Source organism: Galeopterus variegatus, unplaced genomic scaffold (genome assembly GCF_000696425.1).
Source record: "Galeopterus variegatus unplaced genomic scaffold, G_variegatus-3.0.2 Scaffold4080, whole genome shotgun sequence".
Taxonomy (NCBI): Eukaryota; Metazoa; Chordata; class Mammalia; order Dermoptera; family Cynocephalidae; genus Galeopterus; species Galeopterus variegatus.
Window position 1 is genome coordinate 937 of NW_007730191.1, and position 71,639 is coordinate 72,575.

General features: G+C 39.7%; 1 protein-coding gene, 1 long non-coding RNA gene and 2 pseudogenes across 3 annotated transcripts; all 4 read right to left on the reverse strand.

The window, feature by feature from the left end:
* Positions 1 to 2,159: 2,159 nt before the first annotated feature.
* Positions 2,160 to 8,217, reverse strand: LOC103602275. Of its 2 annotated transcripts, XR_551517.1 has the most exons (4): positions 7,972 to 8,217; positions 6,319 to 6,398; positions 5,878 to 5,975; positions 2,160 to 2,323 (listed from the first exon to the last, which is right to left on the reverse strand). It is a non-coding gene; the product is annotated as an uncharacterized LOC103602275 (long non-coding RNA). The 2 variants fall into 2 exon arrangements; XR_551516.1 differs by lacking the exon at positions 5,878 to 5,975.
* Positions 3,939 to 5,870, reverse strand: ARMCX5 (armadillo repeat containing, X-linked 5). Its single transcript, XM_008586688.1, has one exon. It carries the CDS (start codon positions 5,708 to 5,710, stop codon positions 4,004 to 4,006), a length of 1,707 nt encoding a protein of 568 aa, XP_008584910.1. The 5' UTR covers positions 5,711 to 5,870; the 3' UTR covers positions 3,939 to 4,003.
* A 19,769-nt stretch (positions 8,218 to 27,986) lies between the features above and the next one.
* LOC103602277 lies at positions 27,987 to 43,910 on the reverse strand (annotated as a pseudogene).
* Positions 43,911 to 60,062: 16,152 nt separating this feature from the next.
* Positions 60,063 to 60,914, reverse strand: LOC103602276 (annotated as a pseudogene).
* Between the last annotated feature and the right edge of the window lie 10,725 nt (positions 60,915 to 71,639).

A 71,639-nucleotide genomic window follows, 5' to 3' on the forward strand; every position in this document is an offset into this window, starting at 1 on the left:
AAAAAATAAACAAATTAATTTACCCACAAACACACACACACACACACACACACACAAAAACGGGGGGGGGGAAAGAAGATATTACTATACTTTTTTTTGAAGTTGTTACAACAAGCAAACGGAAAGGACATTCTTGGGGGGGAGGGGAGAGAGGGAGGAAGGCGAGAGGTGTCGGTGAAGGGCCAGAATAATCATATACATTGTATATTGACAAAATAAAAATTAAAAAAAAAAAAAGAAAAAAAAATATATAAAAATAAAAAATAAAAAAGACAGATAACAAAAAAAAAAAAATCCCACAGCTAACACCGTATTCAACTGTTTAAGACTAAATGCTTTCCCCAGAAGGATCAGGGACAGGACAAGCACATGTGTTTTCACCACTGTTGTTCAACATTGTACTGGAAGGTCTAGCCAGAGCAATTAGACAGAAAAAAGAAATAAAAGGTACCCAAATAGAAAAAGAAGAAGGAAAAGTATTTCTATTTGTGGATTACATGATACTGTATATAGAAATTCCTAAATAATCTACAAAAAAGCTACTAGAGTTAATAAATTCAACAAAGTTGCAGGTTACAAAATAGGCACACGAATATCAGTTACGTTTCTATATACTAGCAACAAACAATCTGAAAAGGAAAATAAGAAAACAATTCCATTTGCAATAGTATATAAAAGAATGAAATACCTATGAATAAATTTAATCAAAGAAGTGAACAACTTATACACCTAAAACTACAAAGTATTGCTAAAAGAATGAAAGGCCTAAATAAATAGAAAAGTATCCTGCGTTCATGGATTGGAAAATTAATATTGTTGAGATGGCAATACCCCAAAGCAATCTACAAACTGAATGCAATCCCTATCAAAATCTTAATGACTTTTCTTGTATAAGTGGAAAAACTGATCCTAAAATTCATATGGAGTGGAAAGGGACTCAGAATAACAAAAACAATCTTGAAGCAGAAGAAACAAGTTGGAGCACTTCATTTCAATACTTAGTACAAAGCTACAGTAATGAAAACACTGCAGTACTGGCACAGGGACAAACAGAGATGAAAGGAACAGAATCGAACGTCCAGAAATAAACTCACACATCCACCGCCAGTTGACTTTGACAAAGGTGTTAAGTCCATTCACTGGGGAAAGAATAGACTCTTCAACAAATAGTGCTGGAACAACCAGATTTCCATATGCAAAAGAATAAAGTTGGACCTCTTCCTCATACCACATACAAAAATTTACTCAAAATGAATCAACTCAAAAACATAAGATCAAACTATAAAACTCTCAGAAGAAAACATAGGGATAAATCTCTGTGACCTTGGATTTGGCAATGAATTCTTAGATGTGACACAAAAGCAACAGCAACAGAAGCAAAAAAAAAAAAAAAAAAAAAAAAAAAAAAAAAAAAAAAAAAAAAAAGATGAATTGGACTTCACTGATGTTAAAAACTTTTGTGCATCAAAGGACATCATTAAAAGTGAAAAAACAACCTACAGAATAGGAGAAAATATTTGCAAATCATATAGCTAATCAGGGGCCTGTATCCAAAATATAGAAAGAACACCTACAATGCAACAACAAAAAAACAAACAACCCAAATAAAAAATGGGCAAAGAACTTGAATATATATTACTCTAAAGAAAAGCAAACAGTAAATATGCACATGAAAAGATGCTTAACACCATCAGTCATCAGGGAAATGAAAATTAAAACCACAATGAGATACCACTTCACACCTACTAGGATGGACATTTAAAAAATAATACAAAATAATAAGTGATAGCTAGTATGTGGATAAACTGGAACCCTGGTATGTTGATGATGGGAATATAAAAAGATGCAGCCACTGTGGAGAACAGTTTGGCAATTTCTCAAAAAACTAAACAGAATTATCGTATTACCCAGCAATTCCACTACTAGATATATTCTCAAAAGAATTGAAACCAGGGACTTGAACAGATACTTGTACTTCAGTGTTCACTGCAGCATTAAAATTCATAGTAGCCAAAAGATGGAAACAACCTAAGTGCTCATCAGCAGATAACACCCCAGGAACAATTTGGGAGATGACTTTGCCTCCCACAATTCCTATCCAAGGAGAGACCATCAACTTCTTTGACACAAATACGTACACACCCCACACTCACCCTTCTCTTTAGCTGACGTTGGAAAATTCCATAGCCATCAACTGATTAAGTCTGTACTCCACAGTGAATTTGAAACAGAGAGTATTTCCAAAGGATCTGATCCGATTGTATTGTGAAGCTTTCCAACACTGAGAGCAGTACTCACACCTGGTATTACAGGCTAGGGTGTTCTGTGGATTAAAAAACAAGTTATAAAGAACTTCAACAATCATCTAAATTGAAGCTGCATGTTGCAAAATCCTACCCCACTTTTTGTTCCTCTTACTGCACAAGTGTGGCCGATTGTCCTTCATTTAAACTCCTAGATGTATGAAAAATATGTTCATAATTGACTTTAATAGAAATTAAACTAGGGACAGCTGCTAAAACTAGGGGTACATTACACATGTTGAGATTTTTCAGTTTAGTCCTTCCCCTAAATGCATAAAAGTTAGGAGAGAGATGGTCAATAGAAAGATCAGCATTTGCACACTGATCCTAATCTCTGTATTTCCCAGTTATGGGCAGTAAATTAAATAGAATACTAACAGCAAAGGAGACAAGGAGAGGCAGATAGGTGGCCCCAGATCCCAATCTATACACTGTCATTCTACAGCACAACCCACACCAAGAACCTAGCTTTTGTTAAGCATAAACAGAAGTTGACGTAGTATAAACAACATGGCTTCAGCTTTGTAAACTGTGCAAATAGAGAGAATAGTGAAATTAGAGGAATTAATTTCTCCCTAACTACACTTTCTTAAGGACTTTGGTATCCTGTGGCTTTGTCACACATAGAGCTGATGTCTGACCAAAAAGGATCAGCACAAACAAGGAGCAGCCACCCAAAAGAGGTACAAATCATCAAGTCCAAAGCATTGGCCAGAAGACAAAAGCAAGGATGAGAGCCAGCGGTCACCAAGACTATGAAGCAGTTTCTGTAGGTGGCCCCCATAAAGGCTCTCCCATGAGGCTTAGGACTGCAGGGGGAGAGAACTTCAGATTAAGCAATAAGTCGTACTGGTACTCCTGGATGGGGAGGAAGCTGCTGAGTGCACAGTGAGGCTGGGTCCCTTCAGAACCACACTTCCTGCACAAGTTGTCTACGGCTTTGCTGAATGGGGATGAGAACAAGGAATCCTGTTGCGGCTTATAAAGCTTCAAAGCATCCCAATGAGATGTTATATAAAAGGGTGAGCACGAAATCTGGGACTCAGACTGGAATGAAAGCATCTGCGCTTCCTTCCTTCTGAGTCTGTCCTCACCCTCTTCCCCAGAGCGGCCCAAATAGGGCAGCTTCATTCCTCACTTGAAGCCCTATCAGCCAGGACCTATAAACAGCTAGTAGCACAGTCCTGTCTTCTTGCGTAGGGTGATTCTACTCCTTGAACATGCTGAAAGCAAAAGATCTGTCACTATGAACTTGTTTTGTTTGTGTCCCCCTACAGACGCACAGACACAGACAGTGCTCTTCACCATCTTTATGCTGTTTGTGCTTTACCCCTCTAACTAATTTCAACCGAAGAACTAGGACAATGTTTTCACCAGTTTTAGCATCCAACTTTATTAACAACATGTAAATGAAATCTCAAAAGAATACACTTATATCAATATAAAGCACAGAAGTATATTTTACTCAAGAATAGGTTCATTACAAGTTTCACTGCAGAAATACTAAAATATTTCAATTTATATTATATAGCACAATAAAAAATCAACAAATGTTCAAGCTCTGAAGGTAACTTGGTATCCATAAAATTGCCTCCTTCCATCAAATACAGAGAATATTAAGTATTGAATTTATAATATGCATTGGTTTCATATTGCATCACCAAAAAATTGTTCAAGGCTCTGTGAGAACATATGGCTATTCAGAGTTTGAGTATTAATCGTATAACTTTATCTCTCACTTCAGGATCATTGTGCTCTGCTAAGTCTTGCAGTTTCTGACCAAACTGTTTTGCTTCCTGAAATATGGAAACGAGCTCAGATTTAGTGAACTTTTCCTTGGAAAATAGCTTTGCCTTTTTCTTGAATTGGAAATTTATATTCTCAAATATCTCTATGATATTAAGAATATTGGCCTTTGACTCATTCTTGTTAAATGGTGCAACCAATGATGACAGTACTTCCGCACTAATCAGTTCTCTCGTATTGTCTTGATTTTTAGACAAGCACAGAAACACTTTTAAAACATAAAACTTGGTCTTGACACTTCCCTTGTTTAACAAGGTGAGGAAATCTGGAATGTAACTGGCAATCACGTGGTGGTCCTCAAATTTCACACTCAAGTGCACTAATAATTTTAGTCCAGCCAGTTGCACAGAGGAGTTCAAGGGATAAGATATTATGTCCTTACAAACTTGATGTATGTATGCCTCTCCTGTTTTGGATTCTTCAGAAGATTCAGAGCTGTCATACACCATATTTAAAGCTCTAGGGTGTTCTATAACTTTGGGATTATTGACCAAGTTTTCAATAATAACAGTAATCCCTACATCATGAATTATATCTTGGGTAAATGGATAAGCAGGACTGATGCCCATTATCATCGTAGCTATTTCATGAATGAAAGGATCCTTAGTTAACTTAAGCAGGGCAACAAGTTTATCAAACTCTTTAGGCGCTAAACTAAAACCACGTGATTTGCAGCGGCAGGCCCTTGGATTAGGCCCATACTTTTCCCTTTGCTTAACCTGTTTTTTGATCTCAGCTAAGGTCTGGAAGTAAGGCCCATTATACGGTGGGATCCTGGTCAGAGGCCGAATCCCCAGAGGAGTTTCAATCAAGGTCTCAACCAGGGTCCAGTTTCCTTCTGGAAGCAAGGATTGCTCCCCTCCCTCAATTGGGACTAGGACAACATACCTGGCCCTTGACCATGTTGTTGCTTTTTGTTTTATTGTAAGTTTCGGTTTGTGTATGGGCTTGGGCTTTTCCTGGATCTTAGGTGGGGGCTTATAAATTTGAGGAGGGGTCTCTTCCTCAGGCCAGAACCAGGACCCCACACTAGGCTCTTCTCCAGTCCAGAACCAGGAGCAGACATTTTCTTCATCCTCATTACTGGACTTGATCCCAATATCAGCTTTGTCCCCAGCCCTAGACTTGATGCTGGCCTCTTTCCTTGTCTTGGGTCTGGACCCGATACTGACCTTATCACTAGCCTTGGCACGATGCCTGATATTGGCCTCACTGCCAGCACCAACCTTGACTTCAGACTTACTTATGACACTGACCCTAGAAATAGGCATGGCCTTTGACTTGGTTTGGGGCACTATACCAGGTTCTGCCAGGGGTTTTGTCTTAGTATTAGCCATAACCCTCGTCTTAATCATATCTTCCATCTTGCTCACTTCACTTGTCACAGCCATAGCCTCAGTGTAGGTCACTGTCTGTGTCTTGGCCATTGCTCTATCCCCAGCTCTGGACTGGGTCACTGATTCTGTTTTTAGTTCTGCCCCAGCCACTGCCTTGGCCTGGGTCTCAGCCTTCACTCTAGCATTGGCAGGGCCACTGATTCCAGATTTTAGGCCAGCCCCGGCTTCTTCTCTAGCCCTTGCCCTAGCTGCAGGGCCAATCATGGTCCAAGTTAAAGGAAAAGCCTACTTATGTATCCCCACCCCTGTCTCAGTCTTAACTGATGGTCTTTCCCAGGTTGGTGTTTTCATACAAAGTCCAGTGGTCACTCAGCCCCCTTTGTAACTATAGGCTCTGCCAATGATACAGATAATATACAGAGGAAGCTCACTCAAAGTAGGAAAGGATGGCTATGCCTGGGTGCAGCCCGGTGGAGGGTGGTGGTCTTCAGCCACTCCAAGGCCACCAGATCTGTCACTGAAGTTGGACCTAGGGGTGGAGGAAGGAAATGGGGCTTTAAGTCTCTTCCAGTTTTTTCTCCTCATGTTGATTAGCACAGAGAGACAGGAGAGTATGGAGATTTGGTGCTAGGTAGGAGAGGAAGATAATTAGCAAACTTTCTCTCCCTTCATTTTGCCCACTCTCTGCACCTAGAAGAGCTACCAATCTCCTTTCCAGGGACCAAACAGGAACATGGAGGGTAGGAAAGCTGGATGGGAGTGAGAGAGGCTGAGGAATCCCTCGACTGGCTCTTGACCCCTGCTAGAGCAAAGCAGATCTCTACTACCCCATCCTACAGGTCTACCCAAGAAGTCCCCACTCTCATACCAACCTGCACTGATCTGGAGTAATTTTCTCCTCCTTTCTTTGCTTCCAATCGTGACAAGCCCTACAGCAGACCTACAGGCAGACCTATGGACAAATAAACAAACAGGAGGATATGGAAACTGATCTCCTGGTAGACAGACCTTGGCTCCTGGCCCGCACTCTTGCCTTTTCAGATACAGTTTGTCTAGTGTTTCTCTCCTCCTGGTCCCCTCCCCCCACTGCCTTGCTTCAGGGATGTTCCTTCTCCTCCCTATTACCTATCATTTTCTTCTCCAGTGATTGCCCTGGTACTTCCCTAGTTCAGAAGTGGACTAGGGTGAAGTCTGAGAGCAGAACAAGCAAGTGGGGAATGGGAAAGGCAGGTATTAGCATTCTGTACCCCAAAGATTACCAAGACTCCCAACTGAATCTGCAGGGGATGGAAGTAGACAGGGGTTATTGGTAACCTGACAAAACAGAAGAAAGGGGACTCTTTAGTATCTGTCACTCCCTGTCCCTGTACCCTCACACCAAACTTAACAGATACAGGGTAATTTTCTCTTCTTCATTATTTCCTAGCTTCAAGTTGGGTTACCACTTTACAAACCTTCACAAAAACTGACAGTTCCACAGACCTAGGGACAGATCTACCCCACAGAGATTCACAAACGTAGAGACAAATAAATGGAGAACACAGGAGACAGAGGAGACTGGGTCCTTGGTAGAGACTGGAACCTAGGGCACAGATTGTTTCTGGATACGGGTACCTGTTTGCCAAACATTTTCTGCCTCTGTTTCTTCCTCTACCCCCAAATCTCCAAGCCCCTCTGCTCCATTCCCAAAGTCTAATAATTCCCATGCAGAGGCAACTCAAACACCCTTGCAAGGTAATAGTGGTGTTAGTAGAGATGAAATTCCCAGACAAACCACGGAGGCTGGGAAAACAAAGAAAAGTATTATTTCCAAACTTTATCTAGGTTCTTATGTTTCTTTCCTCTCCCCCAAAGCCTATCATTTTCTACAACATAATGGGGGTAGGGGAGGACATGTTTGGAATGCTGGCAGAGATCTGGAGGTTCCATAGACCCCTACCTACTCCAGTCTTAGCCATCTACCACCTTCAAGCACTGCCCAATCTACAGAAACCAGGTCAATTTTCTTTTCCTTCTCCCCCCCTCCCCTGAGGTCTGCTGCTCCCTACAGATCTTTACTGAAACGTAGAGTACCGCAAATTTAGGAACAGATCTACACATATAAACACATGATACACACCCAAAGACTAAATAAAAAGACAGTAGGAGAGACATAGTTATTAACGGTCAGACCAATAACCAGGACATGAGACCCTTTTCAAATCCAGGGCCTTGATTATCAAACATTTACAACCTCCTCTTACACTTTCTCCCTCTCAAGGGCTCCCCAGACAACTGTCCTCACCAGTAGCGGCAGCCCCTCTTCCTCTTATATAGTCCGCCATTTCGCGCTAGACGCCGCTACTACACCCCTTTCCTGTCTCAAACATGATCGGAGGTGGGGCTAGTGTCTGGAAATCAAGCTAGCAAGAGGCAGATCATTTTTTACTGTTGTGTGCCACTCAAATTATCCCGTCCCTCTCCTCCTCTCACCGCCCGCCTCCCTTGACCAGATCACGTAAACCGCGTTCATCTCCAATACTCACATCCACAGCCCCAAGCGATGCCCGCCTTCTCACTGACCTGCTCTGCTTGGATCAGAGGCAGTTTTCTTACCTCCTTGCCTCAAAAGGTGCCGCGCCATACAGGAGGGACGGATAGTCAGATGAACACAAGGACACAAGACAATGGCGGCGACTTTGTTTGGGGTTGGCCCGGCACCTGGGATTTAGGATGAGATATCTGCTTTATCAGATTAAGGGCCGTATTAGGCAAACTATTGTCTTTTTTTTTTTTTTTTTTGGTATTCCCTTCTCTCTTCCGTTCCCAGAGTTCCTCAGGAACCCGCACGAAGTGACCAACATCTACCTTTTCATCCGCAGGGTAAGTTCTGCCACGTCCCCATTACCGAAATAATCAGCTGGAGGAGCCACAGGGTAGTTTAAGAGGATCCGGCTTGTGGAAGCGGAGTGATACCAAGCTTGCCTAGCGTCGATTCTCCTGTGCCAGTGAGCTCCGCCCCTCCCACTCTGGCCGGTTCTGGAACTGGAGTGCTCAGAGGGCGGGATCTGCATATAGGAAAACAGTGCTGCACGGGGAGCAGCGGACTAATACCAAAAAGTGTCTTGGAATTAGTTCCTCAATTTTAGGAGCCCCCCGCACCCCCACCCCACCTCCAGGGCTACTATTTTTTCTGAGCTGAAATGCAGGAAGGTCTCCGGCGGTGGCGTCGGAAAATCAGCTCTGACCCGACAAAGCGGACGGATACTGAAGCGATCAGTGTTTACAAGTTCACCTCTCCAAACCCAAGTCAGAAATGGGCGGGCTCGGGCGGGGCCCGAGGTAGGAAAGTCGGGAAAGAGGCTCAAGACTGAGATAGGATAAATTCTAATCTATTCCACAAGCTTTGTTTTCCCCCTATGACAGAAAGCGCCCCAAGCCGCACCTCCAGTTTTTTACAGGAAATGGGCGAGGTCGTGGCGGGGCCTCTGGAAAGCTGCGCGGGCCTGACTTGCTGATCGCTGTCAAAAACTTTAGTCTTTTCCTGCTCCTCGCTCCTGAGTCTTTGGCCCTTATTGACCGGCATATTTATTGCATCGAAATACTCAAAGTGGGATAAGGATACAGAGATCGCAGAGATGAACAAAGAGAAGCACATTAATACCAAACCATCCGTTCTCAAGATAGTCTCCCCGCCTAAATATAAAGGAGCCTGAGCTTGGGCATCAGGAAAACAACCCTGTACTCCTGAACAAGTGTTAATACCCAAATACCTTTGTATCCGTGAACCGAGTCCCTCCCTCCTTTATGGGCCCCTTCTAGGCCTGACCCACAGTGTTTCCTGCCCAAAATGTCAGTAGGGCAGAGAGGGTGTGACGACTGCTGGCTCGGAGGGGAAAAGATACTTCAGACCAGACTGCCCTGGGGGCTGTAGTGTGGTTCTCCATGTTTTTCTTTTATTGCTTGCTTCCTGGAGCCCTGTAGGGGAGGAAAGCACTTCTACTCTTTCAAAAACTGGGTTGGGGGCAAAACACCATTGTCCGTCTTCTACGAGAAGGTAGACCTAGACCTCTAACTCTAGGAAACAAACCACATTTCTGTGTCACAAGTAATTCTGCCACACTACTTTTTTCTCGTTCCAAATGTTAACTCCCTTTGTCATCGTACTGTCCCCACAGTTGCCCAAGAAAGAGGGCTTTCCCCTGTCAGGACCAGCAAGGGATCATGCTGTCCTCCCTCTCTGCTGCTCCACAGGAAAGTGTAAGGCACCAGCTAGGGCAAGTCTTAGCTTCCCTTTCAGGAAAGGGAACCACTACCCATGTACTTCCTCAAGGCAGATCTCAGCTGCTTTTCCTCAAATCTTCCTTTTGTCTCAGTCCTGCATCCTGCTAATGAATAAATATGCTCTTTTCCCTGGAATGTATAAAATGTTTGCATCTCCCAAGCAGTGGGGAGTTTGAGTTAGACTGTAAGTTCCGTGAAGGAAAGGCCCCTTTTTCGATCCTGTTAACTGCTGTATCCTCAGGACATAGTAGACAAAGTAATCAGTCAATGGTTGAGGGAGGTGAGGGGCCACTGAGTCATGAAAAGTCCATGGTACCCTCTGTTGATTGCAGATCAACGCTAATGTGTAGATGTGTCTTTGTCCTTGATGACGACTGTATCCCCAGGGTTTAACTCAGAGTCTGTTACACAGGAGATGCTCTCTGTACGTTTTTCAGTGGGAGAAGGGAGCAAGGATTTTTAAAAACATGTTTTGGAAAAAAGCCTGGGGTATCATATCTCATATTGTAAAGAACATTTTGGGGGGATACATATAATTTGGATTCAATATTAGTGGTTTATTCGTTTTTCTTTTTCTGTCTTCTGTTCATGTTTACCACTATGCATTACTAAGTGCTTTAATATATAACAAACCCCTATGAATTCAAAAAGAAAAGACCAATGACCAACAATCCAATGGAAAAACAGGCAAATATATGAACAGACTGTACACCAAAAAGACACAACAATGATTCTTAAATATATGAGAAAATATTTAATCTCGCTGATAAATGCAAATTATAATTATAGTGATATATTATTTCTCATCTGTCAGATTGGCAGAGAACAAAAAGTTTGATAACAAATTGTATTGAAAAAGGGGTTGTAAAACTGGCACTCTCGTACAATAATGTTAGTGGGAGTGTAAATTGGTACACCTTCTGTAAGGGTTATTTGGCAATATTTATCAAGATACAAATGTACATAAGCCATTGACCAGGTAATATCTGCACATTGCAAAATACTGTGGGTACAAGCATATTTACTGCAGATTTGTTTTTAATAGAGAAAGATAGAAAATAATCTAAATATTCATCAGCAGGGGGCTGATTAAATAAATTGTGGTGTATCTCCATGCAATGGTGTATTTTCCAACTGTTAAAAAGAGCAGCTCTATATATACTGATATCAAATGATCTCCAAAACACATTTTTAAGTGAAGAAAGCAAGGTGCAGAACAATGTTATAGTGCGCTATCATTTGCTTAAAAATGTTATTACGTATAAGTGTGTGTGTGTGTGTGTGTGTGTGTATATATATATATATATATATATATATATATATATATATATATATGTATATGTTGGGTATCCCTGGTAGTATCAATGAGTAACTGGTAACAGAGCTTCCCTTTCTTGGAAGATGAGGATGGAAGGAAACTTGGAGACTTACTTTTATTCTGTGATTTTCTTTTTTTTTTTTTTTTTTGGTTTTGAATTTTGAGCCTGTTTGTATTCAAATGTAAATTTTAATTTAATTAAAATAAGCCTTAGAGTCAGAGGGTACTTATGACATTTATACTATGTGTTCTTAGAAATGCTCCACCTCATCAGTCCTACACACCTGGACTCTAAACTGGGTTGCTGTGTTAGTAGAAGACAGTGAGAGAGGTTCTTTTGTTGGTTTAGGGATGTTTCCAATTCTGAAATGGCATTAATAAGGGTAGATGGCTTACCCTCCAGATTTGAGGGATGGGCTTCTGAGACTTCCTTCACTACTCATTCTCCTGTGTGATTCACAATCTAATTTACTAGGTAAATTTATAATAAAAACTAGTATTACTACTACCATAAAGATAATTTCGCTTTCCATTCAGGAGACTGAATTGAATCCGTATAGAAATATGATATAAAACAGCTCTCTTGATACTCATAAAACACCCGAAGAGTGAAAATAGTAGCCATTGAAAATAAGGATTATGGGAAATATACTTTCTGTTTCTTAGGAATCTTTATTGTTTTGGAGAGGTCCCACATTTTGGCCCTTCCATTGGAAAAAACAGAGAGGAGTGTGACAGTTCTTCTGTGACCTTACTCTTAATTAAATTCATATGTTACTTTAGGAATGTTCCTTTTTCTCAAAATGATTCAGCTTCTTTTCTGTTGAAATTGTTCCTATTTAAATTGCTGGGAATGACTGCATTCTCCCCATCCTAGAAAAATTATTAAGTGTAAGAAAATGAGAAAAAAGGTACCACATATCCTAACACTGATAAATACTCATAACATTTTGGTGTATATCCTTTCAGACTTTTATCAGACTTTTATATGTACGCATACACACAAATATATACACATATATAACTTCACAAAATAAGATTTTATTACACTAATTTCATTGTAACCACTTTTCTTTCCCCCAACATGAAACATGCTGTTATTTTTTGCATTTTAAAAACACACCCTCTTGACCCCCTCATTCCCACAAATCTTCTATCTTTACCATTTCTTGCTTCAACAATTTATCAATTTATTTATTTATAGTATTTTGCAATTCACTTAAAAATTTTTGGAAGATTTTAATGACGTAGGGAAAATTCTCATGAAAGGATGCCAAGTGAAAAAATATATACTCTAAAACAGTTTTATCTAGAATATAAGTTATATAAGGAAAGTATGTGATGTTGGAGGTAGGGTCCAGCGGCCTAGTAGTCAGCATCAACCCACCCCATCCTCTTTCCAGGTTCTTGACTCTGCCACAGGAAAGAATTCAAGAACAGAGTCATAGTAGAAAGAGAACAGGTTTAATACAACAAATAAGAGATACAGATTTCACAGAGAGAGTGCAGCATAGCTCCAGAGATTTCCCAGCACCAATTACTGAAGAGGCAGTCTTTTCCCCATTGTATGTTCTTGTTGCCTTTGTCAAAGATGTAAGTATGTGTATTGATTTCTGGGTTCTCTATTCTGTTCCATTGTCTGTCTGTATGTCAGTACCATGCTGTTTTGGTTACTATTGCTTTGTAATATATTTTGAAGTCAGGGAGTGGTATGCCTTTGGCTTTAATTATTTTTCTCAGGATTGCTTTGGCTATTCAGGGTATTTTGGTGTTCCATATGAACTTTAGGATTGTTTTTTCTATTTCTGTGAAGAATGCCATTGGTATTTTGATGTGGATTGCATTGAACCTGTAGATCATTTTTGAGTAGTATGGAGATTTTCAGAATGTAATTCTTCCATCGTAGAGATCTTTCATCTCCTTGGTTAAATTGATTCTTAGGTATTTCATTTTGTTGGTGACTATTTTAAATGGGATTTCTTTCTTGATTTTTTTTTTCCTGTTAGTTTGTTATTGGAGTATAAAAATGCTACTGGGTTTTGCATGTAGATTTTATATCCTGCAACTTTACTGAAATCGTTTATCATCTCTAAGAGTTTTTTTGGTAGAGTCTTTAGGTTTTTCTGTATATAAGATCATGTCATCTGCAAACAGGGACAGTTTGACTTTGTCTTTTCCAGTCTGGATGCCCCTTATTTCTTCACTGTGCCTGATTGCTCTGGCTAGTACTTCCAATACTATGTTAAATAGGAGTTGTGATAGGAGGCATCCATGTCCTGCTCCAGTCCAGGATGATGTTGGCAGTGGGTTTGTCATATATGGATTTTATTATGGTGGGATATTTTCCTTCTATACCTAATTTGCTGAGTCTTTATCATGAAGGGATGTTGAATTTTGTCAGATACCTTTTCTGCTTATAAAGAGATAATCATCTGTTTCTTATCCTTGATTTTGTGGATATGGTGTATCACATTTATTGACTTGCATATGTCAAACCATCCTTACATCTCTTGGATGAATCCCACTTGATCATAGTGTATAATTTTTTTTGAGGTGTTGCTGTATTCTGATTGCTAATATTATGTTGAGGATTTTTGTGTCTATGTTCATCAAAGATAATTTGCCTGTAGTTTTTTTGTTGTTGTTGTTGTTTCTGGTTTTGCTGACAGGGTGATGCTGGCCTCACAGAATGAGTTTGGGAAAATGGCTTATGTTTCAATTTTCTGGAATTGTTTGAAGAGAATTGGTATTAATTCCTCTTTAAAGGTTTGGTAGAATTCAGCAGTAAATCCATCAGTCTTGGACTTTTCTTTGTTGGGAGGCTGCTAATTACTGCCTCAATCTTGTTGTTTGTTATTGGTCTGTTCAGGTTTTCTATGTCTTCTTGGTTCAGTCTTGGTAATTTGTATGTGTCGAGAAATTTATCCATTTCCTCCAGGTTTTCAAATTTGTTGTCATATAGTTGTTTGTAATAATCTCTAATGATTCTTTGTATTTCTGTGGTATCAATTGTAATGTCTCCTCTTTCATTTCTGATTTTTGTTATTTGGTTGTTCTCTGTTCTTTTTTTAGTTAGCCTTGCTAATGGTTTGTCTATTTTGTTTATCTTCTCAAAAAACCAACTTTTTGTTTCATTGATCTTTTGGGTTGTTTTTTGAGTTTCTAGTTCATTTAGTTCTGCTCTGATCTTAATTATTTCTTTCTGTATATTAATTTTGGGATTCGATTGTTCTTGTTTTTCTAGTTCTTTGAGGTGTAGCATTAGATTGTTTATGTGAAAACTTTATTTTTTTGATGTAAGTGTTTATTGCAATAAACTTCTCTCTTAGTACTGTTTTGCTGTATCCCACAGGTATTGGTGTGATGTGTGTTTATTTTCATTAGTGTCAAGAAATTTTTTGATTTCCTGTTAAATTTTTTCCTTGAACCCATAGGTTGTTCAAGAGCATATTATTTAATTTCCATGTGTTTGTATAGTTTCTGGAGTTTCATTTGTTATTGATTTCTAATTTTAATCAACTGTTGTCTGAAAAGATACTTAAAATGATTTCAATTTTTTTAAATTTGTGGAGACTTGATTTGTGACCTAACATGTGGCCTGGAGAATGTTTCATGTGCCAATGAGAAGAATGTATATTCTATAGTTGTTGGATAGAATGTTCTGTAGATATTTGCCAAATCCAATTGGTCTAAAGTGTCATGTAAATTCTGTCGATATGTTGCCGAGATGATCTGTCCAATGCTGAGAGAGGTGTGTTCAGGTCCCAAACTATTATCATATTGGGATCTATCCCTTTCTATTGCGGTCTAATAGTGTTTGCTTTATATATCTGGGTATTCCCATGTTGGGTTCATATGATTGTTATATCTTCTTGCTGAATAGATCCCTTTATCATATATCATGGCCTTCTTCATTTCTTTTTATAGTTTGTGGTTTAAAGTCAATTTTACCCAATATGAGAATAGCTACTCCTGCTCATTTTTGGTTTCCATTTGCATGGTTTATCTTTTTCCATCCCTTCACTATTAGTCTGCATGCATCATTACTGATGAGATGAGTCTCTTGAAGGCAGCATATAGTTGGGTCTAGCTTTGTAACCCAGTCAGTCAGTCTGTATTTTGAGTGGGGAATTTAATCCATTTACATCTAGGATTCTTACTGAAAGCTACTGTCTTCTGTCTTTAATTGCTTTCCTATGTTTGATTTAAATACCTTTTGTTCTTTTCTTTTCCTTTTATTGTTTGTCTTCAGACTCATTGTTTTTTTGAGGTAGTATGATGTAGTTTCTTTCTCTTTCATATTTGCATATCTGCCCTACCAGTAGTGTTTGTTCTTTCTAGTGTATTCATGGTGGTGATTATTGTTTTTTGGGTTCCAGGTGCAGGACTCCCTTAAGGATTTCTTGTAGAGCTGGTCATGTGATGATGAACTCCTACAGCATTTGTTTTTCTAGGAAATACACTATTTCCCCTTCATTTTGGAAGGATAGATAGCCTTGCTGGGTAAAGTATTCCTGGTTGACAGTTTTTTCTTTTAGTACTTTGAATATGTCATCCCAATCTCTTCTGGCCAGTAGAGTGTCTGTTGAGAAGTCTGCTGTTAGTCTGATGGGGATTCCCTTATAGATGACTCGATGCTTTTCTCTGGCTGTTTTTAGGATTGTTTCCTTGGCTTTGACTTTTGACAATTCGACTACAGTGTGTCTCAGAGAGGACCTTTTGAGGTTGAATCTGTTTGGGGACCTTTGAGCCTCTTGGATCTGGAAGTCCATATCTCTACCAATACCTGGAAAGTTTTCTGCTATTATTTCATTGAATATGTTTTCAATGCCTTTTCCTTTCTCATCCTCCTCTGGAACACCCATGATTCGTGTTTGTGTGCTTAAGGTGGCCTGCTAGCTCTCTTAGACTATCTTCATTTTTTAAAATTCTTTTTTCTTTTTCTTTATGTCTGCTTGGGTTATTTCAAAAAGATTGTCCTCAAGATCAGAAATTCTTTCTACTGCTAGCTGTAGCTTACCACTTACACTTTCAACTGTAATTTTTATTTCATTGAATGAGTCTTTCAGTTCCAAGAGTTCTACTACATTCTTTTTTATGGAATTTATCTCTGTGTAAATTTCATCCTTCAAATCCTGAATTGTTTTTCTTGTTTCATTGTGTTGTCTAACTGAGTCTTTCTGTATCTTACTGAGTTTGTTTAAGATTGTTATTCGAAATTCCTTTTCAGACATTTCAAGGGTTTCCTGCTTCATAGGGTCTGGGACTTAAGAATTATTTTATTCCTTTGGTGGTGTCATATTTCCCTGATTATTCATATTTCTAGTCTCTCTACATTGATTTCTAATTATCTGGTTAAGCAGTTGCTGCTTCTATTACTCTGAAGTGGGCTTTGAGGAGAGGGATTTCCTCCTGTAGATGTGTTTTATATTGATTGTTGAGTAGTTTGTATTAGTATTGGTTCTGGGTAGACTCATGTGGTAGTGTAGTCTCCATGTGGGTAATTCTGCTGTATTCAATGTTGGAGCTGTGCGTGAGTGCCTTTGTGGTGTAGTCACTGGGGCACTTAGTGATTTCTTGTTGAGATTAGCTGGGACATTAAGGATGTGGGCTAGCTCTCAAGATCTTGGGTGAAGTGCCTGGGTTCCTTGTCACTCTTTGGCTGAGGTGAGTGACCCTAGGTGGACCTGTTGGTTCCCTGGCTAGTGTCCTGTGACCTTCTCAGCTTGTGTGAATGACCCTGAACAAGGTTGATCTTTCCTTGTCCTACAGGCCAAGGCTTCTCCTGGGTTCTTGCTTCCCTTTGTTGGGGGCTGGGTTGGTGGTGGCTAGGAATTTTCTTCTGTACACTATTTGGCTATCCTGGGTTTTTGTATTCTCCAGGTTCTCTATGTGTGACTCTCCCTTGGTGAAGGCAGTTGTGCTCACTGTACACAGCGTGAAATTCCCCCTGTGAATTGTGTCACTGGGGTGTGGGTCTGCACTGACTTACCTCTTTCTGGTGTCTCCATTTGTGACCCTTCTTGTGTCAATGTGTGGTGGCAGTGGTGGGTCCTGCCCTCAGCCAGTCTGACTCATGCAGTGGCGGTAGTGGTGTGTGTGGCTGCAGGCAGCAGTAGTGGTGTAAGCAGTGATGCAGACAATAGGAGCCGTGGCCCCATACCCAGCTAGGCTGGCTACTGCTTCAGTGTTGGCAGGGTGTCTTGCCGGCTGCCAGTCTGGCTGAAGCAGTGGCATGGTTGGGGGTTCCTCACCCAGTTGTTATGGCTGGTGCAATGGCTGTGGTGGCAGCAGCCACACTGCACGTGACTATGACAGGGGTCATGTATGTAGCAGGCTCAGCTGGTGAGGTGGCTTGGGCAGGAGTCCTGTGTACAGGTGGTTTGGCTGCCGAGGCAGCATGGATGGCCCCTGGTGATGGCTGCTGCACTGCAGGCAAGTGTGGCAGGGGTCCCATGCACAGCTGGACTGGCTAGTGAGGTGCCTTGGATGGGTTTCTGGGTGCATCTGGTCTGGCTGGTATGGTGGTAGCATGGAAGGTCCCTGGCAATGGCCACTGCAGTGCATGCAGTGGCAGTAGGTGGTCCTACCCCCAGACAGAGTGGTTACTGCTTCAGCATTAGCAGGGGGTCTCACACCCAGCTGGTCCCACTGGTGTGATGGCTATGGCGGCAGTAGCTGCACTGCCTGCAACTGCGGCAGGCGGACCCACAAATAGCTGAGCTGGCTACTGAGGCTGCTTGGGCGGGGGTGCCATGTATGGCTGTTCCAGCTGGTGTGGCAGTGTAGACGGCCACTAGCAAAGGCCCCTGCACTGCAAGCAGCTGCAGTAGAGGTCCCTTGCACAGCTGGGCTGATTGGTGCAGCAGTGTGGGCAAAGATCCTGTGCATGGCTGGCCTGATCAGAGCTGTAGTGCCAGTTTGGATGGCTACTAGCAACAGCAGCAGCTGGAGCCACGCCACAGGCGGCAGCAGTGTGGGATATAGCAAAACTCACAGTGGGAAGACAGGCGATGGTTCTGGGTCCTGATAGTCACCAGTGAGTGTAGTGCTGGTAGGGGTGGGCCTATTCTGGTCTTCTTCTGTGGGAAAAATGCATCCTAGGTTTCTCTAGTCCATCATCTTCTCATAATTCCCCAATAAAGGACTTTTAAGTTTTGAGACAGTCTCAAATTAACTGTAATTCACTGTGCACACAGATAGACAAATTTTATCCAGCGACCTGGCTGATTATAACTTTCTGGACCATAGTTTCTATCTCTCAAGCTTGCTGAGAGAAACTCAGAAGAATTTCTGTAGGATGCCTCCATACTTTAAGGGGTATGGAGCTCTCATTACTAGATCACTGACAAAATAATTCAAGAAACCATTTAATTTTTGGTCGTCAGGTCTTTAATGACGGAAAGGCCCAATCTTAGTTACTCAGGCCCAAAAGGAATGTTCCCAAGCAAACAAACTCCTTTGAGGAGATAGCCGGTAGTCCTTGAGTCATTTCTCACATCCAAAATGGTACCTTGAACAAACGATGTAGAAAGAGGGCTCAGTGAGAGTTACCTGGCCTTGGAGCCCATTGACTCCATATTAACACTGCCTTCCTCACCAACCAAAAGGTTAAGAACTGGTGGTTAGTGTCACCGCTGGAAGGTCAGGGAGCCTTCTCCAAAACAAATAAATTCTGTCAGCTGCTGGGAAAGTCCCCCAAATCCCAGCCTCAGGGCCAGCCGACCACAGGCAGCTGGTACCCACAGGTAGAACCAGCCTTGCCCCACAGTGTGAACGGGTAAGCCCCGGTGCACTACCACAGCCAATTGCTCCATCCGTTAGAAGTCAGGGGGCTAGGCCACCCAGGGCACTCAATTCCTGTCTTGACTTGTCCCAAACCTGTTACTGAACCCAAGTCTGGCTGCCCACTGCTGAAACCGAAACAAATGACCTCAAAGTCAAATTGTTAGTGAAATAGGAAGGCAGCTTTTTTCAAGCCGGAGGGATAGCAAGCTAAGCCATCTCAAAGCCTCTGACTTACTGAATGTTTTTTAAGGAGGAAGAAGTGGGGAGTGAAGAGCAGAAGGGGGACATATAAGGCATCAGGTACAAATTCTCATCAAGGCTCCATCTGGTTTTTGTTCTTGTCTTTGATGTTATCTTAGGGTCCTGAAGGATTTTGATTCCTTGCTGGCACCCATGATCAGCCTCTAGACATCTGTTCTCAAAACTTTGCAAGCCTCAAAGAAGAAATGTTAGGTTTGCAAGGCACTGGTTGACTTTCAACAGCCTTGTTTTTCTACTTGGCAAGCAAGATAAGAAAGCCAGGGGATGGAAAGTAAGAGAGGAGAAAAAAAAACAAACACAAAACTGTGTCCTACAGCCTAGGTCATTTAAGGTCCCAACATGGCTCCAGTCCTGCTCACTCCAACAACATATCAGGAGAAGGTGTGAGGAAGGACATCTTAACTTTACCTCAAACCCTTTGGAGTGACTTTTCCCCTACATGTTCTGCTTCCTGTATGGATCTGGCCTTCACATCTTGGGCACGAGGGGTGACAATCAGCTTTGTATCTTATGAATATTCATGACCAATAAAAATTTTTAAAAAGAAAAAAGAAAAAGAACTCCTGTCAGAGTCTTATGTCTCTATTGATCAATCTGATCATATTGTCCATCTTGGGACAGATGGATATCGCTGATATGCTTAGGTCACTTTGCTTTCATTTTCTGGGGATGTGACTAAGTAGACTTCCTGTGATTCTCTTGTAGATTCAAGGCATGGGGGAGCTTTCTGGTCCTCGAATCTATTGTCCAACCAGGAATCTGCTGAGACATGTCTCATCTCCTGTCTTCCTTGTTCTTATGACTACACAGGTAGCCCTGTGGGCATTGGAATAAAAGTTTTTCAATACACTCTACTGTGGTACAGAGTTACTCTGATTACTCACTAGGCTTTCCATTATAAGCATCTGTTTATACCTAAGGATGGTCTATAAAAACTGATACCTTGTGTCTTCTCACCAATTTTGTCAGCCCCAATGCCACTTTCTCTTATGGACACCTTTGATTGCACAGGAAGATATAGCAACTTAAGAAGGCCAGTTTAATGTGAGGTTGTGCCAGTGCTGCTTCAGAATCCCAGTGTAAGTTATTAACTGACTATTCTGCTTTATTATATAATAGACACTTGTAACAGTCTTGCCTGACATTCACCTACAACTTACTGTTTTTTCAGGCGGTGGCACAGGTGTTTTGACTAAATTTTGCATATACAGGGATTGTGACTCACTGTGTTTCAATTTCAATGGACTTGTGCATTTCTTTTGTTAAATAGATAGATAAAGTAATACGTAGGAATGCTTATAAAACAACTTTTAAATGGTGCAAATATCCATCCCTCTTCTTACCTCCATCAGGTAACATATTCTAGTACTGAAAAAGAGCACCAAAACTCATATAATATATAACGGTATGTACATTTCACTTTTGTGTGTACATTTCCCTATGATCTCTATGACCATTATGCTATTTATGTTAACATCACTTCATTTATAGAAGAGAGGACTCAAAGTCAAACATGTTTTGAAGACCTGCTATGTGCCAAAACTTTCCCTGGTTTATTTTATTTTCTCCTTACTGTAATCTTGTTATATATTATTCTTAATCTTTCTGGTGAGCAATAACTCTGTTTCTTTCTTATTTTGTATTACATGTATAGTATTGTCATTTACTGAGAACCTACTATGTTAAATGTGCCGCAAGTTCTGACTGATATAAGAGGCCTGAAACCAGGTCAAAAAGGCTGAAATTGTCAGAGACTTGAGGCCACACATAAGTGGTCTGGTCAACAGCAGGTAGTATCAGGAAGTCACCCACACTCCCACCACACACACACACACACACACACACACACACACACACACACAAAACGAAGACTTGAGGAGTGGGTTGTGATAAGTTAGGTGCGGCTATTTATACTTATATAGTGAACTATCACATATGCCTGGGATTTCTACAGAGGAAGCTTGTCATGAATGAAGTTTTCAAAAGTAAATGTCCACATGGAAGGGAATAATAAAGACTTTGGCTCCTTTATTTTGATGTTTGACTACTGACAACTTTCAAGCCTCAATCCTGCCTCTTCTCCTTCTGCCCAACATCTGGCAAGCTCATAACAAAGTCTGAGTTCTCCCTCCTTTGGCACTAGTAGGAGATTCAATCCACACAATCCTGTAGTACCAATCTTCTTGTGCACAGGAGCCCTCACACTGGCCCTAACCCTTAAAAACCATACAAATCGCAAGTCAGTCCCCTTTTCTTGCTCTCTCAAGCCATTTTTGGACCAGCTTGGGAGGCCCACCCTGCTCTTCCCAGAAGCCTCATTATGTAACAAACCTTCTCATACCTTTTTGCTGTGTGTGTCATCATCAGTTTTGACATCTGAATCGCATTTTAGGTAGAGATCCATACTGGAAAGACTATGATGTACTCATATATTAAGTACTAAGTTAAGGATGAGAAGAAAAAAATCTAAGTGGTGCTTCAAGTTTGCTCAACATGCACTCAGATGTGCAAAAATATTTAGGGTCTTTATAACTGGTCTGGTTGTCCTCATTGGCTTCACCTGCACCTGGCTGTGCCTAGTCCAGCACTCTGTTCTGTTCAGAATACTCAAAATTTCACAGGTTGGGCTTGCCCTCCAGTCAGCCATTCTCCATCATGAAGTTTCCAGTACATGGGTGGTTGTAGGATGGGGTAGGGAGGCAGGGAGCAGGGGGCAGTGGCACTAGAGGGAACAAAACTCCTAGAAGATCCTTTGGATCTTCACTTACTTTTGCTAAAGGCAAATGCCCTGTATGGGTGACTGCTGAGGTGTGACTGGTTCTGGTGGCTTTGGGAGGAGACTCTCTGACACTCATGGCTTAGGCCTGTGGTCCAGGCCCTTTTAGTCACTGGTCTTGTGTTCTCTAATGACTGTGGCCTTTTTGCCTAGACCACTGTCATAATATGTAATCAGTAAATGGGAACTTTTATTAGGAGAGTGGATAGATAGAAAGATAGATAGATACACATAAACATATATTTATATACATACATTTGTACATACATATATTTGTAAAATAATAAAATTCAAAAATACATGATAAATACAAAGGAATAAGTTTATTATCAATGAGGGGGCAATTAAGGACAATGCCTAATTAACAGAATGTGTAAGGAGAAAGTGAGGTCATCTAATAAAGTATTGTGTACTCAGGACACCTTTTATAATGTTATTCTCAGTATGTATGGGGTTATATACAGTGAAATACATACATAATTCATAAACACAGATACATATCTAAAATGCTTTTTGCAATTTTTTAAATTAAAAAATATATAATTAACATCATTATAGGGTTCTGATTTAGAAACAAATGTATCCACTGTTATAAAATTTTGATGTTACTTTTGCAAATTTCAAAATTCATATATTTATTTTAAATACAGCCCCTTATGCAATAATAGATATTGATAAGAGAAATTATCATGTCTTCCTCTCATCCCATTCCCACCACAAGATGTTCACATTCTTTTTTTTAAATCTAAAAACATATTTACTTCCCCTTCACTTTTTTAATTAAACATTTTTTGAGGTAACTGTAGATTCTGCAGTTGTAATCAATCATGCAGAGAGATTCCTTACATCCTTTCCTGTTTCTCTCATTGTTAATATCTTGCATAACTTTTGTACACATCACTAGCAGTATAACAACATTGATAAAGTTCAACCACTACAAGTCTCCTTTGTATTGCCAAAATGTTCACTCTTGAAAACTGACATTATATATATTTGTATATGATTATATATGTATTTTTTCATTTATAAGTTTTATTTATTAAAATATTGATACTGAATTGTTCCAGTTTAGTTTAGAACATATTAATACAAGTTGTTTATGGTACATTTTCTCTATTTTTTTGTTATTGATGCTTTTGGTACCTTATTTAACAAGAAAATACTCTCTAATAGAGAAAATTAAGAGATATTACAATAGAGTTATGGAAACCACAAATAATACAATAGAGGTATGTATTTATTATTACTATGATTTTCAAACAATAAAACTCATATGTTTCTTAATATGTAAAATGTACTCTTATCAGTTGGATCTCATTATACATATTATTCTGAAACTTGCTTTTTCAATTATTTATCTCTTTTTTATGTGTACTTTTACATTTCATATGTTGGAATTAGTGTAATATTTTGTTGAGATATATAATATCTGGCTATAGACATCACTGTTTTAGCTAGTAAGATTTATTTGCATGTCTAGCATATTCATCTTCTGTCACTAAAATATGTTGTAAATATTTTTCCAACTATTCACTTGCCACTAATTTTTCATTGCTTTGCAGAGTGGATAAAATATATCTTTTGAACATTAATTTTTCAAATTCAACTCAAAGCAATTCACTGTAGGAAAAATTGAACCTGGTACCGATGTGCATTTACTACTTTCTGATTGTCCAAGGTACTACCGTGAAGAAAATTTAGGAACCCTACTGTTTTAGTCTGTTTTGTGTTGCGAAAACAGAAATACCTGAGACTGGGTAATTTATAAAGGAAAGAGGTTTATTTGGCTTATGATTCTGGGACAGCTGCATCTGGCATGGGCCTCAGGCTGCTTCTACTCATGGTGGAAAGTGGAGCTGGCGGGTACAAGCAGATCACATGATGAGAGGAAGCAAAGAGAGGAAGCAAGAGAGAGGAAACGAGAGAGAGAGAGAGAGAGAGAGAAGGTGCCAGGGTCTTTTTAAGCATCGAGCTCTCGCAGGAACTAATAGAACAAGAACTCACTCAATAATCCCCCCTCCCCCAGGGAAAGCATTAATCCATTCATGAGGGATCCGCCCCCATGACTCAATCAGTTTCCAACACTGCCACATTGGAGATCAAATTTCCACATGAGTTTTGGAGGGGACAACACATCCAAACTCCATCACACCACGTGAATAAAATCCAAGACAAAAACCATAAAAGTCCAGTCCAAAGTCTCATCTGAGACCAAAAGCAAAAGTCCTTCCAGCTATGAACCTGAAAAACAAAGCCAAATTTATCTACTGCCAAGATACAACGGTGGAACAGACATTGGGTATACATTCCCATTCCAAAAGGGAGGAATAGGCCAAAAGAAAGGAAAAACAGGCCCCAAACAAGTCCAAAACCCAGTGGGGCAGACATTATGTCTTAAACCTCCAAAATAATGTTCTTTGACTCCAACTCCTGCATCCTGGGCATGATGGTTTATCTGGGCCCCCAAAGCATCAGGCAGCCTCTCCTACTTACACTGCAAGTAAGTTGAGAAATTTGCCTGGAGTGCACACGCAATTATGAAGCTAACAATCAAGTTTGAAAGGAAAAGAAGATGCCAGAAGGTCTGAAAATGGGGGAAAGTTAGAAGATCAAGGCATGGGAGGTTAGTATGAAAGACAGCATTAATAATTAAATGAAATGTGAAAAACCATAGGAACAGAACTGATCTTTTGAATACCTGTCTATCTGAAAACATTCATTTCTTTCTATGTTCTATCCTGTCTTGATAAGTCAACCTATAGTTGAATATCAAAGCAGCAGTTTTCTATTGTGTCTAGGAATTGAGAGACAGTACACAGGAACCAAAGATATGGGTATGGAAAGAGATGTCCCAAGAGCACACCCATCTGTGATCACAGAATGTAGTTGAGTAAATTCACTTGTGCTGATTTTAGGTCTAACTATAGTTTTTATGTCAAGTATGAATTTGTGTTAGAGTTGAGAGTGGCACAGTGAGAATGTCTACATACCAAAAGCCTGAGGTGCATTACTTATTTCAGTCCTCTGAGCCTAATTTTTCTCTTCTTTCAAATGACAATTTGAAAAGAATTGTCACTACTACTCTTGCAATATACTGCTTTGGAGATTAAATGAAGGACTAGTGATAGTGATTAAATGAGTATGCAACCATTCCATACTCAGGTTTTGGGGCCCCCCTGCCTAGTTTCACATCTCAGTTCTGTTACATAGAAACTGTGGCTTTGGGTATAAAGATATGTGTATGAGAAAGAAGACTTCAGGGTTAGCATTTACCCAGGAGCATGGGACCAAAGGGATTTGTAGGAACTGGCAGGAAGGTGAGTGAAAGGAAGACTGTGGCATCTGAGCTGGCTGGGGAAGGAGGTCAAGTATATGGAAGCCTGATGATGTAGAGAGAGGAAGTGGATGGGCCATGCATTGGGTTCCATGGTCCCTGCCCACAAGAGAACCCAGGCAGCTCTCAGAGTCTGACTTGAGCCAGACACTGTGATTGCTCCATAACATGTGAGACAGTCTCTATTGCTCACAATGAGGCTGAGAAGGGCACAGTATGGTCTCTGTTCCCTAGGTGAGAAGCCCGAGGCTTAGAGAGGTATGGGAGCTTGTCTTATCCCCTTAGCTCATATTTTTAAGAAATCCACACTCCACCATATGGCTTCCTAATGTAAATGTCCATAAAGTGTTGAAAAGTGCCATGTGAACAGAAATAACTTACGTCAAGCCCAAAAGTGGAGGCATAATTTGTAAACTGGTGGTACCTCACCATGTCATCATTTATAGGATTGTAACTTGAAATCTTTGTACTGCTATTCCTATAATATCAAAAATTATGCCTGCTTATTGTCTAAAGTGCAAGCACTATGGACGTGTGGGAAATAAATCATGCAAATGCCCCGTTGAACTCTTGCCTGCAATTCAGAAATGCCAGTCATTGAGAAAGATTCCCGCATAATGGACCATAATGTGGAATTCTGTGCTACTGTTTATTCTCTGCAAGTGAAAAAAGCTGAACCCGCTTGAGAACATGGACATGGAGCAGCAGGTGTCAGCTCCCTGGGAGTGTGCTGGGCAGACAGGCTGACTGTCACTCATGCTGCTGGTGCTGAGGTGAGACTCCTTCCACAGTGCACCTTCAGGAAGGACAGGGGGCGGGACGATGGGTGGGAAGACAGATGGAAGCATGGTGAGAGCTGTGGAAAGGCCCATTTCCCATTCACCTGTGTGCAGATCACAAAACTGATCACAATATAGTCTTTGAAAACATTCAAATGACCGGACTCCCCTCCCACAACCAGGCACACTGTGCCAGCACCTCAGGACCCACCAGGGGACCCAGGGTATGGAGCCTTGGACTAGAGACCCCCTCCCACAACCAGGCACCCCGAGCAAGCACCTTGGGGCCCACCCAGGGATCTAGGGGTATGGAGAAGGGGACTGGACCCCCTCCCACACCCAGGCACACTGCCAGCACCACAAAGTAGGCCAAAAACATCTCCTCCATGTGGGTGGCCCACCATAGCTACCACAATAACCATGGCTGCCACAAAGGGGGCTAGATGCCACAACCACCACGCAGATGGTCCGACAGCTACTGGAGTGAGTTGACACAAGGAGAGTCACCAGCCGAGATAAAAGAGGAGGATGTCTGTCTCTACAGAGCCCATTTCATAGTGATGGAAGAAACATCTGCTCTATGATAGTACTGGGGGACCTGATCATTCCTCTCAGCACTGGACAGATCATTTGGGCAACAAATCAACAGAGTAACCATTATTCTTTCAAAGGAGAGAAGAAATCTAGGGTGATTAGAAAGGGGGGGGAGAGAAAGGGGGATGAGGAGGAATTGGACAAGTGGCATAAAGAATATTTACAATTTGTTGTGGAATATACTATAAAACATATGTACTTCACAGGGCCTGGTTTTCCAAATCCTTGCAGTTTCAAATATCGACCTTGAGGAGGACTGGAAATTTTCCTCAGGCTATATGTCTCTGGTGTAAGATAAAGATTTGTGGCACAGCAAGGTTGCTGGCTCAAGGACAGACTAGTTACTGATTGTTATGTAAAGATACTGAGAAATTGCTGTAAGATCACTTAATTGTCTAATGGAATGTCGTCTGACTTGTTTCACTGAAAGTTACCAGCCTATATTGTTAAACTATAACCCCACCTGTGTTCTCTTCCTGTAACTTCCTGGTCTGGGAAATAAATGCAGGAAGGGAACCCCAATTCGGCATTAATTTCCTGAGGAAGGGTTGCCTCTTGCTGGAGGGAGCATTCCCAGGGAAGTTAACCACTTCACGGCTTCTCACTGCTCAAAAGAGATGAGCTTTGAGTAATCCTTTGTGTCTCCATCACCCAGGGGAAGTGGGGTGACAAATCCGTGGGGGACAAAGCAACACAAAGCAACAATTTGTAACAATATATATGCAGTAATATTGATTTGATCAACATATCTCAATGTTGAAATATGTATAATCAATTTTGATTCAATAAAAATTAAAATTTAAAAAAAACGTTCAAATGATTAGGAGTGAGAAGTAAAATAGGAAAGTCCTCACATTCCTTCCCTCCTTCCTTCCACAGCCCTCACTTGCCAGTAGTCAGTCATCCCTTGCAAAGCTGTTTTTGTGCCAGGTAGCATGCCTGCTTCTGTGAGCCTCCAGGTAGAACATCTGACGGAGTCACACTGTCTCCAAATGCCAATCCCTGGAAGCAGCGTGTGCCCTCTCTCACAGGATTTATTGACAAACTCCCTATGGAGGCAAGCCTGACCTATCTGCCAGGGCAAGCCAGGGATGAACGGGATGGGGACGGTGGGGAGGGGGCTTGGGACATACAGGTCCTTTCAGTCCTGGCCCTGCTGGCTGGTGGTTGGGGCAGGGGAAGAGCAATCCAGGACACACATACAACACGCAATGTCACTCTTTATGAAGAAAACAAACAGCAATCATAAGTGGAGAAAATACACACTAGTCAACTGGCCCTTCGGGTGGGTGCTTATGTTACCTGGCCTAGTTTGGCTTCTTGCTCAGCCAGACCCCCAACCCCAGTCATGGGTGTGGCTTCAGGTTGGTGCAAAGAGAAACAAAAATGGTGTGGATGAAGACAAAGACCACTTCCAAGGGCTCCTTTTAGGGGATTTGTCTGAAGGCTTCCTGTTGGATCTTGCCCTTGGTCTGGAGGAAGTAAAGGGAAGGAGTTGGGACCTCAGAAGAGTCAAGTGCCCTGAGTTCCATCTCCCATCCACCCGGCCTCTATCTTCCTGGCCTTCCTAAAGGCCCAGGGACATCCATATTTTACCCACTTGATTCCCAGACCTCACCTGGAGTATAGCGAAAACCTGACCAGCTCAGGTGTAGTTCCACTAGTTGTCCTGAAGGCACCTGGGGTGGGAGAAAAACAGGTGATTTCCATTACTACAACAGGACAGACCTTGGAATGGCCACCATTTAACCTCTGCTACTTTTTTGCTGGGACACATGTACAAGCATGAGCACTGTTGTGATGATGAACAAGGACCTAGAGAAAACCAAAACTTCTTTCACTAACACTTGTACCCATTAGAATTCAAAGCAGAAAAATAGAGGTATTCAAAAGAATAAGGGAGCCTGATATATGTCTATTTTTTTTAAAAAGTTCAAGAAAATAACAAATGGAAGTTCAAAGATGAAAAATTTCCAATTGTTTTTAAATTGAGATATACGGCACATATTGTAGCACTCACTATTTTAAAGTGTACAATTCAGTGGTTTTCTATTATGTTCACAAGAATGTGCACCCATCACAACTATCTAATTCCAAAACATTTTCATCACCTTAACAGTCATTTTAAAAAACCTTCCTTACTTGTTAGTAGTCACTCCCCATTCCCCCCTTTCCCTAGACTCTGGCGACCATTAAACTGCTATCTGTCTCTATGGATTTGTTTATTTGGTGCATTTTATATAAATAGACTCTTACAATATACATGAGGATACCTCAAAAAGTTCATGAAATGATTTGTATTGTCTTCTTTTATATTTACATGAACTTTATGAAGTACCCTTGTAGTCCTTTGTGACTGGCTTCTTTCACTTAGTATAATATTTTTGCTTATTTGGGGCATTTTATATAAATGGACTTATGTACTCTTTTTTGACTGGCTTCTTTTACTTAGAATAATATTTTCAAGGTTCATCCATGTTATAGCATGTATCAGAACTTCATTCGATTTTATTGCTGAATAATATTCCACTATGTGGATATATCACAACTGATTTTTCCATTCATAAACTGATGGACATTTAGGTTGTTTGTGCTTTTTAGCTATAATGGATAATTCTGCTATGAACATTCGTGTACAAATTTTTGTGTAAACGTATGTTTTCATCTCTCCTGGTGGAATTGCTGGATCATATGGTAACTCCACGTTTAACATTTTAAGAAACTGCCAAACTGTTTTCCACAATAGTTGCATCATTTTTCATTCTTACTAGCGATTTATAAGGGTTCTAACTCATCCATATCTTCGCCAACACTTACTTGCATTTAAAAAAAATCATAGCCATGTTGGTGTGTATAAAGTGATGTCTCAGTGTATTTTTGACTTGTGTTTCCCAGATGACCAATGATGTTGAGCATCTTTCTATGTGCTTTGTGGACATTTGTGTGTCTTTTTTTGCAGAAATGTCTATTTAGATTTCTACCCATTTTAATTGGGTTACTTGTCTTTTTATTATTGAGTTCTAAGAGTTTTTATATATTTTGGATAGAAGTCACTTATCAGATATATAATATGCACTTATTTTCTTTGATTTTGTGGGCTGTCTTCTCTTTATTGATAGTGTCTTTTTTTGGAAAAAAGTTTTATATTTTAATGAAGTCTACTTTGTCAGAAACCACTGCCTAATTCAAGGTCACAAAAACTTACCCCTCTGTTTTCTATTAAGATTTTTATTGTTTTAGCTCTAACTTTTAGGCCCTTGGCACATTTTTGTTTATTTTTGTGTATGGTGTGAGATAAGGGTACAACTTCTTTCTTTCGTGAGTGGATATCCAGTTTTCCCTGCACCAAGTGTTAAAAAGGCTATTCTTTACCTATTGGCCATTTCTTGGCACCTTGGTTAAAAACCAATTGACCATAAAGGTAAAGTTATTTTTTTTGGTGGGGGGGTGACTCTCATTTTATTCCTATGTCTATTTTTAGACCTGTACTACCCAGCATTGATTGCTTACTGTAGCTTTGTACTAACTTTCTAGTGAGTCCTTCAACTTTTTCCTTCTCTTTCAAGATCATTTTCCTATTCTGGGTTCATTGTATTTTCATTTGAATTTTAGAATTAAGTTGTAAATTTCTACTAAGAAGCCAGCAAGGATTTTGATATGGATTTCATTTGCATTGAATCTGTATATAAATTTGGGTAGTATTTCCATCTTAACAATATTAAGTTTTCCAATTCATTAGCACAAGATATCTTTCCATTTATTTAGGTCTTTGAAAATTTATTTCTACAATTTGTTGCTGATTTCAGAGTATATGTTTTGCATATTTTTGTTAAATTTATTCGTAAGTATGTTATTTTTTGATGCCATAGTAAATGGAATTTTTTTAAAATTTTATTTTCTGATTGTTCCTTCGTTACTAGTGCATAGTAATACAGTCGTTTTTTTTTTAAAGGATGACCGGTAAGGGGATCTCAACCCTTGGCCTGGTGTTGTCAGCACCATGCTCAGCCAGTGAGCAAACCGGCCATCCCTATATAGGATCCGAACCCGTGGCCTTGGTGTTATCAGCACCGCACTCTACCGAGTGAGCCACGGGCCGGCCTCGTTTTTTTTTTTGTATTGATTTTCTGTCCAGAAACAATGCTGAACTTGTTTATTAATTTTAATAGTTTTTTAGTGGTTTCCTTAGGATTTTATATATACAAGATTATCTCATCTGATCTGAACATTATGTTGTTTTAAAATTACTTACTTTATAATAAAATTAATATATATTTTTCATAAGCCCACTTTTTTTGGAAGCACACCATCCAAACCATTATTTTTATAAGTTAACTGCACATTTTCATTTTTCACTCCCCACTCCTCTCATCTCACACCTACTCTCACAGACTCCCAGCACTCACTTCTGAGACTACTCAAAGTCCATCCCAGACTGGGTGGAGAAAGCCTGCACCATTTCCTGCTGCTCCTTGGAGAGGGTGTGAATGGAGCTGGAGGAGGACGTGAGCATTGGGATGGAGAAGGCAGTCTGCGTCTCTTTGGTGCTGGCATTCCTCACAATTAGCTCATCGTTCACAATGCACAGACTGGAGGAAAGATGGACCCTCAGACAATTGGACAAATGGACAATCCCACACTTCCAACCATGATCCTGCTTCCTCTGCCACTCAGCAACCAGATTCCTTCTAAATTCCTGCTCTGCCTACTTCTCAGATTCCATTTCTGGTACCCTTTACCTCTGCCACAGAGCCCACTTTTGCAGAGATTGTCTACCAGCTTCACTAAATGTGTAGATTTAACCCCAATGTATTTACCCTTTACAAAAGAAGCGGACATTCATCCTCATTTTGAGAGGAGGACAGCGAGTCACAGAGATATCCTATAACTTGACCAAAGTCACACAGCTAATTAGTGGGTGCTGGAGTCAGGAAGAGAATCCTGTATTCTTACCCCAAAGCCCACACTCTTAACCACATATCTAGACTTCTCCTTGGATCTACTTGCTGGCTTTTCATGGTATTGAGAAGACCTTAAGACTACTAGCACATTCCTACACCATTGGCTGCAGGCTGGGATGGGTGTTCCCACTGCCACCTACAATACAGCACTTACCTGGAGGAGCTGTCAGAAGTCAAGATGAAGGTCCAGGTGAAGGCACGAACAGAACCCTGAGAATTTCCTTCCACTTCAAGGATAACAAACAACAATACCCCCTTAGTGTGGCACATACTTTCTATGCTCAGAGAGCGTTCCCCAGTCAGGGTCTTACATGATTCGCTGTGGCAGCCTGAAGGGAGCAAGACTGGGATAGTTTTTCACTGGGAGTCAGGATGGGGTTTCAGGGATTGAGAGAACAACAGTAGGAATAATTAGCTCCCAGTGATAGAACCCACTAACATATATCAGGTCCCTTGACAAACATAAGTTCACTTATTATTATCACTTTGATTCATTTATATATTATCACTTTAATTCATTTATATATTATCACTTTGATTCATTTTTCACAGCTGCCCAGAAGATGTGCTTCCCAGCCCCATTCTGCAAATGAGGAAACTGAAGGGTTAGGTAACAGGCCAAAGTTTACAAAGTAAGGATCTGGGATGAGAATCATCAAACTTCACAGCCTGTGTCCCTAATGCCTAAGCTGTGAGGGGTAGACAGGCATGGATGTAGGTCAAGTCAGTATTGTTTGGAGGCAAAATAGGGGTGGGAGAACACAGGGAAGGTAAGAGAAAGAAAGGGAAGGGAACTGTGAAGCTGGAGAGTTCTAGGAGAGAACCCAACAAGGGAAAGGGAGTAATGAGGGATCTGAGGAGAGGACTGTACAGACACTCACCTTCTTGAACACTCTATTAATAGAAAAGTAGAGCATTGTTTCCTGGAAGTAAAGAATGGTAAACTAGGGCTTTCCTAAAACTTCTAAAACCTCCTGTCTACTTCCAGCTTTCTGGGCCTGCCTGAAGTGCTCACCGTCTGAATGCACAGGTCTACCACATAGGAGTTAAAGTCATGCTGAGTTTTGGGCAACATACTAAGGGAGTCCACAATGTCACATTTGGTGTGCTTCAGCAGCTGAACCCACAGTTCTGTGAGGGGAAGAGAAGTGAAGATAAGGGGCTGCCACGCCTTGGCCCCTGTATCCTATTTTGACTCCTTCACACCCCCTTTCCCATGCTGATCTTCCCCCATCAAACACTTAAAAGAGTCCTTGAGCTTCTTCATATTTCTGCTATCCTTAAGTACTCCTCCAAGCTGCTCCTAAGAGTAAAAGAACAGGAGGTGGTGGTCCAGCCACAGTTATTTTCAGGAGCTGGCCTGTGTCTTCTGGGGAGCCATACAGCCCAGGACCAGACTCTGAGCTTTGGTACTCACAGTGCTGGGTCTTCCGGGTCAAAAGGAATGGTCAGACAGAAGCAGGCCTCATCATGGTAAGCATCAAGAAGACCCTGTCGATTTCCAGAGTCATAGATCAAGTAATACCTGTTGGAGAACAGGATATCTCTGTGGTTTGGGCCCTAAAGGGGCCTTGAAAACTTCCCTCAAAACATGAGCATATCTGTGTGTGGAGTGGCCTCTCTTGTCCCAGCCCTCCCTTGCCTCATGGTCCCAGGGGTACTTACTGAAGCAGGAACTGAGGACCAGATTCTTCAAGGTCTCAGATCCTTTATAACTTTCCTGGAATGAAAGACACCTTGAAACTATGTGTTTGACAAAACCTCCCTTGCAACAACAGTTCAAATCTTGATGGCCCCTCCTCACCTTACAAGGTTTTATTGTATCTGGGACTTTAATGTCAATTATAATTGGTGGTGGTAACTCCTGGCCATCCTGAAGAAGGGAAGAGCTAGTGAGCATAGCAGACCAGGGAGGTGAAGCTGGATGAGCAAAGAGATGAACAGGTTGGGGTCAGGGGACAGAATTAGAGGTTAGGTATGAACGGGCCCTCTAAATTCTACCAGTAGTACAACAGTTGGCATCTTCACAAGTGGGTCCTGGAAGCCTCTATTATAATATGCAACTTTTGTGAGAATGAGCGAGTGTGAGTGTGAGTGTGTCTGTGTGTGGACAATTTTTCCAGGGAGAATAGTGATGATTTTGTCAGGAGCCCGTGTCCTCTAAAATGGAAACATGTCACCTTGGCAAGACCAAAAATGCCTGAGGGCAGCTATGGAGGTCACATATGTGCATAAGAGGAGACAGTGATGAAGGGAAGGGAGGTACGTACCAGGCATAACAATTTGGGGAAACAATCCTGGATGGCACTGTCCAAAACCAAAAGATAGAGGGAAGTGACTGACGGATCGGAGTTGCACAGCTCCTCTCCCTCCCCTCCCCCTCCTGTCTCTCACTCACTCTACTCCCTCCCCTTCCTCCTGGGTAGCTCCCACCTAGACTGTCTTGGCTTCCTCCTTCAGTGCCACAGGGAGCAGCATTTGGAGCTTGGGCTTCCTCCAAGTCCCCATGGAAGGCTTCGGAGGGAGCAGGTAACGGAGTGGGAGCCCAGGGCTCTGCGACCTCATGGGTGTCCAGGATTCTTTCTGGCCTGACCAAGACCAGGTCGTTCCCCAGGGAAGGCCCAGAAGCTGAGGCAGGGAGAGGAAGGCAGGGCCATGGATGCAGAAAGCGAGCGAAAGTGGTGGAGGGCGAGACAGGGAGACATAGAAGACAGGCAAAGGAGGAAGAGGAAGTAAAGCAAAGGGAAGGAAAGGAGCTCTACCATGGTGGTGGGGACAGGGAGGAAAGAGGAAGACAATGGCTCTCCTGCCGAAGACTTTTCCCTCACCTGCCTCTGCCTGGCCCTGGGGCCTGAGGTAGGAGTGGAAAACATGCAGCTGTTGGGCTGGGCCCATTAGATGCATGTTGAGCCTTTGTCACCTTTGTGAGCCCACTCTGAGCAGGGCATGTGAAACAGAGCAGCCACGGGAGCAGGAGGCCTTCCTCAGAAGGAGTGAAGGGTCAGGCCCCAGCTCAGCATGGGGTTGAAGTCTGGGACCCTCTCATGATCACTACATTCTCTCCTGATGGTCACTGTGCACCTGTGTCTGTCTGAGTCGGTGCCTTGTTCTGGGAATCCTATCCAGCTGGAGCTACACTAGGCTCCTCTGAAGGACCAAGTGATGTGTGGAAGGAGGAAGGGAGGGTGCCAGCATGTGGCTCAAGGCTGTACACACCTGGTCATTGTGAGGAGCAGGAGCCCTGCTTTTTGGAGCACACTCATGGAGGGCAGGCTGGAGGTGGCTGGGTGCAGAGAGGTGGGAAACACACCCCAGATGAGGAGAAAAGGTGAGCAGGTCAGAGGAAGGAAAGGAGACCTCTAAGCACAGCTGAGGGACAGAGGAATAGAGGACAGTGCAGGGCCTATGGTCTTCCAGTGGACCAGAGCTGCCTTGTCCTGCAGACAGCACAGCAGGGGCAGCTCAGGCTACTGGAGGGTGAAGGTCCCTAGGAAATGTGACCAGCATTATCACTGACCTTACATAGAAAGATTGGTCTGGGAAGGTTCTGCGCAAGGGGTTCCCTTCCTGCCACAGCTCTTCCAGTTTCAACCCTTTCACCTTGTCCAACTCCTACACTGACTTCAGCTGTGAAATATGGGAAGGAAACTGGAAGAGGTGTCCCAGGGAAAGAGAGACATCCGGGACCCCGGACCCTCAGCCCCCACTCTCACCCGCAGGTACCTTTGCCTGCCTGTTGTCATCACCCTCATGTGGGCTACCAACCACCCTCTACTCCAATTTGATCTGGCTCCGTCTTTTCACCTCATTTTTGGAGAGGTTCAGGATCCTGACTGTAGGATCTTCTCTATAATGTCAGACAGGCCATCCAGCTGGTACAGTTTGTTGTTGCGCAAGTTTAAGAACAACAGCTTTTGGGGAAGAAGAGTCAGAGTGACAGTTACTATGTAGGGCCTCAGAGAAAAATCTGCTCTTCACCCCATCTCTTCCACCCCTCCACCTACATACCAGCACTAGGCCTAAGGCCTCACCTCAGGGAAATTCCTTTTAATGATCTGCAGGGCGGCAGCCATGCAGTTTCTTCGATTCAGGATTATGTCAATATCATGGCCCACCAAGTCTTCAGGAAAAAGAGAAGGGAATCAGAAGGCTGAGAGGGGTCTGGCTGGACCAGCACCAGCACCAACCCCTCCCCAATTTGCCATCCCTAAGTCTCCTTCCCAGGCAGAACCCTCTGTCCCCACCTGCCCTAGAATTACTGCTGTCAGCCATACCTGGGTCAACGTGCAGCCTCTGGAGGTCTAGAGATTGCCGGGAGAAATCATATTGTTTGTTTATGGTCAGCTGCAGAGACAGAGGTGGACAGAACAGTTCTGAGGCTGAGGTGCTGGTGGTGGTGACAGGGAGATTGGGGGGTGGGGGAAGAAGAGGTGAGTCTGGGAAGTGGGCACACAACGTGCTTTGAGTCTCATTACCTTTAGCTGCTCCATTTGTTCTGGGATCAACTTATTTCACACAGAGTAGAGTACAGCCAAAGGACTTACAAAAACACATATCTGCAGGAAGGAGAGCAGGGTAAGCACCGGGACATGTAATCCCAAAGATGACAACCATCTCCCGCCAGTGCTCCTGCCCCAGGACTAGGTACACGGAATGCCCTCGGCACACACCTTTTGATTCTTCTCAACACAAATCTTATAGCTGACACCCTTCAGTGCGGAGGCAGTACTAGCGTCCTGGACAAAGAACTGGGCCCAATTTTTGACACAGTGGCACTACAGGGAGTGTAGGCAAGAGCAATAGTGTCACAGGCCAACAGCCCTCGATGTAGCTGACACCCTTCAGTGCGGAGGCAGTACTAGTGTCCTGGACAAAGAACTGGGCCCGATTTTTGCCACAGTGGCAGTACAGGGAGTGTAGGCAAGAGCAATAGTGTCACAGGCCAACAGCTCTCGATGAGCCAGGCCTCTCCCCCTCCCCTGTGCCCACTCATCTGGCTTCACCACTGTCCTCTCTTACATCGACCGGGCTGAAGAGGACACTGCACTGGCTCTGGATTGAATTCATTAGCCACGTCCTGTCATACTTTCTCCCATATGGAATCTAAGGATAAGAAGAAAGAATAGGAGGGAGAAGAGAGACAGTGAGCCAGGCCTCTCCCCCTCCCCTGTGTCCACTCATCTGGCTTCACCACTGTCCTCTCTTACATTGACCGGGCTGAAGAGGACACTGCACTGGCTCTGGATTGAATTCATTAGCCATGTCCTGTCATAATTTCTCCCATATGGAATCTAAGGATAAGAAGAAAGAATAGGAGGGAGAAGAGAGACAATGTGGCATGGAATTAAGCCTGGAGAATGACTCAACTAAGTGTTTTATTCTGACCTTCTACTTAGGTTTAAAAGTCTTCTAAGGTAGAGACCATTGACATGATTTCAATTGTTTTTTTGTTTTGTTTTGTTTTGTTTTTGTTTTTTGTCAGGTATGGATTTCCTAACCAAATTTACCTCCCAAATAATCAAATTCAGATGCTCAAAATTATTCTCCTTTGATAAGGTTCCAGAAGATTCTACATATGGAAGATGCTACCTGCTCCTCTGACATGTCCAGAGACTCAACACCCCCACACTCAGCTTGAGCCAAACTGAGGCTTCTGGTGGGAAGCTGCTACATCTTCTTGGTAATAGTTTCCTCCTTTGCCTGTAGGCAACCTTTTGTCATCTTCTTGCGGTCAGCCTGTTCCCTTTTATTCCTTCTCTGATCCTGCCCTTGTATGTTAACTCCCCACGTCCCCAGGAAAGTACCTAGCATCTCTACGTGTGGTCAACACAACTCCCCTTGATCTACCTCTCCTTCACATTCTCCATTTTGTCAAAACACTCACTGTGATCTTGAACCACTCCCCAGAGCTTCATCTTGTGTAATCTCCTCCATTTCTCTTTCTTGTGGAATTCTATCTTGGTATTCTTTATGCCATTTTACACCATGATTGTCAGGTTGGAAGGTAGACGGTTGCTGTGGGAAAATGGGTAGGAGATGTCCACAAATATATAGAAATGCATAGAAATGCTACACAATCTTCTATACACTCTCAACTCACTGATATCCAGGTCTACAATTAGGACTGCTCAATCATTATATGACTTGTAGCATGCTTCAGTTTTCCAGTGAGAGAAAAAGAAGACCACAGAGAGTGAAAGAGTTTCATAGTCCTAGGGGCTGCTACACACAAACTGGGCTGCCTGGTCACTTACTGACGTATTTGGGAGTCCTCTTGGATATCCCTCATTGCCACGTTTTCACCATCCTCCTGAAGGTGGGAAGGAAGAAGCTCATACCCACGATCTGCATAATGAAGGTTTCCCTTTCCAAAATTCCCTTGGAAAGAACCCCCCTATTTTTTTTTCTTGAGTAGAGCTGCCACCATCCTTGTGTTCTGAAATTGGGAACAAAAATGCAAGTTTGAGAGACATCAGTGGTCATATACCATGTACCACGTCTTGGCCAAACACCATGGTCGGGCAAGCAAAGTGCCAACCTGCCCTAACAGAGCAATCACAGAAGCTCCAAAAAGCAAACTCCTCTGGCTGTACAGATTTGAGAACCTTTTCTCACAGACAATGTAATTAGGGAAGAAATCCTGAAGGAATGGGTAACTGCATGGAACCATTTATAAAATGGAGGAGGATTTATAAAGAACAAACGTGCAAGCATTATGGGTTAGACCAGACATCAGCCATACACCAGGAAGGCATCCAATCAAGAGTGAGTGCATGCTAATCAAGAGTGAGTGCATGAGCCTATAACTTCACTAGCTCACCAACAATTTAAAAAATTTGTAGATGTTGATAAAACAGTTGCCCTTTTTCAAATTTATCTTTCAGAAAAACATTGCCTCTAATGAATATATATATTATAATGAATATATATATATTCATGTAAATAATTCAAGAGAATTGTGGGGAAAGGGGGATCCAGAATCTATTGTTAGTGGAGGTGGCTGAAATATCAGAGAGTGGTTGAAGGTTGGAAGAGACCAAAAGGTCTTACAAGCGAGAGCCAAACAGTCAGGGATGAGAACATAAGACGAGGATAAACAATGGCAATACAATAAAATGAGCTAAACTTATGAGGTGCTGAATCCGTGCTAGCTATATGTCTCCATCTGGAAAGCTTCATGGAAAGCATATTACAAGTGTTTTCCTGCTTCTGTTACACTATTTTCTAAACATTACAAAGAAGACACAGTGAAAAAGATAACAATGAGGATAATAAGGACTATACCAAACTAGGCATTTGAAAAAGTAAATTTAGAGTTTTGCCTTCTGCAATGAGAGACTAGCTTAACTGGACCACACTTCCAACTGAGAACAACTAGAAAAGTCTGGAAAATCATTTACAATAATAAAAAAAAATCATTTAAAGGCACCAAAGTATAAAAGATGCAGTAAGATGTCATACGGCAAAGATCAAGGGAAAGAAGGATACCCAGAAGGTAATCCCAATCCTTGGGATTTTTTTTCTAGCAGCAGTTGATGATTCCTGAGGAGGCCTGTAAAATGTTGACATGCTGTGAATTTGTACAAAATTTCCACAGAGTCATGGGGGTAAGAGCATAAAATTTGAAGTTGGGCCTGCCAAAGAGAGGGAACTCTGGCAAACCACTCAGTCTTAGATACAGAACTCTAAGAGCTGTGCTAAGTGAGTAAGGATAAATTGGAAATAGACCAGCCCAAGGGACTCAAGTCCAGATTAACCTTCTCAGTCATCAATAGGATCAAAGGGATTTAGGACTTTTGTTGCCATCTAGCAGGTTGACAGAAAAAAATAAATTCTTTCCTGGAGGGAGATAACTTTATTCTAAGACTAAAATAAATAAATCTACAACTTATTATATATAGTTCCCTGAAAAAAAAGTAAAAGTAACTATGTGAAAAAGGAGTTAAGATGACATGATTGAAAACTAGGCAAGCAAAACAAAAAAGAGAGACAATGAAAACTAATCACACAAAATCCAAATAATCCAGATAATGGCATTATTGTTAAGAATATAAAATATTAAAAATTTCAGCCAAGAATTGGAAAATACAAAAAAATGAACAGAATTTCTAGAACTCAAAAATGCAGTAACTGAAATTAAGAAGCATTATGTGATTAGCAGCATAAAAGATACACCTGAAGAAAGAATTAGAGATTTAGAGGGGTTTGGAAAGAAGAGTCTGAAGAAAATATCCAGAATGAATTATGAAGAGACAAAACAATGGATACAGAAGGAAATGGGGCAAAATTAAAGGAATACAGTAAATAAATCAAACATATGTTTAATTGGAGTCCTAGATGGAAGATGAGAAAATAGTGTAGATCGGGCCGGCCCCGTGACGCACTGGAGAGTGCACCGCTTGGGAGTGTGGCAGCGCTCCTGCCGAGGGTTTGGATCCCGTGTGGAGACTGGTTCCTGCTCACTGGCTGAGCGTGGTGTGGGCGCAACACTGAGGGTTGCGATCCCCTTACCGGTCAGTAAAAAAGACAAAAGGGAAAAAAAAAAAAGAAAATAGTGCAGAAACAGTATTTAAAGATACAATGTTGGAGAAGTTTCAAAAAGTAAGAAAAGATATTAAGTCACAGATGCAAGAAGCAATATTATGTCAAGCAAAGTGGGGTATGAGAAAAACCAGACCCAGGCCCATCATAGTAAAGCTGTTTACACTCCCTTCCCCAAAGCAGATAGAGAAAAACAACAGATCATCTTCAAATGAGCAAAAATAAGACTGATATATAATTTTTAAGAAGAGATGATAATTTAAGCTAAGTGAAATTATATATCCATAGTGTTGAAGTAAAATAACTGCCAACCTAGAATTACATATCTAGAAAAACTTATCTTCCAAAAATGGAAGTTAAATACACAGACATTTTAATGCAAATGAAAGCTACGCAAATTTGTCACCAGACAATATTAAACTAAAGATTCACCATTAAGCCAGAGAAATATGATGCCAGATGGAGACATGTAAATGCAAGAAAGGATGAAGAATAATGGCATTGGCAAATATGTAGGAAAACCTAAATGAGTATTGCCTGCATAATATAGTGATAATTTCTTTGAATAATTCAAATATATATAAATACATATATAAAATTAAAATGCACAACAATAAATTGGGAGGGGCATTAATGAGGTTAAAATGTTGGAAGGTACCTGTGTTATCCAATGAGATGTAAAAGAACTAATGTACATTATAGTTGGTAAGGCAAGAATGTATGCTGCAATCTGAAGGGTGAAGACTACAAAAATGGCAAAATAATTTTTTGCTACCAAGCCAAATGAGCAAAATTTGAATAATTTCAAAATAATCATATTAAGTATTACAAAAGAAAAGAGAAAATTAGAATAGAAAGATAAATGTAAAGTAAACAGAAAGATGGTATATTTAAGCCAAATTAATATCTGAAATTATATGTAGATAGACTGAAGATTTCAAGTTAAAAAGCAGAAATCATAAGATTATATAAAAAACACTAATTCAATGAAATGTTCCTTAAGAGACACGTGTAAAATATTAAAATATGGAAAAATTGTTTAAAAATGACAAAAGATATACCATTAAAACACTGACCAACTAAAAGCTGCTATTAATAGGAGGAAAATTACTAAGCTTATATTAAGAAGAGAAAAAATATACTTTAAATAAGTACATTATTAGAGAAAAAAGGATATTTCATAATGATAAAAGTTTCAGTTCAGCATGAAGATGTTAATGAAACAAATTTGTATGCACCTTTTAAAATAGAGTCAAAATATACACAGCAAAAAAACTGATAAACTTAAATGGAAAAAATATACACAGTGAAAACTGACAGACGTAAATGAAAATGGACAAATTCACAGGCTCAGTGGGAAAGTTTAACACACCTCACTGAGTGACATATAAAATAGACAAAAAAATCAGTTAGATGGAGAAGATTTAAACAACATGAGTAACAAAATTTACTTGACAGAACACTGCATATGACAACATATCCAACATTCCAGAATAGATCATATACTGGGCCATAAAGCAAGCCTCGAGAAACTTCTATGGGGGTAATACAATCTACTCTGAATGGTTGGTGTGAAGATTCAAGGGTACTGGTCGCTTGCCTGCCCTTCCCTCACCTCTAGTATGAATCCAAAGAATGTTAATTTCCACCAACCCCTGCTCCAGGTGACCCTGCCATACCTCAAACCCTGGACGTGAGAAGACCACAGAAGCATTTCTCCTCAACTAGGAGAAAAATTTCACCTCAGCCATACCATAGGATGAGAGGTTTTCCATGTGAAATCGTGATGGGTTTCTCAGGGTCCACTTCACCCTCATCCTCTGAAGAGTAGGAAACAGTCAGCCTGGGCCCTCACTAACCCCCATTTAAAAGGGAGTCAGCCGTGTGTCCCATAGGTTGGAGAAAGGGTGGTAGAGGGGGCCTAGAAATCCCTCCTGTCCCGTGTGGACTTGAGGCCAAGGACTCATGCTGTCCAACTCACCCATGGTATGTCTTGAAGGCAATGACCTGTCACCACCGTCTTCACATGGCTCTCTTGAGGAGAATCTGTGTGGTCTGCAGCTGGGGGTTTGAAGAAGATTGAAGAGAGCTGTTGAGGAAGGTAAGAGCAGGCACCAAACCACTTGTCAGGGCCACATAAACAGGATGGAGTCCTTACAGGAAATCCCTTCCCCAATGGCATAGAGAGGAGAGCCCTGGGGGCCACAGAAGACTTACTTCCTATTCTTACCGCCCCCTAAGTTTGCTACGAGCTTAACACCCAAGGAACTGTTCTCAACTGAGCCACCTCTGCAGAGGTGGTTAGCTATAATCAGGAGGCCTTGGATCTAGGTGCTTGTTGCTACAAACACAGGGAGTTCTGTGCCAAGCTCCGTGTTGGCTGCATTACATTGTGTCCCTTCACGAAACACAAAATGACTCTTAAGTTCAGAATCACCAGCTCTTTGCTCTCTCTGAAGTAGCCAAGGCTTAGGGAGGTGTAGGAGCTCATCTGGGGATAATTCAGATGTTCCCTGGAGATGCAGATGCTGGAACTGAGGTCTATAGAATAGGCATGATCCCATCATGCATAGTTTTAACAAACTCTCTCCACAATATATTAGATTTACTTAAGGAAGGGTTAAGTTACAGAAAGATCTAAAAATAGCCATGATCCTCTCACCATGACCTAAAGATATCCATTATAAATAGATTGGTGCACATTTTCTAGATGTGTAAGGTCTACCTTAAAATATTTGCAAGTAGCATACATACATACATGTGTGTGTGTGTATATACAACCTCATATACATATATATTCTTTTAAAAATTTGCAGTCACATAATTTTCTGCAAATTGGATTTTTCACATATTGTGACATCTCTGATTTTCATTTCTTTAGCCAGTGTAGTTTGGATTCTGTGCAGATGTTTATTGGAGAATCATTTTGCTTTTTAGATAAATTAATGGTTGATCTTTGTCCCGCTCTCTCCTAGTTAGCAAAAGTCCTTTTTGTATAGGCATATTAACACAAAGTCTGCAGTACTGTTTGCAAATATGTTCTCCTGGATTTTCATATTTTCTTTTTTTGGCAGTTATAGAAAGTATAAACTTTTATTGAATTTATGACTTAAGGCAGGTCATTCTTTGGGGGCATAGCGAGAAGGGAAGAATATGGGAGAATGGGAAGGGGTCAGAGAAGCTGGAAGAGCTCTGAGAGGGAGCCCATCCAGGGGGAGGGAGCAGCAGGGGACTCTGGAGAGGGGACTCTACAGTCACTCACCTTCCTTGAACACTCCACTGACAGAAGAGCAGAGCATCCTTTCCTGAAAGGGAAGAACTCAGGAGCTCAGGATCCTCCTTAACCTCCGACCACATCCTACTCTCTGGTGCTGACCGAGGGAGGAAGCAGGTGCTCACCGTCTGGATGCACATGTCCACCACGAAGGAGCTGAGGTCATGCTGAGTTTTGGGCAACACACTGAGGGAGTACACGATGTCACGTTTTGTGTGCTTCAGCAGCCGCCTCCGCAGGTCTGTAGAAGGGATCAGAAGAGGAGATCTGGGCCTGCCACACCCTGGCCTTTGGCCCCTATGATTGTCCCCTTCGCTCCCCGCCCTTACCCTGCCAATCACACACTTACAGGTGTCCTTCAGCTTCTTCATATTCCTGTCATCCTTGAAGTACTTGCACAAGCTGCTCCTAGAAGAAAGACAGGAGGTGGTCAGCCAGTGCAGGTGTTTCCAGGAGCTGGCTTGTGTCTACTGGGGAGCTTACCTCTTGCCATCACCCTGATGTGCACTACCACTCACCCTCTGCCCAAATTTAATCTGGCTGCCTCTTCTCACCTCATTTTTGGAAAGATTCATGATTTTGACTGTGGGGGACTTCGCTATAATGTTGTTGCCAAGCTCAAGGAAAATAGCTTTTGGAGGACAAGAGTCAGAGTGATGGTTACTATTTAGGGCTTCTCCCCTTTCAAACTCTCCCCTTTCTTTTGCGGTTCATCGATATACTCTCTTTTTCCCCAATCTTTAACTCTTTTAAGAACATTGGGATTGTCAAGGGAAATCGTGTCTGTTGATTTCTCTGAAGGCTGATTAAGAAAGGTGCTCAGAGAAATAAATGTCAAATGTGAGTCTGTTAGAGAGCACCGGAGTGAGAACCAGACCCATTTCTCTTTACAGGACCTTGGGTAGGCCACTTCCTTTCTCATGTCCTTCACTCTTACATAGGTTGGGCAACACACATTACTACATTTGTGTGTGTGTGTGTGAATGTTTGTGTGTACTAATAAAAATATAGAAAATTGCTGATATTGCTGAGTTAGGGAAGTAATCGTGGTTGCTTTTTTATATTTCTATTTGCTTTATAAATTTTAAAAGTTTATTGTATTTCAATTTCATAATATAAATTATGTTTGAAAAATATTTCACTACTTAAATTTTACATAATTTATAAACCTCTCAATTTGCAAAAACATTTCTGAAAATTCATTATACATTATAAACTATTTAAATTATAATTATTTAATTGTGATTGTTGTTTCTTTTTCTTTTTTGATTGTTTATTCAGTTAGCTCCCACTTATAAGTGAGGACATGCAGTATTTTTCTTCCTGTACCTGGCCCATTTCGCTTAGCATAATTTTAGAAGGAGAGAACAGAACTGTGGTTACTAGAGATGAAAAGGGAGATGGGGAGGGGAGTTAATGAGAAATTAATGGGAAATTGGTTAATGGACACAAAGAATGATTACGTATTGCAATGATGAATAAGCTAACCATCCTGACCTGATCTCACATATTGTACACAACTATTGATAGTCAATTTTGTACCCCATAAATATGTATAAGCAATTACGCTTCAATAAAAATATATACAGTTATTCAAATTATAACAAAAATGTTACTATGAGCTATTTAATATACACCAAATAATGTCAGAATATTTGCAGTTTTTCCGAATCTAAAGCTTTCCTTTGATGACATAGTTCTGTTAGCAGACATTTAATGGGCTCCTCTATGTGCCCAGGAATAATGTTTAGCAATAGATGTAAATATGACTCAGATGTAATGATTTCTACTCTCAGTAGAGATTGCAAAAATATGTTACAAGACAGATACCCTATAGAAAAACTGCACTTATCCTTCATTTTTATAAACAGCATGGGTCTAATAATGTTGACGAATAATTTTGGCATCAGTACGAAGTGTGTAAAACATTTTTATGAGATACTAATCCTAAGACTTCAATGAATTACAAAACCTAACTACCTAACTTATCACGAGACTTCGTGGGAGAGCATTTGGAAACTACTACCCAGAGTATCTTTGTGAAATAAGAACATTTAAAAAATGTTGGTTCTCTTTCTTCCACTCATCATAGTGGAATTTAAAAGCACTTTTTAAAGGATGAAAATCCTGATTTTTGAACCATAGGGTAAAAAAAATCTAAGGCTGCAGGCATAATTGCTACCCTGTTACCTAACCTACACAGTAATTTTATCCTACTTCTTGCACTGTAAACAGTTTTTAGTCTAAAAGAGCTGTGGGAATGTGGATTATTTATATATACTGAGTCTTTCATTATCACTTAATTCTGACCACAACTTGCTTTGGAGTTAAATCCTACACATAATTTCATAAGCTCTGTTGCTGCAGGAGGTCATTTCCAAGTTGGTCCAATGATGTTATTCAGACGTAACATTCTCTTTTTCCTTTATTTTCCTGTTTTCTAAGTCTCCCTATATTCAGAGTAACTTCGTAAAGTGTGGTTACCAGAAATTTTCAGCAATTTTAAAAAATCCATTCAGAAGGCTCAGTTGATGGAGGGAAAAACCTTAGAATATTCAAGAAAATTCCATGGGCTTGTTCAGAACTTGCTTACATCTTAGACTTAATTAGCAACAGGTCCTTTCCTTTTAAGCGAGTAGAGAATGATCTCTAAGGTGACTTTGGGTTCTAAAATTTCTGTATTCAGGGCTGGCCAGTTGCCCAGTAGGTTGGAGCATGATGTCGTAACACCAAGTTCAAGGGTTTGGATCCTGATGCCAGCCGCCAAAAAAAAAATCATGCCGAAAGCAGCATGATTCCCACAAAGGAGACACCCATGGATAATGTCAGAGTAAAAATGTGGTCCCTGATGATGGAATTCATATGGATTTATTCAGTATCAGAAGATTGATCTGTTTCACATTAAAAGAAACCACAGTGTAGAATATTACATAAGTACTGCAGAACAAACTGAGGAAACACAAGAAGACAAAAACATGTAAATTGCAATTTGTGAATTTATGTTCAAACCTCACCAACAAGGAGGTGCTGGAGCTGATGGTGATGGCCTGGACACACTCAGCAGGCAGATGGTGGAGATGGAGAGGCCCCTCATCCTGTAGAACAATGCCTTACATTTGGAGTCATTCTTAAAATTCGGTGGTTCAAGCAGGCTTGGGGACAAGATATCTACTAGAGTGAGGAGCATCACTAAGTGGACTAGGGCCAAGTGAAAGATGATCAGGTGTGAAGATGTGAAAGAAAAGGAAAAAAATGTTGGCTGAAATTCCAATGTCAGCTTGCTGTTCCACTTCTCACTGTGTAACAGAGATTGATAAAAAGATTACTAAAAGCAACATGAATGCGATGAGAAGCCCAAAGGGATCGCACCTCAGCAACTCCTCTGTTAGAAGGAGAAAACTGGGTACAGCCTCAATTCTAAGCTAGCTTCTATTTTTTATTGTAAAGACAACGAAGTTTCACAAGAAAAATCAGTTGATTCAATCATTTCAAAAGCACACAAAGACATGGGCACTGTGACAAAAGTTACCTATGGCTAAGCATAGCTTAAACAATGGAAACTAGTAACATCAGTAAAATTAACAACGTGACATTCCAAAGTACAATTTGTGAAAAGCTAATTTGGTCAAACTGTGATCATTGCCTAAAGTATAACCTCTCCTAAAGTGATTTAACAAAAATTACATACTTATGATTAAATCTAAGTATTATTATCTCTAAAGTTTCCACCAACAGACAGTTTGCCCTTAGCAAATATTTTTTCACATTTTTCCCTTCAGCAATTCTTAAAATCTCTTAACAGGATTGGTATGACAACCGCCTGTTAGATCTAAAATCATTAAAGTATACAATCTCATACCAAAGCAGTGATTAGAATTAATTAAATAGTCTGTTGCCACACTACCTATGGGCTATTGTCCCCTGGCCAGAGACTTTTGCCTCATACATGCATTACCTAAAAACCCTATTCTAAAAATCAAATGAGAATCAAAATTTCTATCCCTCTACAGCTTGGAAAAGAGAAGTATTTTTTAATGGTAATGTAAGTGGAATGAAATTGTCTTAATGGCACAGATGAATCATATTTTGTATATATGGAGAAAAAAACAATAGATATAACATCATCAATGCTCTTTTAAAAAATTTCTGTATTCAAAGTGAATAGAGTTTTCTTGAGATCATGCTCTTTAATGATATAAGCAGCAAATCTGAAACCTTAATCTGTCCTTCAGAAATTCATTTCAGGGTTTTTTTTTTTTTTTCCTTTTTGTCTTTTTTCGTGTCCGGCAATGGATTGCAACCCTCAGTGTCACGCCCGTACTGGACCGGGACCGGCAACGGGATCGCAACCCTTGGTGTTGCACCCGCACCTCGCTCAGCCAGTGAGCGGGAACCGGTCTCCACATGGGATCTGAACCCTGGGTGGGAGCGCTGCCGCGCTCCCAGGCGGTGCACTCTCCAGTGAGCCACCGGGCTGGCCCTCAGGGTTTGATTTATGCCTTCAGTATTTATCCAAACCCACCTCTGCTTAATCCATGCAGTAAAGCACTTATGGAGGAGTATGGCATTAGCATCTTTTACCTAAGTTCACAATATTGGTGAACAGGATATGTTTCTCCCTGATCAAATGTTTACTAACCCTCTTTACCCTGGCTTGGGGTAAGGAATGAAATACAATGTCCTATGAATTTTAGTTACAGTTTTAACTAAAATTCTTATTTGACCTTAGTCTAAATTCTCAATTTAAGCCCATCTTCAATTCTTTCCAAAACAGAACTCCTGAGTTGTTTTGGATAATCCAATGTATGCAATAATTAACATTAAAAAATTGTAGCTAGAGTCAAGTTTGGTCCAGTTGAGATGAAAAAACTGAGTTAAGAGAGTAATAATAGCTAATATGCCATGCACTGTTCTAAGTATCTTACAGAAATTATTTTAATTCTTATAATTACCCCACGAAGCAGGTACAATTAATATCCCCATGTTACAGATAAAGAAAATTGAGGCACAGTAAGTTTCCCAAGCTTATACCTCTATTAAATGGCAGAGATAGGTTATAAACCCAGGGGTCGAACACTACTTTACAATGGTTCTGTGTGAGACAAATTAACTTCGGACCAATCATCAGAGATTCTGATTCAATTATTCTGGTACATGATGGGAGTGGAGGCAATGATTTGCTGAAGCTAACTCATATTGGTTCACGAGAGCTGATTGTAAAAGTTTCAGGAATTTTGCCAACTGATTGACTTCACTATTTCACATTGGTATTTTGAAATTGGCCATAGAGGTAGTATTTATGCCATCAAAATCAGCAAATGCTACAAATTAGCCTCCCTTTCTGCAGAGCCAGTTGGTAAACATTTAGCAGCAGACCACTGGATGCAGGCCGGGTATCAGTATTTTGAAAAACTCCTCAGGTGATCCTAAGATCCAGCTGGGGTTGAAAACCAGTGCTGGTAGAATATTAATCATAGTTTATCTAAGGTGTGAGATCAGAGGAGAAATAAGATGGGATGCTCACTTTCTACCACACAGTATTCCCCCCTTATTTGTGGGGCATACGTCCCAAGACCCCCACTGATGCCTGAAATCATGGATGGGACTGAACCCTATACACACTATGTTTTTTTCCCCATATGTCAACAACTTTCACCTTTTCACTTAAACTAAGCACTTTACTCCTTCTCTTTGTCATATCACTATTCTTGCGCTTTGTGACCATTATTAAATAAAATAATGGTTACTTGAACAGAAGCAATGTGATACCTCACAGTTCATCTGATAACCCAGATGGCTACTAAGTGAATAACGGGAGGACAGCGTCTACCAAGTGGAGACTCTGAACAGAAGGATAATTCATGTCCTGGGAGGGACAGAACAAGAGGGTGTGAGATTTTACCTTGCAACTCAGAATGGTGCACAATTTAAAGCATATGAATTGTCTATATCTGGAATTTTCCATGTAATAATTTTGTATTTCAGTTGACCACAGTAACTGAAACCTCCAAAAGCAAAACTTGGATAAGCAGGGACTATTGTGTAATATATGTGATAGGCACATGCATTTCTTTCATAAAATAATATGCCAAATTTAAAGAAACTCACAGAAATATATTTTTTAAAGTTACCTCTTTCATTTGTAGTTATGGAAATAGCAGCTGTTGTTATATTTAGGGCATGGCAAATGTATAGACAGAGTAGGAAATCAGGGAAGGTTCTTTGCCATAGTCTATGAAGTTAAAACTTGACCAAAATTTGGTCATGAAGAAATTTAAACTTGTTGCAGAACAACAGGATGGGGAAAATATGGGGAAGTAAGACTGAGGCCAATATCCTGGAACTGGAAGATGAAGGCTCAGTTAACTAGGCCAACAGTGGGGAAGGACCAGTAACAAAGATGGCCTGATGATGAGCCTAAACCTAAATTTTAACCACAGTTGCAGGAACAAAGATGATCTGGTTGCCAGCACTGTAATTCTGCAGGAACAGAGTGGCTGCAAAGTTTGTTACATATAATCTCACTTCAGCAATTGTGATACTCTAAGAATTATAGTTGTTTCTCATAGTGAAACTTCAGTTACATAGGCCAAAAAGAAAATTCTATTACAATTGGTCAACATAACAAGTCCACACCATCCCCATTGCATTCTGACTTTTAGGTGACACAAATTCCTTATCTTCGTCCCAATTCATAATTTTTAGCAAGTGTAGTAAAAGTGAATAAATAAATAATAAGAAAGGGTAGACATAATAGGATAGACTTGAAAGACAAAGAATATAAATCATATAAAAGCCAGAATATAGACGTAATAAGGTAATTTGCTTTAAGATAGTAAGAAGTGGAACTGATAGATTAAATAGTTACTACCCACATAATCTCAAATTCGTGGAGTTCCTAGAATACATAATAGATATTTAATAAATGTTCTCGAATATCTACTGTGTGTCTACCAGACAGGATGGTGTGTGGCAATGTGTATATTAAAAATTACTTGGACAGGGCCGGCCCGGTGGTGCACTGCTACAGTGCACCGCTTGTGAGTGCAGCAGCGCTCCCGCCAAGGGTTCAGATCCCACATACAGACCGGTTCCCGCTCACTGGCTGAGCGAGGTGCGGACGCAGCACCGAGGGTTGTGATCCCGTTACCAGTCCCGGTCTGGTACGGGCGTGACACTGAGGGTTGCGATCCCCTTGCTGGACACGAAAAAAGACAAAAAGGAAAAAAAAAATTACTTGGACAGACCTGAGTAGAAGGTTCCGAAGGAATTTATATTGTCCTCCAGAGAAGGTTCTTGAAGGCATTTAGTCACTGTGATGTATCAACTTGATTAGGCTGCAATACTAATTTATTCAAACACCAATCTAGGCGGTGCTGTGTAGGTATTTCATAGATGGGGTTAACATGTGCAATCAGTGGACTTCAAGTAAAGGAGATTACCCTCAATAGTGGGGGTGGACCTCATCAAATCAGGCTTATGCAAAAATTGAGGTTTCCCAGATGAAGAAAAAATTCTGCTGCAAATCTGGATCAGCTCCTGTATGAGCCTGCCAGCCTGCCCTATGAACATCAAACTTGCCAGGCACCACAAATGCATACGCCAATTTCTTAAAATAAATATAAATAAATAAAATTATTTGAAAATATATATTCTTCGAAAAGAAATATATATTTATTCTGTTTCTCTGGAGAACGCTGACTGATACCGTCACTCACTAGAGTAAAATAGGGGTCCTTGACTTACAACTTAGTAGAATAACATGTGCTAAAGAACTTTACAGACTTTTTGAAGTGATATTATCTTTCCAGTCTTTTAAGTATTGGTCTTAATGTATGCCATGTATGGTACTATAGTGACTTATTTCCTTATTAATTTCTCTTCTTACATAGTTATTAAAATTTACTTTATATATGCTAGGTCAGTTTAACTCCTCCTGGATTTTTTTTTCTATCCCTGTAGTTTTCTTTCCCTATTTTGACAATCTAGTAGACAATCTCAGTAGAAATAGAAAAATAAAGTGGACTTAATGAAATTGACTAAAAACATAAATGATAGAAAGCCAGAGTTAACTCAGAACCCTGTTAAGGACTTGTTACTATTATTTCTGTTTTTTCAAAAACTTATTTAACTAAATATGGTGTATATTTGTATGTGTTTTTTAAAACTTCTATATGTTTAAACCTCAATAATAGAGCTTTGCGTTATCATTTATTTGTTTGTTTATTCACTCCTTCCAGTAAGAGTTGAGCACCTACTTGGTGCCAAACACTGTTCATTGTGAGGTGCACATTCTGGGATGGGGTGGCAAGTAGTCTGGAGACAAACAGTACACAGTAAACAAAATAAATATTTGATCTGTCAGGTGGATCTTTAGAAGGCTCACTAGGAAAAGCTTGTCTTTTTTGGCTTGACTCAGAGCTTGATCATTGTTAAAGCCATTACCTAGGGGGTGGTGAAATTATATGCATATATTATTTCTCCTGAGTAGACACCTAGAAGAATATTTGCTGAGCCTAGGGAGAGGGAGAGCTTATTAGGTATTTCTAAACGGCTCCCCAAAGCAGTTGAACCCTCCATTAGCAGTGAGAAACTCTCACTGTGAGAGTTTCTATTTTCCAACATTCTCACCACACTTGATATTATCAGACACTCATTTAGAAGATTTGAAATAGGCTTTTTGTTTTAATATGCATTTACCTGATTATAAGCGATGCTGGGTATTTTTTTTTTTTTCTTCATATGCTTCTTGGCCAATTACGTGTCTTCCTCTGTAAAGTACCAATTTACATCATTGGCCTATTTTCCTATTGGGTTGCTTGTCATGTTGATTTGTTGTCATTCTTTATATATTTTCTGTGTGAGTCTATTCTAAGGTTTTAAAATGTCTTCATTCTGTCTGTGTGTTTTGCATTTTCACTTTTTATGAAATCTTTTAAATCAAATACTTCAATTGTTACCATTTGTAAATCAGCATTATTTATTTAAACATTGCTTTACAAGCATTTGAAATAAATCAGAAGAGAGTTAAAATGTGGGTTACAAATAATTAACTAAAGTTTAGTACTATTAGGAGAATTCTTATCTTTCCCTTCTTAAATGTTGGGAGACCAAGGATTAAATTCAAAACAAAAATGCAATTTTCCTAAGTGAATCATTGTGTAGTATATGCATGTATTGAAACAATATGCCGTATCCCACAAAAATGTACAAGTAAATGTTAAAATTAAAAAAAAAAAAAATAAATGCAATTGTCTTGAGAACTTTCCTTGGTCTTTAAAATCTAGTTAGCAAAAGATTTTTAAAATTAAATAGAAAATTGGCTTCCCTTTTTAAGGAGAAACTCTTTTTTATGACTTTATGTTTTTCTAAAACATATAGCTTTTTTCTTATTTCTTACGTTCTATATAAATAATGTTTTAAAATTTTTTATTTTCAACTTGTTTAATGAAGGTATATTGGAATGCAATTGATTCTTAGCCATTGTCTCTTCAAACAGTGTCTCTTCCCCGATTCTCTCCTTCTAGAACTCCTGGTGGATGTATGAGTATATGGACTTTTACATTTCCAATGTCCATGCCTCTTAACGTCTCATTCCTATTTTCTACCTATTTTTCTCTCTTTGCTGCATTTCATATGACTTCATTATATCTGTCTTATGGGTCAATTTCTTTCTTTTTTTCTTTTCTTTCTTCCTTTTTTCCCCCTGTGCCAACGGCCAAAGAACCATCTAGTTGTTCAAGTATTAAACTGCTAATCATAGTTATCTCTGAACTCTCAAGCACCTCCCATGTCAGCTAGTCCCATCAGTTCTACCTCAAATATCTCTTGAATACACTCACTTCTCAATTTCTTTTGTTTCTTTCTCCACATCCTCAGAAGCATTTGCTGTTGTTAGTGTTTTGGATTTTAACCATTTTAATAGTTAAAATACATACATTTTACACATAAAATATAGTGCAGTGGTATTTCATTGCTTTTATTTGCAATTCCCAAATGACATGATTTGAGCATCTTTCATATGTGTTATTTGTTATCTGTATATCTTCTTTGGTGAAGTGTCTGTTCAGGTCTTTTGCCCATTTTTAATTGGGCTGTTTGTTTACTTATTCTTGATTTTTAAGAGTTCTTTGTATATTTTAGATGCCAGTCCTTTATCAGATATGTGTTTTGCAAAGATTTTCTCCCAGTATGTGACTACTTGTCTTTTTATTCCCTTAAAAGTTTTTTTTTTCAGAGTGAAAATGTTTGATTTTAATGAAGTCTTCTTAAATGGATTATGCTTTTGGTATTGTTTCTAAAAAGTCATCTCTAGATTCCAGTCAAGATGGAAGAATAGACGGTCCCCAGCGTCACTGTCTCCCACAAATCAACCAATTTATAAATATAAAAATGTAACATCATCCAAGCTGGGGCCGCTGGAGCTCAGGGGAAGAGGAGGAGAGACCTACAGAGTTCATGAAAGGGGAGAAACAATGATGAGAGAAAGAAAAAACTGCTCAGAGCGTTTTGGGTCATGGCCACTTTAAGGCTGGAGCTGCTGAGTGCATGGAGCAGGAGCCAGCAGAAGCCATAGCTGTGCCCCTCAGATGGAGTTACTTGGAGGTGGCAGGGGAGAAGAGGGCCTTGGTGGCCCCCAGGACAGCAAGACCACTAATAGTGTTCCCCTGGACCCACGCAGGAGTGAGGAACCAGAACAGCTGATAAAAGGGAGCCATTCAGAAGTCAGTGAGTCATCGCAAGGGACCGGCACGGGGCCCATCCCATGGGAAGTGTTTGAAGCATCAGTGGTGGGGGAGACAGGCCTACCAGGAGAACACTGGGACACAGCAAGAAAAGCTGATCTGTCCCCGCAATCAGCATAGGACTGCTCAGAGGAGACTCGTAGGGAATGCAGAATTGCATGGGGTGCAGTTTGATGACAAAACTCAGGCCCAGATCAGAATTTCTACACAACCCAGGTGCACCAGGTCTCTGGAGAGCCAGAAGTATCTGTAAGGTCAACCATTAAACCCTGAGTTGCACAAAAAGCCTTCCCTAAGGAAACATTAGCAAAGCAGCAATTTAGCTCAACCACAGAGCTCAAGTACTGGTTCCCACAGGATTTCCCCCATTTTAGAAGTAAGCAAAGGACAAAAAATTAGTTCCGGCCCACACACTGCAAGCACCTCGGTGCCCACCAGGGGACCTGAGGCATGGAGTCAGGGACTGGACCCCCACCCACAATCACTCACATTGCCAGTGCCTCAAGGTCTGCCTGGGGTAGGCCAACTCCCACATCCAGGCACACTGCCAGCACCTCAGGGCCCTGCATGGGGGCCTGGGGTATGGATCTGGGGACCAGACACCCCCTCCCACACCCAGGCGCACCACCAGTGCCAAGGAGCATGCCAAAAACATCACCTCCCTGTGGATGGCCCCCCACAGCCATCACGGTAACCACGGCTGCCGTGAAAGTGGCTAGACATCACAACCACCATGCAGATGGTCCACCAGCTACTGGAGTGCATCGACACAAGGAGAGTCACTGGCAGAGACCAAAGAAAAGAAGAGGATGTCTCTGTCCACAAAGCCCATTCCAGAGTGACAAAAGGAGCAGCTGCTCTATGATGATATTGGGGGACCTGAATACACCTCTCAGCATTGGACAGATCATCTAGGCAACAAATCAACACAATAATCATTACTCTTTCAGAGAGAGAGAAGAAATGTAGGGTTATCACTGGTGGGGAGGGTGAGGGTGAGGGGGATAGGGAGAGATTGGACAAGGGACATAAGATAATAAGTACAATTTGTAACAATATACATACTAGTAATATTGATTTGATCATCATATGTCAACACTGAACCCCCAAAACATGTATAGTCAATTATGATGCAATAAAAAAAGTCACTGCTGACCAAAGGCCACCTGGATTTTTAAAATAAATGTATCTATTTTTGAGTTGACATACTAATTGTATGTATTTATGGGGTACAGAGTTCTAATCCAATACACGTATACAATATGTGATGTTCAAATCAGGCTATTTAGAATGCCCATCAGAGCAAAAATGTATCATTTCTTTGTGATGAGAGCATTTGAGTTCCTCTCTTCTAGCTATTTGAAAACATGCAATAAATTATTGTTAATTATAGATGCCTAGCACTACTGTAGACCACCAGAACTTATTTTTCCTATCTAGCTGTAACTTTCTATCCATTAACCAGCCTCTCCATATCCCTTTCCCTTCCCCTTCCCAGCTTCTATTAACCACAATTCTACTCTCTACTTCAATGTGCTCAACTTTTTTTTTCTCCCACATATGAGTGAGAACATGTGGTATTTATCTTTCTGTGCCTGACTTATTTCATTTAACATAATGTCTTCCAGGCTCATCCCTGTTGCTGCAAATGACAGGATTTCCTTTTTTTTTTATGGCTGAGTAGTATTCCATTGTGTATATATATATACCATATTTTCTTTATCCGTTCATCTATCAGTATACACGTAGGTTTTTTCCATATCTTGGCTATTGTGAATAGTGCTGCAATGAACACAAATGCACAGATATCTTTTCTGTATGCTAATTTCCTTTCCTTTGGATAAATACCCAGCAGTGAATTGCTGGATCATATGGTAGTTTTATTTTTAGTTTTTTTGAGGAAACTCAATACTGTTTTCCATAATGGCTGTACTAATTTACATTCACATTCACAGTGAATAAGAGTTCCCTTTTCTCCACATCCTTGCCAGCATTTGTTATTGTTTGTCTTTTTGATAACTATCCATTCTAACTCAGGTGAGATGATATCTCATTGCAGTTTTTATTTGTATTTCCCCTGATGATTAGTTATGTTGAGCATTTTTTCATATATGTATTGTCCACTTGTATGTCTTCTTTTGGGAAATGTCTATTCAGGTCATTTGTCCTTTTTAAAATCAGATTATTTGTTTTTTGCTATTGAGTTGTTTGGGTTCCTTGTATATTCTAGATATTAATCTATTATTGGATGAATAATTTGCAAATATTTTTCCTCATTCTGCTGGTTGCCTCTTCACTACATTAATTGTTTCCTTTGCTGTACAGAAACTTTTTAGTTTGATGTAATCTCATTTGTCTAGATTTGCTTTTGTTTCCTGTGCTTTAGAGGTCCTCCATAAAAATTTTGCTCAGAACAATGTCTTAGAGTGTTTCTCCTTTATCTTCATCTAGTAATTTTATATTTAAAGTTAAGTCTTTAATTCACTTTGAGTTGATTTTGGTATATGATGAGAGACGGGTCTATTTTCTTTCTTCTACATATGGCTATCCAGTTTTCCTGGCACCATTTATTGAAGAGGCTGTTCTTTCCCCAGTGTGTGTTCTTGTGGCACCTTTGTAAAAAATCAGCTGGCTGTAGACATGTGGATTTATTTCAGGTTTTGTATTCTGTTCCATTGGTCCATGTGTGTGTTTTTAATGCCAGTATCATGTTGTTTTGATGACTATAGCTTTGTGGTATATTTTGAAGTCAGGGCATGTGATGCCTCCAGATTTGCTTAGGATTGCTTTGGCTATCTGGGGTCTTTTGTGGTTCTATGGGAATTGTAGGATTGTATTTTCTATTTCTGTGAAGAAAGTAATTGGTAATTTGGTGGGGATTGCATTGAATCTATAGATCACTTCAGGTAATATGGTCATTTTAACAGTATTAATTCTTCCAGTCCATGAACATTGGATGTCTTTCCGTTTTGTGTGTCTGTCCTCCTTAATTTCTTTCATCGGTGTTTTGTAGTTTTCATTGTAGAGATCATTCACTTTCTTGGTTAGATTTATTCCTAGGTATTTTATGTAGAGAGCACTAACATTAATAAAGCAAACGTATTTCACAGGGCCTACCCTCCAAAGGCCTGTAGTTTCAGGTTTAGCCTAACTTTTTAAAATTACACATAAAATGTTAAGCTTGCAAAAGACAGGAAAATTTCCCTAGGCTAAAGTCTCTGTTGTAGATAAAGATTGTAACACAGCAAAATTGCTGGCTCAAGGACAGATGTCCTTGGTGCAGGTTAACCTACTGATTGATATGTTAAGAAAGTTACTTGATTGTTATGTAAATATGCTAAGGAAATTGCTGTATGGAAAGAAAGTGTTTACTAAGAACAAACTTTTGTTGGTGGACCGACTTAACTTTTTACTAATTACATTATGGAATGTCACTTTGTTATTTCACCAATGTTACCAGCTTCTATTGTTAAACTATACTTAGCGATAACTGCACCTATGTTCCTTTTCTTTAACTTTCTGGCCTGGAGAATAAATACTGAGAAAGATCCCCAGTTTGGTGTTGATTTTCCAAGGAGGAATGCCTCTCTCTTGAGGGTTCATGGAAATTAACCTTTCAGGGCTTCTCACTGTTCAGAGTGAGAAGTAATCCTTTGCATCTCCATCACCTGTAGGAGAGAGGTGACAAAGAGAGTGTAACAATTTTATTTTATTTTTTGTAGCTACTGTAAATGGGATTGCTTTATTTCTTTTTGAGATAGTTTGTTATTGCTGTATAGAAATGCTACTGGTTTTTGTATGTTGATTTTGTATCCTGCAACTTTACTGAATTTATCAGGACTAAGAGTGTTTTGGTAGAATCTTTAGGTTTTTCTATATATAAGATAATTTCATCTGCAAATGGGGACAACTTGACTTCTTTTCTCATTTGGATGCCCTTTATTTCTCTCTCTTGCCTAATTGCTCTGGCTAGGATTTCAAGTACTATGTGGAATAAGAGTGGTGAAAATGGGCATCCTTGTCTCATGCCTGTTTTTCAACTTTTCCTTCTTCATTATGATGTTAGCTGTGGGTTTGTCATATATGGCCTTTATTGTGTTGAGATATTTTCCTTCTATACCAAATTTGTTCAGAGATTTTTAATCATGAAGGGATGTTGAGTTTTATCAAATCCTTTTTCTGTAGTTATTGAGATGATCATAGGGTTTTTGTCCTTAATTTTGTTGATGTGGTGTATCACATTTATTGATTTGCAGATGTTAAACTATCTTTGCATCCCTAGGATAAATCCCACTTGATCATGGTGTATAATCCTTCTGATATGCTGTTGAATTAGGTTTGTTTGTATTTTGTTGAGAATTTTTGCATCTATGTTCATCAGTGATATTGTCCTGTAGTTTTGTTGTTGTTTCCTTGTCTGATTTTGGTATCAGAGTGATGCTGGCCTCATAGAATGAGTTTGGAAGAATTCCCTCTTAGATTTTTTGGAATAGTTTCAGAAAAATTAGTATTAATCCTTCTTGAAATTTGTGGTAGAATTCAGCAGTGAAGACATTTGATCCTGGGCTTTTCTTTGCTGGTTTAATGCTGATTACTGATTCAACCTCATTGCTCAATTTTGGTCTGTTCAGTTATTCTATTTCTTTTTGGTTCAGTATTGGTAGTTTGTATGTGTCCAGAAATTTAACCATTTACTCCAGGTTTTCCAATTTGTTGGCCTATAGCTGTTCATAGTAGTCTCTAATGATTCTTTGTATTTCTGTGGTATGAGTTGTAATATCTCCTCCTTCATTTCTGATTTTATTTATTTGGGTCTTCCCTCTTTTTTCCTTAGTTAGTCTAGCTCATGGTTTGTCAATTTTTCTTATCTTTAAAAAAAAACAACTTCTTATTTCATCAATCATTTGTATTTTTTTTTTTTTTTTTGGTCTCTATTTCATTTAGATCTGGTCTGATCTTTATTATTTCTTCCCATCTACTAAGTTTGGGATTGGATTGTTCTTGTGTTTTCAGTTTCTTGAAGTGCAACATTAGGTTGTTTACTTGAAATATTTCTACTTTTTTATTTAAGCACATATTGCTATAGATTTTCCTCTTAGTACTGCTTTTGCAGTATCCCATAGCTTAAGGTATACTATGTTTCTCTTTTCATTTGTTTCAAGGAATTTTTTAATTTCCTTCTTAATTTTTTGAAGAGTTTCATCCTTCTACTGATTCTTACAATTTCACTGGACTTTTGGCCCCAAATGAAAAAAACTGCAAATAAAAAAAAAGAAAACATTGGCAGTGGGATGTGACAACTGTCCCCTTGGGACCGAAGTCAAGAAGAGTATTTCAGGCAAGTGTGGGGTCCAAGCAGCAGGGGCAGTAGCCTGACCAAAGATCCCCAGAGAGCAGAGTTTCTGAGCTCCCTGAGTGGGAAAAGCCCCCAGGAACCTAAAAGTTAACACACAAGGACTTGTGGGCATGGTGGAACCCAAGCCACTGGTCCCATGGGCAAATCTTTCTCATGCTTGGTTAGGCTCACTTTGGAGAAACTGCGCTCATGTGACAGGATGGCCTGGGTGAGAGAACACAGGTGCTAATGGTAATCACTGGTGAACATTTACAACTGGTGTCGGATTGTAAAAGGGAAAGCTAAAGGCTACAACCCAACTGACTGTACACTAGCTCCTTTGCAATGACTCGAATTTCCTGATCCTGGTGCAAGGCTCTGTCACTCAATTTCTCAGGGCTGTTAAGGTATTCAACTTTCAGTCCTCTCTTAGGTCAGGCCCTTACCTGTGTGGCTTTAGCCCAGGTCCTCACTATTTGGTGGCTATGATATAGGAGTCCCAACCCTCTTTGGGAACAGTGTTGCATCAAGCAAAGGAGACTGTTTTTCTAGTACATGCAGGAAAAAAGAGAGGCCCACATACTTCTGCCACTCCAAGGAGCCAGAAAAGGTCCCTGGTGTGCTCCATTCTCTACAGATGGGCTGGGTCATAGCATCTGAAAATCTGTCATGGTGGTGAAGTCCTTGAAGCTAAGCTAAATGTTGCCCTATACAGTTGTGTCCTTCTCTTGGAAGGCCTCAGTCAGCATTTGCTACTGGGTGCACACCTGGGTGAAACAGTTGAGCTGCATGGCAGGGTTAGCAGAGGATGGGCAATAGTGGGAGACCAGGACATGGGTGAACCAGGGTCTCAGGTGATAGCCTATTTGGGACAGAGCCTACTGCAGCCCTGTATAGCTAATGGAGTCTGTGAAGTCCAAGTCATAGAGCTAGAAGGTTCTTCCACTGCTGGATAAATTTACACAGGGCTAAGAAACCATAGACACTGGTGTAGCCTGACTTGGTCTTGTCAAACATGTTTATTATCATGAGGAATGTCTCATCATTGAATGAGGACCAGTTGGAGTTGACCAGAGCCTGCTTCAGCTCCTTGATGAAGATGTAGCCACTGTTATCAGAGTCCACTGACTTGAACCAGGACCAGGCTTCAGGATCCACACTGGGGGGAGCACCATCCTGTCTATAAGGCCTGGGCTGCTAGGCACCATAGGAATTTAGAGGTGGTTGATTATAGGGGCCCTCTGGCACTGCACAGCCATATGGTTCTACCAGAGTTACTGAGGGGAGCCACCCAGGGTTGAAGTGTCCATAGGGCTCTCCACCAGCTGGTGGTCCATTAGGGCTTCCAGGGGCAGGACCCCCATAACCACCACCACGGTGTAGTTTGCTGCCATATTGCTGTCCACCATGGGGGAATTCAGGGTAGAAGCTGCCCAGAGGGGCTCAGGTGCTTGTCCCGCAGCTCCTGGGCAGCCCTGCCTGAGCATATAGCTGTTCATGGTAACTCTGATGTCGCACATCCTTCCTTCTTAATAACTTCATTGAACCAATGGTTCAGGAGCATGTTGTTTAATTGCCATGTATTTGTACAGTTTCCAAAGTTTCTCTTGTTATTGGTTTCTAGTTTTATTCCATTGTGGTCTGAAAAGATACTTGATAAGATTTCATTTTTTAAAACTTGTTGACACTTGACTTGTGGCCTAACATGTGGTTTATCCTGGAGAATGTTCCATGTGCTGATGAGTAGAAGTGTATTCTGAAGTTGGATGTTCAGTAAATGTCTGTTAGATGCATTTGGTCTATGGTGCAGTTTAAATGCAATGTTTCTTTGCTGATTTTCTGTCTAGAAGATCTGTCCAAGACTGAGAGAAGGGTGTTAAAAACCCCAACTATTATTATATTGGGGTCTCTCTCTCCCTTTAGATCCAATAATACTTGTTTTATATATCTGGGTGCTCTGATGTTTGGTGTATATATATTTAAAATTGTTGTATCCTCTTGCTGAATTAATCCCTTTATTATTATATAATGCCTTTCTTTGTCTCTTTTTATAATTTTGATTTAAAGTCTCTTTTATCCAATATAAGTATGAGGGTACTTTAAAAGGTTCATGGAAAGTTTAGTATTATCTTTTATTTTATTTTATTTTTTCAATTTTATTTATATTTATCTTTGTGGGATACAGTGCATTGCTTCAAAACATGCACAGTGATTCATTTAGGGTAGATAGCATAGTTTTGTATCTGTTAGTCTATCCCTTTTCTTCCCCTCCCAGCATCTGGTAACCATTATTCTACTCTCTTCTTCTATGAGAACCATTTTTTTTTGTCTTTATGTTCCACATATGAGTGTGACCATGCAATATTTGTCTTTCTATGCCTGACTTACTTCATTTAACATGATGATTTTCAGTTCCATCCATGTTGCTGCAAATGATAAAATATCATTAATTTTTATAGCTGAATAGTATTCCATTGAATATATATACCACAGTTTTTTTCTTTTAATCCATTCATCCATTGATGGGCATTTAGGTTGATTTCATCTCCTGGTGATTGTGAATAGCATTGTGACGAACATGGAAGTGCAGGTGTTTTTTGATATATTGATTTCATTTCCCTTGGGTATATACCCAGTAGTAGGATAACTGGACTGTAAGATAGATCTATTTCTAGTTCTCTGAGGATCCTCCTTACTGTTTGCCACAATATCTGTACCAATTTACATTCCCAACAACACTGTAGGAGGGTTCTCTTTTCTCTGCATCCTTGCCAGCGTTTGTTATTTTCCGTCTTTTTGATAATAGCCATTCTAACTTGGGTGAGATGATATCTCATTGTAATTTTGATTTGCATCTCCCTGATGATTAGTGATGTTGAGCATTTTTTCATGTGCTTCTTGGCCATTTGTATGTCTTTTGAGAAATGTCTGTTCAGGCCCTTTGTCCATATTTTAATCAGGTTATTTGTTTTTTTGCTGTTGAGTGTTTGAGTTCCCATATATTCTAGATATTAGCCCCTTGTCTAATGTGTAGTTTGCAAACACTTTCTTCCATTCTGTAGATTTTCTCTTCACTTTGTTGACAGTGTGCCATGGCCATGCAGAATCTTTATAGTTTGGTATAGTACCATTTGTGTATGTTTTGTTTAGTTGCTTGTGCTTTACTAGTCCCATTCAAAAAAGTGCTGCCCACTCGCATTTTATGTAGCATTTCCCCTATGTTTTCTTTTAGTAGTTTCATAATTTGAGGTCTTAAATGTCTGTCTTTAACCCATTTTGATTTAAGTTTTGTCTATGGTGAGAGACAAGCATCTAGTTTCAATATTCCATATGTGGATACCCAGTTCTCCCAGCACCACTCATTGAAGAAGCTGTCCTTTCCCCACTGTATATTCTTGGCACCTTTGTTGAAAATCAGTTGGCTGTAAGTGCATGGGTTTACTTTGGGGTTCTCTATTCTGTTCCATTGGTCTAATTTTTCTATTTTTATGCCAGTACCATGCTGTTTTGGTCACTACTGCTTTATATTTTATTGTGAAATCAAGAAGTGTGATGCCTCCAACTTCGTTCTTTTTGTTCAAGATTGCTTTAGCTATATGGAGTCTTTTGTGGTTCCATAAAAAATTTAAGATTTTTTCTATTTATGTGAAAAATATCGTTAGTATTTTGATAGGGATTGCATTTAATGTGTAATTTTTTGTGTAATATGGACATTTTGGTAATGTTAATTCTTTAGATCCATGAACATGGGATATCTTTCTATTTATTTGTGTCCTCTTCAGTTTTTTTCACCAATGTTTTATAGTTTTTATTGTAGAGGTCTTTCATCTTCTTTGTTAAATTTACTCCTAGGTATTTCATTATTTTTTGGTAGGTATTATGAATGGAATTACTTTCTTGATTTCTTTTTCAACTATTTTGTTATTGGTGTATAGGAAGGCTATTGATTTTTGTGTGCTGATTTTGTATCCTGTCACTATAGTGAATTCATTTGTTAGTTCTAGTAATTTTTTGGTAGAGCCTTTAGGGTTTTTTCTGTACATGATCATGTCATCTGCAAATAGGGATAGTTTGATTTCATCCTTTCTGATTTGGATGCACTTTATTGCTTTCTCTTGCCTTATTGCTCTGTCTAGAACTTCCAGTGTAATGTTGAATAAGAGTAGGGTAAGTGGGCATCCTTGTTGTGTTCCAGATCTTGGAGGAAAAGTCTGTAATTTTTGTCCATTCAGTATGATATTAGCTGTGGCTTTGTTGTATACAGCCCTTATTGTGTTGAGGTATATTCCTTCTATACCTAATTTATTAAGTGTGGTTTTTTTTAAATTTTTTTTATCATGAAGTGGTATTAGATTTCATCAAATGCTTTTTCGGCATCTGCTGAAATGATCGTAGATTTTTCCTTCATTCTCTTGATGTGATGTACCACATATATTGATTTACATATGTTAAACCATCTTTGCATCCCTGGAATGAATCCCATTTGATTATGGTGAATGATCTTTTTAACTTGTTGTTGGATTCTGCTTGACAGTGTTTTGTTGAGGACCTTCACATCTGTATTCATTATGGATATTGGTCTATAGTTTTCTTTTTCTGGTTGTGTTATAAGGTTAATATTGGCCTTGTAAAATGAGTTTGGAAGTATTCCCTCCTCTTCAAATTTTTTGGAAGAGTTTGAGAAAAATTGGTATTTGTTTTTCTTTAAACGTTTGGCAGAATTCAGCAGTAAAGCCATCTAGTCCTGGGGTTTTCTTTGTTGGGAGACTCATTATTACTGCTTCAATTTCATTAGTCATTATTGGTCTATTTATGTTTTCTAGTTCTTCATGATTCAACTTTGGTAAATTGTCCATGTCCAGGAATTTATCCATTTCTTCTAGGCTTTCCAGTTTGTTTGCTTGTAGTTGTTTGTAGTAGTCCCTTATGATCCTTTGTATTTCTGTATTATCAGTTGTAATGTCTCCTTTCTCATTTCTTATTATATTTATTTGAGTATTTTTCTTTTTTTCTTTGTTAGTAGCTAAAGGTTTATTGATTTTGTTTACATTTTAAGAAAACCAACTCTGTTTCATCAATCTTTTGTATTGTTTTTTAAATTTCTAATTCATTTATTTCTGCTCCGATCTTTCTTATTTCTCTCCTTTTACTGATTGGGGGTTTGGTTTGTTGGGGTTTTTTCTAGTTCCTTGAGGTGTAATGTTAGATTGATTATTGGAAGTCATTTTTCATTTTTTTGGCATTTATTGCTATAAACTTCTTTTTAAAAATTTATTTTTATTTGATTGGAGACCTCTGGGTTTCCTGTACCTGGATGCTGTCATCTTTCTCCATACGTGGGAAATCTTCAGCCATTATTTTCTTAAATATGCTTTCTACATCTCTTCCTTTTTCTTCTGCTTTGGGTATGCCTATTATGCAGAAGTTATTTCACTTGAAGGAGTCCCATATTTGCTGTATTTCTATTTCATATTTTTTTTGTATTTTTTTTCTTTTTGCTCCACTTATTTGATAATTTTATATGTTTTATCTTTGAGCTTGCTGATTATTTCCTCAGTTTGATTAAGTCTGATGTTGGAGCTTTCTATCGAGTTTTTCAGTTCAGATAATGTATTCTTTATTTCTAGAATTTCTATTTTTTTTAATTGATTCAATTCCTTCATCAAGTTTCTTATTCTGCTCTTGGCTTGTTTTCCAGATGTAATTTAATTTTTTATCTGTATTTTCTTGTGACTCCGTGAACATCCTTAAGAAGGTTATTCTAAATTCTCTGTCAGACATTTCATAAATCCACTGTTCCTCAGGGTCCATTGCTGGTTCTTGGTTTGTTTCCTTTGATGGTACAATATTTCTCTGTTCTTTCTCAATCTTTGTGTCATTACATTGATGCCTGGGCATTTGAGGAGACTGCTTCCTCTTCTAGGTTTTATCCTTATTCTTTGGCAGTGTTAGACCTTTGCTGGTTAATATCAGAGTTTTGTCTCTGATCTGTGGCTTTTTTTCTTCAGTTCTTTGTTGGATTATTATTTACCACCACCACTTAAACTCTGCACTGGAACTAATTAGTTGTCCTTTGGTTAATTCCAAAATAGGGGGAACTTCTTGTGGGGACCAGCATTTGAGCCCTATGGTTGAGCTAAATTGCTTCTTTGCTGCTGCTTTTCTGGGGAAGGCTTTTTGTGCAGCTCAGATTTTGATTGTTGGGCTTTTTATCACATCTGGGTTTTGTGATGTCAAATAATCCTGGGTTGTTTTGAAATTCTGCCCTGGGACTGAGTCTTTCCAGAAATCTGCATCCCCTGCAGCTCTATCTCCCTGAGCAGTCTACACTGAATGGGCCTGTGCCTGTTGGAAGGGATATCAGCTTCCCATCTGTACCCTAATGTTCCCCCTGTGGACCAGCCTGCCCCTGATTCCAAATGCTTCCTGTGGGGTGGACTTTGTGCTAATCAGTTTCAATAACTCACTGGCCTCTGGGTGGCTCCTATCTTCTGTTGGCTACAGCCCATCACTCCTGCATGGGTCTATGGGAACCCTCTCAGTGGTCTCACTGGCCTGAGTGCTGGTGTGGTATGCTACAAGGCTCTCTTCTCCCCTTCAGACCCCAAGCAACTTTAGACTAAGCACTCAGCTGTGGCTTTTTTTGGCTTCTGCTCTGTGTGCTATGTATGACTTCTTCCTGCCCCTCACTGAGGCCAGCCCCGAAGCAGCTGGGGCCCAAAATGGTCAAAGTAGTCCCTTCTTTCTCTCACCACAGCTTCTCTTGCCTTCGTGAACTAGGCAGGCCTCTCCTCTTCTTCCTCCAAGCCCCTGAAGTCCCAGGTTGGCAATCTCTTTCTTTTAATAGTTGTAAATTAATCATTTGTGGGAGAGAGTGACACTGAGGACTGTCTATTCCACCACCTTGAAGGGAGATGCCATCTCCCTTCAGTATTATCTTTTAATTCTATTTTTCCATGAATCTTTTGAAATATAATCATATAACTAGCTACTCCTCTTCATTTTTGGCTTCCATTTGCATGGAATATCTTTTCTCATACATTCACTTGTATTCTATGTGTAAGGATATCTTTACAGGTGAAGTGAGTTTCTTATAGGCAGCATATAATTTTGTTTTATTTTTCAATCCATTCAGCCAGTCTATATCTTTGAAATGGGGAATTTAATCCATTTACATTCAAGGTTGTTATTGAAAGGTGTAGTCTTACTCCTGACATTTTATTAATTGTTCTTTTGTTCCTTTAAAATTTTATAGCTGTCTCCAAATATTTGGAATATTACAGCTGTCAAAACAATTTATTGTTTTCTATCTAGTTTAATTCCATGTGGCTTGAGAACATACTTTGTATGATTACGTCTGTTATTTTAAATATGTTAAGGTGTGTTTCATGTCCCAGAATGTCGTCTGTCTCAGTGAATAGTCCATGTGAGCTTGAGAAGAATATGAATTTTGCTGTTTCTGGATATTCTATAAATTTAAATTATATAGTTAATTGATGGTACTGTTTAATTCATCTATGTCCATATTTATTGGTAGATCTGTCAGTTACTGATAGAGTGGTGTTGAAGTATCCAACTACGAAAGTGCAGTTTTATATTTTGCCTTGCAGTTCTATCAGTTTTTGCCTCATTGTATTGTGATGCTCTCTTTTTAGGTGCATACATATTAAGAACTGTTATATATTCTTGGAGAATTGATCCCTTTATCATTATGCAATGCCCTTCTACATCTGTGATAATTTACCGTGCTCTGAAGTCTGTTTTTGCTGAAATTAATGTTACTACTCCAGCTTTCTTTTGATTGTTGTTAGCATGTACAGTGGATTGAGTTATGTCCCCCCAAAACTCACTGAAGCTTGAATTGTGTACCCCAAGTTTCATATATTAGAAGCTTTGTCCCCACAGTAACTGTTGACAGTGGTAAATGCTATTATGGTAATTGAAAGGTGGGACCTTGAACAGGTGATTTGATTGTGGGACCATGCCATGGTGAATGGATTAAAGGTGGTGGCCAGGGGCATGGTTCTGAGGGCTTTAAAAGAAGAGAGAGGAGAATCTGTCTCTCTCTTTTGCTCTGTCTGCTCTCTCTGCTTCCACCTTCTTGCAATGTGAGACCCCTGGGTCACTGTCATCACCACCAGATGAACTTTGGACTTCACAGCCTCAGAAACTGTAAGCAATAAATTTCATTTTTCTTTAAAAATCACCCAGTCTCAGGTATTCTGTTATAGCAACACAAAAAGGACTAATAAGCGTGTTTTTCCATCCTTTTACTTTTAATGTATATATGCCTTTATATTTAAAGTGGATTTCTTGTAGACAGCACATAGTTAGGTCTTATTATACATCCACTCTGACAAATTTTGGGTTTTTTTTTTTTTTTTTTTTTGTCCTTTTCTTTTAAGACCGGCCGCACTGCACTCAGCCAGTGAGCGCTGTGAGCGCACTGGTCATCCCTATATAGGATCCGAACCCACAAATGTTTAATGTGATTAATGATATAGTTCAATTAATATCTACCATATTTTTTACTTTTTTCTGTTTCTGTTGTTCTTTGTTTCCTTTTTGTCTTAAATTCTTTTTCTGCCTTCTCTGTTTTACATGAGAATTTTATATGAATCTTTTTTCTGTCTTCTCTTTACGTATCAATTACATTTCATTTTAAACATTTTTAATGGTTGCCCTAGAGTTTGTAAAATACATTTACAGTGAATCAAAGTCTGCTTTCAAATAATGCTGAATCACTTTATAAATAGTGCCAGTAATTTATAACTGAATATTCCCAATTCCTCCCTCTCATCTCTTATAACGTTGTTATTCATTTCATTTACTCATAAGCTATAGTCACCAAATACATTGTTGCTGTTATTTTCAAAAAACTGTTGTCATTTAGATCAAATAAGAATAAGAAAACTAAAAGATTTTTTTAACTTTTGTTTATATTCTAATACTCATCCTTTATGTGGATCTGAGCTTTTGAACAATATGATATTCCTTCCCTTAAGAACTTCTTTTAAGATTTTTTGCAAGGCAGGCCTACTGGCAAAAAATATCCTCATTGTTTGCTTGTCTGAGAAAGTATTTCTCCTTCACTTTTAAAGTTTAATTGCCTTGGATACAAAATTCTGGGTTGGTGGGTTTTTTCCTTTCAACTTGTTAAATAGTTCACCCCACTCTATTCTTGTTTGCATGGTTTCTGAAAAGAAGTCCTATGTAATTATTCTTGTGTCTCTATAGGTGAGGTGTTTCTTTCCCTCTGGCTCCTTTTAAAATTTTCTCTTTGTCTTTGATTTTCTGCATCTTGAGTATGATATACTAAGTGTATACACACACACAAACACACACACACATACTTATATTTTATATTTATCCTGCTTGGTGTACTCCAAGATTCCTGGATCTGTGGTTTGATTTCTGTCATTACGCATATGTTACACCTTTTGTAATCATCCCACAGATCTTGGATACTCTCTTTTTTTAAAATATTTTTTTCTTTGCATTTCAGTTTTGGAAATTTCTATTGACCCGTCTTCAAACCCACTGATTATTTCCTCATCTGTGTCCTGTCTATTGATGAGCCAATCAAAGGCATTTTTCATTTCTGTTACAGTGTTTTTTATTTTTAGCATTTAAAAAATTCTTTCTTAGACTATCCATCTCTGTACTTGCATTACTCTTCTGCCCTTGCATGTTGTCTGCTTTTACCATTAGAAACATTAGCACTTTAACCATGCTTATTTTAAATGCCTACTCTGATAATTCCAAAATCTCTGCCACATCTGAGTCTGGTTCTGATGTTTACTCTTTCTCTTCAAACAGTATTTTTTGTTCTTAGGTATGCCTTGTAAATTTTTGTTGAAATCTAGACATAGGTAAAAGGAACTGAGGTAAATAAGCCTTTAGTATGAAATTTTCTGTCTATCTGTCTAGGAGTTAGACTATGTTTACTGTCTGCTATAGTGGTAGGTGTCCTATGCTAAAATTTCCTCTTGTGTTCTTGTTTCTATATTCCCTCTTATTTTGAGGTTTCCCTGAATACTTTGTCTTCAATAAGGTCTGATATACACAGTTCTTTTCATTGTTCCCTGCTGTAATACAGGAGTCCTATTGATGTGCTAGTAAGGGTGAGAAGAGAGGAAGCATTATATAGTCCTATGAATATGTTTTAGTCTTTTAGCAAGCTTGGGCTCCTTGGCTGGGACCTTCACATGTGTTTATCAGTTTCCTCCCTTCACCTCTTAGTGAGACAGGAATTCAATACTGGGTTTCAGTTAAGCATTTTCTTTACCCTACGTTAAAGGATCAAGGGAGCTGAAGCTGAGTATTTCCCTTTCCCCAGGTAAGTTAGGCTGGAGTAAAATTCAAGATGATAGGCTCTGGAAAAAAAGTTTTCCATGAGAGAAGAAATGCTCTGGGTATTTGTCAATATGGTTATTTTTCCTTTCTCCTTTCTGGAAATATGAAGGAATTTTTACATGATCCACCTTTTGAGATCCTGGTAGGGCTCCTGGAGGTAAAACTCATGAACATGTGGTAGTTTCCCCATGACTGGGCCCCCTAGAATTTTTCACTCTCGAGCTTGTCCACACTGAGCTTTCAGCAATTTATCAATTTTAGTTTAAGTTTTGCTGCCCCGATACTTGCCCCTCTGGCTCACTTTTCTTTCTGGGTTTCTACACTTATAAGCTGTGTTTACCAGTCTGTCCAATTTTGGAGCTGGTGGTTTCCCTTGTGACCTCAATTTTCTTATGGATCTCAGAAAAGTTATTGATTTTCAACTTATTCAGCTTTCTTATTGCTGTGACGATGGGTGCAATGACTCCTTAAACACTAGACTGGAAACTTGAAGACTCAATTCATTTTTGACAAGGGTCAAATGAAGAAACATACAAGGGTCAAATGAAGGAAGATTCAATGGGGGAAAAGTCTTTTCAACAGATGGTCTTAGAACAACTTGATAGCCACATGCAAAAGAATGAAGTTAAACCCTTATCTCACACCGTATACAAAATTTAACTCAAAATGGATCAAAGACCCAAATATAAGACCTAAAACTATATAACTCTTAGAGGTAAACATAGGGACAAATCTTCATGACTCTGTATTTGGCAATGGATTCTTACATATGACACCAAAAGCCCAAGCAAACAAACAAAAAAAGATAAATTAGACTTTGTCCAATTTAAAAACTTTTTTAAACTTAGAGATACTATCAAGCAAGTGAAAAGCCTATACACAAGATGAAGAGAAATATTTGCAACCATATATCTAATAAAGGACTTGTATCAAAAATATGTAAATAACTCATAACTCAATACAAAAAGACAAATAATACAATTAAAATGGGCAAAAGATCTACATAGATATTTCCCCAAAGAAGATATACAAATAGCCAATAAACATATAAAACGTGTTCAACATCATTAGTTATCATCGTCAGTTATCTCAACATCATTATTAAATGCAAATCAAAATCACATTAAAATACCACTTCACACAGACAAGAATGGCTATAATCACATAATTATATAATAAAAAGTGTTGCTGAAGATGTGGAGAAATTGTAATTTTCATATACTGCTGGTGGAAATGAAAAATGGTGCAACCATTTCCACTTTGAAAAACAGTCTGGCAATTTATCAAAAAGTAAAATATAAAGTTACCAATTGACCCAGGAATTCTTTTTCTAGGCATATACTGAAAAGAAATTGAAACATTTACCTAAAAACAAACAAACAAACAAACAAAAAAATTTTTACCAGTATGTTTGAAACAACATTAGTCATAATAGTCAAAAGATGGAAACAACCCACATGTCCATCAACATTTCAGTGGATAAATACAATGTGGCATATCCATAGAATGGATTATTACTGGGCCATAAAAAGGAATGAATTACTGAAATTCTCTAAAACATGGATGAACCTTATGCTAAAAACATTATGCTAAATTTCAGTAGTCAGTCATAAATGACTATATATATGATTTCATTTATATAAAATATCCAGCATAGGCAAATATATACATACAAAAAACATATTACTGGTCACCCAGGGATACACGATTCAATAATATTGTCAGATATAACCCACATAAAGGCTCTTTTATGCTCTACTTTTTTTTTTTTTGTAATCTTTAGAGCACTAACTTTATTTTATTTTTATTTTTTGATGATTTTTATTTTGTCAATATACAATGTAGTTGATTATTATGTCCCATCACCG

Coding starts and splice junctions, on each gene's coding strand:
- ARMCX5 (XM_008586688.1), bottom strand. CDS start 5,710: ATGATTGGCCCTGCAGCTAGGGCAAGGGCTAGAGAAGAAGCCGGGGCT.